This window comes from Oncorhynchus clarkii, chromosome 9 (genome assembly GCF_045791955.1).
Source record: "Oncorhynchus clarkii lewisi isolate Uvic-CL-2024 chromosome 9, UVic_Ocla_1.0, whole genome shotgun sequence".
NCBI classification, from domain to species: Eukaryota; Metazoa; Chordata; class Actinopteri; order Salmoniformes; family Salmonidae; genus Oncorhynchus; species Oncorhynchus clarkii.
Genome location: NC_092155.1, coordinates 16,976,368 through 17,037,315, shown reverse-complemented (window position 1 = coordinate 17,037,315; position 60,948 = coordinate 16,976,368). Strand labels below are relative to the sequence as shown.

Here is a 60,948-nt window from a genome sequence, read left to right as displayed (position 1 = left end):
TTGGCATAGTGTATATTATGATACTGATTACTATTTCAATTTTGATCAATAATATTATTGATGTAAACACGTGATGAAGTTTGAATAGTTGAACAGTTCAACCAGTGTGATGATGCCATGAATGACGTTAGGCCTATATGGGATGAGGGACTGCGGGTGTGGGAAAGTGTAGGCCTATTGAAACGGCAAAACATTTGAAGTGTGTGTGTGTGTGTGTGTGTGTGTGTGGGTGGGTGTCGTCACCCTCACACACACAGAGCTGTTGTGGCAATCAGTCCTCTCGTATCTTACTGCTGAGTGTGGGATTTGATTGACAGGTACATTCAACGCATTCACAGATTACAACATCTGAAACGAATAATCAGCTATTTAATAATTATTACCTTCCTAATTATGTAATCCCATTCATTCCCAATGTGGATGTTTTGTGCCTTGTAAATGGGTATAGGCCTACAACAGACAACCACCTGCGGTTGGTCCCAGTTACATTTCGCATCAGCCACAATTAGGCTATACTGCGCAGTCACAACAACGGTAGGCATGTAATGAACTCAAAATAAGTGAAGGCTTTAGTTGAGAACATACAACAATAGAACCCATCGCTATTAAATGTGAATTTGGGCAAAGCAGCCCAAGTGTTGTTCGTGTTTTCGTTAATATTAGGCCTAATAATGGACCGATGGAACAAGGCTAAATCATTTAGCACAGTTCATGCGTTTCTGAAGAACTGAATATATACATTTGAGGAAAAAACTAGGCATATAAACTTTGACTGAATTTCAAATTTTCCAAGTAAGACTATGTTACAAATATATAAAACTAGGCATGCTCGAGGAAAAACGATTTCATCTCTAGTTGAAAAAATCTTATTTACCATCAAAGGTCTTGTGCATGAGTTGTACAAAATGCATTGTACTATCAACTATAATAACCGTAGTTTTTGTTGTTGCAGAAATTAGGCTGCGTAGGCTATAGATCTTGGCCTATTGACAAGATCTATAGTGAACTCCAAATGTAACCTAGGCTAATGAGTGGTTGCAGTGCACTTCGGGTTTATCATTGAAGTTTTAGCTATAGGCAATTTTTGGTGGGCAATTTATTAGATTTTTTTGTACATTTCTGCTACTCGCTGTTGATAATCTATGCATAGTCACTTTACCCTTACCTACATATACAAAGTACCTCGACTAAACTGTATCCCCGCACACTGACTCGGTACAGACCCCTGTATTTTTTTACTTTAGTTTATTTACCAAATATTTTCTTAACTCTATTTCTTGAACTGCATTGTTGATTAAGGGCTTGTAAATAAGCGTTTCACGGTAAGGTCTACCTACACCTGTTGTATTCGGTGCATGTGACAAATACAATTTGATTTGATTTAGACTGTGCATTTTACTTTCTCTAAACTTCTCTCAACTCTAAACATCCTGTCTTTTCTTTAATGTTTTCGTGAGATGCTATTACGGCTTTCTTTGTACAAGAGAATTTCATGATTTCCCTCTAAAAAGATAATGGCAAAATAGCCTACTGTGGTGACTGAGCTTATTGTATCCATTGACTATTCCAGGCTTCGAGTAGCCAGTTTCTTTTCGATAGCGTTGAAATAATTTATAATATCCTATAGGTATGCATAGTATATGCACGCGTCTATAATTCGGTTTAAACTAATCGGGGGAAAGAAATCTATAGTGTCTTAAACTTAGAAATGAGAATAAAAAACAAGGGTTCCTTGGACTATATACTACATATACCGCTCTGAGTCTGTTCACCAATCAAAGACTAGCCTGAGCAAACCGGATATTACGTTCCTAGTGACAGCCACTTCAGTGCACCCTGTCATTACAATATTGTCGATATACGACTGTCAAACCGGCAAGACAAAAAAACTACAGCCACCAAGATCTAAAAAAATCATACAATAGTTATACACAAGAATGGCATGGCCATGCCTTATATGGTTCGTTTTACCTTATGTGACCCTTTCCCCCATTTGAACACCCCCGCCTCAACGTTTTCTACACAGACATTATTGCGATCTCCAAATGCAGAAGACCCCGAGCAGACCACCAACAATCCAATAGCCGTGACCATGCCACCACAGCGCCGCCGAAACCAGCAAGTCAAACGGGGGTAAAGTAACTGATTTCAAGCCCATGCTCTGGGGTGCATGGTTGGAGAAAAAGTTTCCTTTCTTGGATGCAGAGTGAACTGACTGGCTTTGCAGAGACTAAGATAGATCATGCTGGTGGTTACACGATTGTCTTTCAGTTCATTTTTACGTGGGTGAACAAGTATAGCACCTCCCAGTTTCTTTGGTCATAGATCTGGTCTCCTCTTGTAGGCTACACTCATTGTATACGTACAACATGCATTTTGGGTTTAGCGCGTACCTATAGCTGAGGAGGCTCGCTATCTGGCTTGTCCACAGGGCCCCCTCCTTCTCACCACATCCACCATCTCTCTTCTCTACTTCGGGCCGCAGGATAGTGCTGAAACATGCCGAGACACTTGCTTGGCAGCTCGTGTCCGTCGCAGGTCCGCGAGGCTGGTTCTGGTTTGTAGCCTAGCTGGATCTACTTTGTGGTGTGGTCTCCCCCACCATATCTGAATATAACTATTGCAAAGGAGGGAAACAAGTTAAAGAATAGAAATAACTGCCCAAGAACGAGGTGAAGAATACAGGAGATCTATACACCAATATTGGAATCGATGTTCGATCAAGCTACGACTATGGGCGATGGGATCGCCGAGGACCGCAACCACCACCACCACCACCACCACCGTGGATCCAACTCTCTGTACGGTGACCGGATGGACAAATGCCATACCGAACTTGGGAGCAGGTCGCCGGTGCAGAGTACAACCGATACCGCGGGTACATCGGCGTCAACCCCCACCTCCTCCAGTGAAGACGGACATGATAAACTGGACCCAGTGGACCCAGACTACTGCCAGAGGATTTTAGTTCGAGGTTAGTAACATATTCTCTTTTTTGTTGTTGTTGAGAAAATGCACATCTAGAGAGATGAGTTGCAGAAAGAGAGCACAGATTGGCCGCAAAGGTTTCTGCACAAACCCAGAGGTTCACAATGATTAAGATTTGAGAATTTTCATTAAATTAACTTATTACTAGGCTATTATTTTTTAGAAGGATACATTTACATTTACTTCGATACCAACTACTACTACACTGCTACTACTATACTATTTTTACGCTTACAAATAAACCAATAGTTGAACTGATTTATTGTAAATAAAATCTGAAGGTATTCTCATATTCAGATGAAGATATAATACTATATATGTGTAATATAATTCAACATTAAAATATAGCCATATATTCTGACAACAGGTTAGATTTTTTTAAACTACTCAACTATTCAAACTTCATCACATGTATTTACATCAATACTATTATCAATCCCAATTTATATAATAATAATCAGTACCATAATATACATTATAGGATCACATAATAATAGCAGTACTTGCTTTGTACTATATGAGCCAACAAATGATTCAGTAATCATTGGCAAACTAAATATTTTTTAAACACAAACCATCATGCGTATGTCTTAGTGTGTGTTTACTCGTGGTCATGTTGTTGCCTTTGTTTGAGTTAAGGTATTGTTATCAAAAACGGGATAAGACATAATCTAAATTGTCCACGCCCTCTTTGTTTAAAAGAAAGGGAACCACCTTTCTTGGTCTACGCCACCTCTGCATGGAATTCTCCAAAATATGTAGACTCACTAAATAGACCCCAGGAAAAAAAATTACCCTAGGAAGAGGTTCTGCTGCTTCAGCAATAGCTGATGGGGATCCTAATAAAATACTAAAAACTAAATAGTTATTTTTAAGAATGAATCAAATGTATTTCTGTGGATCTTAAGGCCTACAACCTATTTTAAAACGTGTTGACAGGGAAACAAAATAGTTTACATTTTAGTCATTAAATAGACTCTCTTATCCTAAGCAACTTACAGGAGCAATTGGGGTTAAGTGCCTTGCTCAATGGCACATCGACAGATCTTATAATTGTATGCAGCCATGATGGCAATAGTGCTTCAGTAGTTTGTAGTAAATTATGACAATAATCATCCTTCTCAGCAAACTTCCCGTCTCAAAGCACAACAAACACAGAGCCATGCGTCTTTCAGAATTAAAAACAAATATTAACTGCAAATCTATAAGGAAAGTATTGGTTTTTCATATTTGGTGTATACTAGTTACCTTTCAAATGTTTATATTTAAAACGTTATAAAATAGTTTCAGGAGTGTGAATTGTTAAAACATGTCACATTGTTAAAAGTGTGACCAAAATTATATACACTGCTATACTTACATGTCTTGTAATCGATAGTAATTAGGCTATGTGACTGACTAACTTAGAATTAAATGAATTGAATATGCATCTCTATAGTTTTGTTTAGTGCTTATAGACAGACATATGTCTTTGCGCTGCTTTGCAGGGCTGTAAAATGCATTATAATGTCAACAAACCCCAAACAATACAGGTAGCAAACATGTTTGGGAAGACTATTCTTATCAACAGTTTTAAAATGGTTTTATTTTTATTTTTAATAATAGTCATAGTGAACAGAAAACACATTTTATTTAAGCTTATGCTATTCACAATTTCAAATTGACCACTAATTTCAAAAATATAATATCCATATCCCTTACCCGGATAGTTTTCACACCAATGTGGGATGCATATCAGGCTAACATGACATGTAGGCACTGACAATATCAACATCACTCTTTACAAAATAAAGTTAAACTTTCCCCCTTTTGTGTGCACAATTAGATTTTCACCAAATGTGCAACTGGCCCATTCATTTGAACAATGATGATCATACATTGCCTACTGGAAAGTTCTACATCATTTAGTTAAATGCTCATGCCCAGGCCTTGAAACGGTGTCTTGGTGGGTGTGAATCTGAATAGAAAGCCGGTAATTGTAGCACCTCCGCGGCAGACCGAGCTAGATTAGAAGTGGCGAGCTGAGCGCTGTATCCAAACTGAATCTGCAGTCCCCGGTGTCACTCTATGTTTTTAAAGCTGACGATTGAATGCGCTGGATACCTCGTGAGAACCCGGGGTCAGCGAAAGGTCAGCATGTCTGACCTGCGACGTCTCGATGCGCGTGCAAACTGTTTTAGAGGCCCTGCTGTAACGTTTAACATTGAGATGATTTTAATCTATTGTGTTATGAATGAATGGATGATGTATTAGTTGGAAATCATAAATATTCGAAATGTTAGAATGAATCTCTGCATGTCGCTCTGGCTAACACCATGCTTGCATGCCATGGCAGATGGGCTATGGTGCCCGAGACTATGCTGCATATAGGCCTAGATGCTATTTCCAGTGTAGGCAACACATATGGAGTCACTGATGGTAGTCTACGTCATACATAAATATAAATATCTATAAATTGTGCAATCTATAGGTTGTAGTCAATGGTGCAACCATATAAGTAGCCTCAAGATATATATACCACACACGTGACTGCAATGACAAAGGAAACAGATCGTAGACCCAATGGTGGTTATGCACGAAGCAGTAGGCCCAGAGCCATGTATTTAGGTTATAGGCGTATGTTCCATTCTGTCAAGGAATTCTGAAGCTTCTAGAATTTGATGGACGTTTTGCTGGGGAATTGATATGGATTTAGGCGCAACATTATACGACAGAAATGCTATAGGGCTATACCTCATTTGACAGTTGTATTTTATTGTGGGAAACCAGCTGGGTTAGGCTATATGTATGTTTCAGATGTATATATCACTTATAGGCGGGCCTATCTATTGTAAAGAATATATTATTTCAAAATACTGGAAATTGTTTAACATCCGATTTCGGTGAGGGATTTAGAAAACATTTGGTTGATATATTTTATTCTCATATATTTAGTTTGATTAGTCACATTTTTTGGACAGTGGACCTAGATTATTTAATTGTTTTCAGTCAAAACACGTCCCTCTTTCTAGCCTACTTGAGGAGCGTTTCGTTGTTTTAACCATGTCTAGTATTGGCTGACTGATAAGTATTAAAGACATCTCTTGTTTAGGGCGGATTGTAGGATATGCATGGGACCATTGTGACTACGTAAAACGTGTTTACATTTTTATTTCAAAATATCGATTTTTCTATTCCTTCTACATTGACAGTCAGTTTGGACTTATAGCAACTTTAAACTTGTCAAGATAAAGTTGCACAATTAGGTTTGCACTCAACAGCTATTTGGTATTGGTTTAATAGCATATTCCCCATAGCAAGACTTGGCATATGACCTAATTTGATATAAAAACACGCATTTCCTGATGTTGTATGTATTGAACCAAACAATTTAATATTGTCCCATAAATTATATTAATATATTAAACGTGTATTGATGCATCAACTAGCCTAGGCTACATTCTCCAGGGTTCTAGGACGCATGGCAAATGCAAAAGTACAATTGAAATAGAACTCTGAAAAAATTTTCTCCAAACATTCGCTCTCGCTGAGGCAGACAGTGCACGTAATATTTAGTAAAATTAGGTATAGTTTAGTAATGTGATAGGGATGTTTCTTTCAGCTCCAATTTTCCGGCCTTCTGGCTATTACTTTTTTGGGAATATTCCCCAAACATATTGCAATGCAACAATGGTATTCCGATTTTTTAAATTCTTATTATTTGACCTTACTTCCAGTTCCATGAGATAGCCTAATGTAGCCTACGCTCAGTTGGAAGTATGGGAAAACTATTCTAAGGCATCAGAACCTTAACATAACGGGTTATCTGGTGCATTGAGTTGTATTTACGGATATTGTCATTCTTACAATATATACTATTTTACGCCCTTTCTGTATTTCTTTCCCTAGTAACTTGACTAGCCTACACTATAATTCCCAAGCATGCAAACTACACGTCAATTTAGTTATTCTAAAATAGCGTGGGCCCTACTTATATGAAAGCACACATTTGTGCCATAAAGGAGCACAATGTTTAACTATATTTTCTTGGTCTGTCCAAAGAATTATGACATTGGTACAACAGTATGTGCAATTGTAATGTTAAGCAAAGTAGCCTAAGACTATTATTTGTAATTGTGACATTTCACATTGTCCGGCTGCAATATCCACAGATGCTAAGGGTACCATCCGGGAGATCGTGTTGCCAAAGGGTCTCGACCTCGACAGGCCAAAACGCACGCGGACCTCCTTCACTGCAGAGCAGCTCTACCGGCTCGAGCTCGAGTTCCAGCGCTGCCAGTATGTAGTCGGCCGAGAGCGCACTGAGCTGGCGAGGCAGCTGAACCTGTCTGAGACACAGGTAAGAAACAGACATCATTTGACAGAGTGTTTCCTCAGTCGTGGGGATAATAGATTGATGTCCTGTTTTAACAATGGAGACAAATAGGAAGTACATTCTGGAGTCCCAATTTGTATAGGCCTAAATATTCAAATATTAGATTACATTTATTTTACCCAAAGACAGTTTGAGTTTCATGTTTAAATAGTTTCTTTACCAGTTCAAATAACATGTTTTTTGTTATCCCTGCGGTGGTGTGCTTATTGGTTTGATAAAGGTAACTTATTAGGCTGAGGTTATATCATACATTATAACTAATCGCTGTGCAGTGCAGTCACATCCAACTGGACACAAACATGTTGGATCAACGTTGTTTTAATGTAATTTGTTAACATATTGTGAAGTGGAATCTTCGTGGAAAATGCATTGGAGTTGAAAAAAGTAATCAACATAAACAGTTTTTTTAAGGGTAAAATTTCAACCACAGGATTTTGTCATCATGGAAACCAAATTGTAACATACAACCTTGTATAACATATGTTTGAATTTGTACTTTTAAACCAATGTCATATCTTGGTATGTCCGAAGGAAGAAAAACAATAGTCTGGGCAGCACCTCCTACTGAATTTATCTATCTACAGCTACCTTCTGGTGTCCCATCCAGGGTTTTTAACCAAGCCCCACTATGACATGTGTCACTGACTATTACCAATGTGCTGGCATGAGAATGATTGTCAAAAGATCTCCACTTAGCAACCGTGAATCTATTTCGTTTTTATCGAAGTTATTCCAAAGAGTAGGTTTAACAGAGCAAATTAAATGTGACCATACTTTATCATGCTTTAAATCAACCCATAATTCAACAAGAATAGACAATACAATAGGCCTTGGGTTTCAAGCTCTGGTTGATTTAAAATGTAATGATATTTAGTGATATTGGTGCGGCAGGTAGCCTAGTGGTTAGAGCGTTGGGCCAGTAACCAAAATATCAACATTTGAAGGAGATATTTAAAGTTTGAAGGAGATATTTAAAGTTTGATTTGATTTAGTTCTACTTTGTTTTTTGGTAGCTATGTGATTCCAACATATCAATTATTAATTTGTGGATTGGAATTCAACTGGAATTAAAGCCAAACTAAATCAGTGGCAAATGTTGATATTTGGTTGCGTCGTCAACCAAAAACTATTCAATATTACTTTTGCAATAGAGTGAGTAGCCCAAAATTAAGGTTATTTAACAAACTAATATAACATTCAACCTTAAAATGAGGAACACATCCATGGCCACATTTTGAGGTTACTGTAACTATAAATGTCTTATTATGTAATCATATAACGCGTGCAGGTTCAAGATAGCATGCATAGGTCATCGCAGGTTTGTGGAGAGATCTTCAAAATTGCTGTAATAATCTGAGGCAAATCTCGAACGGTATTGATCACTTGCACCATGTACTTTTAATGTAATCTCAACTGCAATCCAGGTCATTTGGCGCTGTTATTAGATGAAGCAGAGTGAAAACACATGCATCTGTTGTATAAATAAAATATCTGACATGGTATTCCCATTTGAACTTTGCTGTGCCTTTTTAAATGGTTGAAAGCTCATTGATGGACATTTGGGTGTCAACTAAACCAAAAATTCAGACATAGTTTTTTCCACTGGAATTTGGTTGTGGTTTTAGAATTTAGATGGTAGAATTTGCTTTTAGTGATAGCACATAGTAGAATTTCCTAACGTTTGGCTGTTACTTTGAGTGGGTGAATATAGGTGGTAATCTCATTGATCAACTTCTCAAACAAATATTGCGCTATTATCCAAGTAGGAATGACGTGGTGTGCTCAGTGGGATTCTATTGTATAATGTCTCTGAATTATTTTATACCTAACTTTTGTCATATAGACTAAATGTATCTACTGAGGAGAAGCACGAGATGTAGACCTATTACATCTAAGACACGACCAATGTCTTATTCGGAAACTCCATGCAGTCATCATCATCATATAGCCTTGCATTTGCGCCATGGCTCCATTCTTGGGGCCTATCTACGAGTCATAACCTATTGTCAGTGCTGACGTTTCTTTGCGGGAATTCATAGTAGCCCCATCAGCCAAACACCATCACGCCCTCGGCGCTTTACACTAAGTATTCTATAATAATAACGACAATGTTAATATATTTATATTATTTAAACTTTTGTTTGCAACGATACAGTGTGTTGTATAAAACAAACTTCTCTAGACAACAGTAACAAGGGAAAGATGGATGGTTGTAAGGCTATACTATAGCCTGTGTCCTCCAAATGAAGGATAAAGCAATGATAGCGAATGACAGAAAACATGGTGTGAAAGAATCGGAAAAAGTGGCAACTAAAATATGATGGAAAACATCCATGGCCTCAATTGTCAACTGATGCCTTACTATGTCTCTGAAGCGAGTTGTGCCTATAGGAGCTGAACTATTTACACGGTAAGTTATCATTTCCGCAATATATTTAGTAGACCTAACGTAATGTGCAGCCTATACGTTTATTCCTGATAATGAGAGAGTGACAGGGTTCATTACCGTCAAATGGTTGGTGTGAATGAAAACACTTGCTAGAGATGCTATAGGCCCCACTTGTCTGTCCAAGACTCCATCTCCATCCATTTAGAACCACACCATGGTGTGACAGAAAACAACGATTGGCAACTAAAATATGATAGATAACATGGAGGATCCAGAACCTCATATGTTTTCTGTCAACTAATTCATTACTATGCCGCTGGTGTAATTATACGAGTTATGCCTATATAACTAAACTAGTTACATGCCTAGTTATAATTTTCGCAACACATTTAGTAGGCTAGACCTATGTGTAGCCTGTACGTTAATTCCTGAAAACGAGAGAGTGACAGGGTTGATTATCGTCAAATGGTTGGTGTGAATGAAAACACTTGTTAGAGACGCTATAGGCCCCAGCCTATTTGTCGAAAGGGCCATTCAAGACCAAGTATTTCTAGTTCAACGGCATCTCCGTCGATTTAGGACCAATGAGAATCAGAATCAACTTTATTCACCATGTACATTTACCTGTATGCTACCAGGAACTTGACCTGGTGAAATAGTGCTGACCACAATAAGCAGAACATACAGACAGAATATATAAACAAATACTGTATACATGATCCACATACAGTATGTAGGCCTACACTATATAGATACAGCAACAACAGAACAATTAGCCTACACTTAGGTGTACTATTACACATATCTACATACAATTCTCCAGCGCATTTGTACTGCCCTTATACAGATAGATCAATGACAATGAGGGAAAGGAGACGAGACGAGGAAAGCAAGCCAATACTTTTGAGATGCAGCCACAGCTATTAGCTGTATCATTCAAAGACGTGGCCTCTATTGGTTGACCTCTGCTCTTAAAGTGCTTTTGAGATTCTATGAACAGCGAAAGAGTATCTTTCTGAGGTTATTTGATTTCCAGGTCCACTTACGCAACGTAAATGTGTGGTTTGAAACCATTATGTGTGGTTTGAAACCATTCCCATTGCTTCTTCGTTGTGAGAGAGCTTTCGTGAAATGCAGGATTTAGCGTGGAAATAATAGCTTTTATGAATACAATACGAACTCATCTTAACTCAAGGCTAGATTTAACTTTGATGGTCAGAAACACGATTTAATTAGCATTTTCAATTTCAAGGAGGCGGTGATAACCGAAATGCACGTTGGGAAAAAAATGTACTCTGATTTCTGAGTACGTTTAGCCAAACTCATTCGTATTCATCCAGTGACGCCCTCGTTCAAATATTTCCATTCAAAGTCAAGTTTATTTCACAATATGAAATATCTAGAGGCCTACATTATATCTACAACATTTTGTTTTATAGTCTATCTCCATGCAGCCTCATATATTGAAGGGAAGAAGGTTCACCTACCACCATTGTCGACCATGTCCAATTTGCTATAGCCACACAAACAATCATGCGACGAAAAGACACATCAAGTTAATTAAAAAGACAACGATAGCAATCTTATATCTAATTTTATCACAATATACCAGTAAACTTCAAACCAAGGGCATCACAAATCATCTTTTTGCTGTTAGGCCAAAACAAAAGAAGGAGGGGGGACTATGTCATGGATGTTTTGGCCACTGTGAAGAATGTTTACATCAACATGTTCATCACTTACTGATATTTTGAAATGCCCATTCCATGCTATGACATCTCTTGTCGATTTCTTTCGATTCAAAAATAAGTGATTGAATTCATCAAATGCTATACTTAATTTGATCATTTAAAGAGATCAAGCCTAATACGAATTCAATTCAATACATGGAATGGGCTCGTAGCTTAAACCTTAGCGCATCCAATAACGTCATAATAACACCTAATAACGCGTCATTTAGCCCCAAATCCTTCCATGCTGTAAGATATTGCTACATTTTGACATTGTAAGTCCATTTATATTCACTAGCCTATTATAGTTGACTAACACGAAATATCGAAGTCGCGACAATATTGGGCCTAAAAATATGTATATTTTACAATAAGTTTAGTATTTATTAAAAAGGGGGGGGGGGCGTATGCACACAAACAGATATAGCCTAACTTGTGATATTGCGCTCTTATAATATGACGTCAGTCATGTAAACAGTTTATTGTTCCGAAGTTCGTTAAGACATTTGCGCGGAATCCTAAGCACCATGTGTTTGAGGATATGGTCGTTGACCCAGGTGTAACTCGAATTAGTTTGGTCACGTATCAAAATTGCCCAGGCAAATGAGGCATAGGCTACATTTGCTCAACAAAATACATACGGGAAATACTTTTTAACAGTTTCATTTAATCAAAAAAGACAGAAAATATATAAAATAGTGTGCGTGTTTTGCTGTTCAACTTGTACTAAGACAAATTATTCAATGAGGTGTCTGAATATGCTTCGGGCTACCTAAACCGTTTCCCAGTTAAAACAAAGTTTCCAGGCCAGTTGTGCGTAAAAGCCTTGAGTTCACCAAGAGCTACATGAAAGCAAACTATTTGCAGGTTGACGTTTATTGGGAGAAGTCTTGTCCTTGAGGCAGAAGTGAGCAATTTCTGCTAGATGGACCAGCTGCAAAGTCAAAATTCTTAAAAACAAAAATGTTTTTTATTTTTTTTATTTTTTTACATTTAAGGTTAGGGTTAGGCATTAGGCTTATCAGTGTGGTTAGGGTTATGTTTAAAATCAGATATTATTAAAATCAGTTATAACTTTGTGGCTGTGCCAGCTAGTGACCACTGCAGAGCTGCCTCCAGAACACGATCCATGACGAAAACGCGAACCTATAAACTATTTGAGTCGGGTGAATAACCTGTAAAGTCAAACCCCTCCCTCATTCAGGCAACATCTCGCCTCTCCCCAGAGCCCAGCAGGTGGCTCCCCCTTCCCATGTAACGCGGCGGGGAGCCTCGCACCCTTGGCACGCTATGGAGTTTTCTTGGGGATGTCTGTTCTAGCAGGCTTAACTGCTCCAAGGAGGGATAATGTTCATATTTTATCAGGAAATACATCCCTAAAGGCAGCGTAATTGTGTTACTATTGTCTCTGTCACTAACTTCTCTTTCTGTTCACTGCTAAAATGATTTACTCAGCTATAGAGGAAACACTCAAATTGCATTTCGGGATGGTTCTTTGACTGTGCACCCCAATTGTTCTTGCTTGTGTTTTCTCCAATTGGTTTCTCGGACTCCTTGTTTTACATAAAAGCTTAAAAGTACATTTTGGATTGACCCTCGGTTAATACCTCCATACAATTTGGAGCACTTTCATCCCATGCACTCGTAATCTCTTACAATATTAATACATTTTCAATTCCGTTATTCTGTCTATCAGTCCACAGAGTAAGCTACATTTTCAGTTTGCTTGAGAAACGCCGTAGTCTGGGAATGCGCAGAAATGGCAACCTACGCTGAGTGTACAAAACATTAGGAACACCTTCTTAATATTGAGTTGCACACCCGTTTGCCCTCAGAACAGCCTAATGTCGTTGCTGCATCTACTCTACAAGGTGTCGAAAAACGTTCCACAGGGATACTGGCCCATGTTGACTCCAATGCTTCCCACAGTTTTGTCAATTTGGCTGGATGTCCTTTGGGTGGTGGGTCATTGTTGATACACAAAGGAAACTGTTGAGCATGAAAAACCCAGCAGCTTTGCAGTTCTTGACACACTCAAACCTGTGCGCCTGGCACCTACTACCATACCCGGTTCAAAGGCACTCTTGCTCAATCACCCTCTGAATGGCACACATGTCTCAATTGTCTCAAGGCCTAAAAATCCTTCTTCAACCTGTCTCCTCACCTTCATCTACACTGATTGGAGTGGATTTAACTGGTCACATCAATAAGGAATCATAGCTTTCACCTGGATTCACCTGGTCAGTCTATGTCATGGAAAGAGCAGGTGTTCCTTAATGTTTCTCCCTATATAGCAGGACCCTACTCATGCACAGGGCTCTGGTTTAAATTATTGCACTATATTAGAAATAGGGTGCCATTTCAGATGCACCGCAAACGGGGTCTAATGACTGTCTTTCACATCGAGACTGTCTTCGTTAGCACCTTTCATTGTGTTACCTTTTCATTTGAATTTGGTTGTAGATAAGCTACATTCCACAATGCGAGAAAGGAATGTCTTCTAGGTGAGGGCTACCCTGGAGTACAACGCTTCAATGACCAGAACTGAAATGACCTTTACTGAAACCACGTTTAGTGAAAATACTTTTACTGAAATTACTTTTAACGGAATGGACTTTTACGGAAATTACTTGTGCAGAAATTATTTTTACTGAAATGGTTGACTGAAATGACCTTTGACTCCGACTGAAATGATCATTTAGACCAAAAATATTTTTTTTTTCCACCAAATACATAAGTTAGTAAGGGTTTATCTTTTCACTTATGTAAATAATGACAGGTATCTTAATCTGTCACTTGACTCTGAGGCCTTGGCATAAAGATGTTGAGTCAACGTAGTTTCCATGTTATTGCAACGTTGGTATTATTACTTTATAGCAACGATGAAAACGAGTCGAATTTTGGCCAATGATACACGTTTGCATATAGAATCACACTGTTCCCATCCCACCTGGTACCAATCCACCTGGTACCAACCCACCTGGTACCAACCCACCTGGTACCAACCATGGGTCCACCATGACCAGGACTTATTTTATTGACGTATTGCATTGTATCACTCTATTGTTCTCTAATGCCCATCCAGGGAAAAACATGATTTAATGGTGGAAGGGGCTGTTTAAAACTGGTTTATTCCGGCCCTGGGACAAATAGTAGAGGGCTAAGTTACAGAATGAATGGAATCCCACTAGTTCATGTGGAGCTTTGTACACAAGCTGGTCAGAGCTAGCAGCTGTGAGTGACCAAATATTTTGATATATTATGATCTTTCAAGGCAGAAAAGCTTGCTAAACATGCACAGTTAGATAGGCTGATGAGCTGCTGGAAAACACCCACAAACATGTTTGTTTTAGAGACTTGTGTGTGAAGTACAGTAAGTGAAGTACAGTAAGTGTGGTACAGTAAGTGTGGTACAGTAAGTGTGGTACAGTAAGGGTGGGACAGTAAATGTGGGACAGTAAGTGAAGTACAGTAAGTAGAGGACAGTAAGTGTGGTACAGTAAGTGTGGGACAGTAAGTGTGGTACAGTAAGTGTGGGACAGTAAGTGTGGGACAGTAAGTGTGGGACAGTAAGTGTGGTACAGTAAGTGAAGTACAGTAAGTGAAGTACAGTAAGTAGAGGACAGTAAGTGTGGTACAGTAAGTGTGGTACAGTAAGTGTGGTACAGTAAGTGAAGTACAGTAAGTGAGGTACAGTAAGTGAGGTACAGTAAGTGAGGTACAGTAAGTGAGGTACAGTAAGTGTGGTACAGTAAGTAAAATACAATAAGTGAAGGACAGTAAATGTGTGCATGTGTGTTGTGTTGATAATGGCTGTAGTGACATGCAGGTCTGCCATGCCTGTGTCTAACCTTCCAACACAGTGGTTTTGCAGAATTTAATGCAAGATAAATACCAGGTTAAATACTAACAGAAACAAGAGGTAATCTATTCTAATCTGTGCTGTACTGACCATGGATTTGCACGAGAGAGAGAGAAAGAGAGAAAGAGACAGACAGACCGATAGAAAGACAGACTGACCGGCAGACAGACAGATGATAGAGAGAGAAAGAGACAGACCGACCGGCAGACAGACAGATGACAGAGAGCAAGCAGAGACTTAGAGAGCAGATCTGATCCTTATCTTAGTAAAACCCTGGGAGGAGGGAGGAGCAATGTGGACGTATTAAAGAGATACATAACTCCTGTTTTCAAACATCAACTTGTCAGAATCCTTTACACACACAGCTAAGCTACTAATACCTTCTGTGTGTGACATCCCTCTATCCCTCTGTGTGTGTGACATCCCTCTATCCCTCTGTGTGTGTGTGACATCCCTCTATCCCTCTCTCTGTGTGTGTGTGACATCCCTCTATCCCTCTCTCTGTGTGTGTGACATCCCTCTATCCCTCTCTGTGTGTGTGTGACATCCCTCTATCACTCTCTCTGTGTGTGTGACATCCCTCTATCCCTGTGTGTGTGACATCCCTCTATCCCTCTCTGTGTGTGACATCCCTCTATCCCTCTCTCTGTGTGTGTGACATCCCTCTATCCCTGTGTGTGTGACATCCCTCTATCCCTCTCTGTGTGTGACATCCCTATATCTCTATCCCTGTGTGTGTGGTATCCCTCTCTGTGTGTGTGACATCCCTCTCTGTGTGTGTGACATCCCTCTATCCCTGTGTGTGACATCCCTCTATCCCTGTGTGTGTGACATCCCTCTATCCCTGTGTGTGTGACATCCCTCTGTGTGTGTGACATCCGTCTATCCCTGTGTGTGTGTGACATCCGTCTATCCCTGTGTGTGTGTGACATCCCTCTATCCCTGTGTGTGTGACATCCCTCTATCCCTGTGTGTGTGACATCCCTCTATCCCTGTGTGTGTGACATCCCTCTATCCCTGTGTGTGTGGCATCCTTCTATCCCTGTGTGTGTGACATCCCTCTGTGTGTGTGACATCCCTCTATCCCTGTGTGTGTGTGACATCCCTCTATCCCTGTGTGTGTGGCATCCCTCTGTGTGTATGTGACATCCCTCTGTGTGTATGTGACATCCCTCTGTGTGTATGTGACATCCCTCTGTGTGTATGTGACATCCCTCTCTGTGTATGTGACATCCTTCTGTCCCTGTGTGTATGTGACATCCCTCTATCCCTGTGTGTGTGACATCCCTCTATCCCTCTGTGTGTGTAACATCCCTATATCCCTCTCTCTGTGTGTGTGACATCCCTCTATCCTTCTCTCTGTGTGTGTGACGTCCCTCTATCCCTCTCTCTGTGTGTGTGACGTCCCTCTCTCTGTGTGTGGGACGTCCCTCTATCCCTGTGTGTGTGACATCCCTCTCTGTGTGTGTGACATCACCCTATCCCTGTGTGTGTGACATCCCTCTATCCCTGTGTGTGTGGCATCCTTCTATCCCTGTGTGTGTGACATCCCTCTGTGTGTGTGACATCTGTCTATCCCTGTGTGTTTGTGACATCCCTCTATCCCTGTGTGTGTGACATCTCTCTATCCCTGTGTGTGTGACATCCCTCTATCCCTGTGTGTGTGACATCCCTCTATCTCTGTGTGTGTGGCATCCTTCTATCCCTGTGTGTGTGACATCCCTCTGTGTGTGTGACATCCCTCTATCCCTGTGTGTGTGTGTGACATCCCTCTATCCCTGTGTGTGTGACATCCCTATGTGTGTATGTGACATCCCTCTGTGTGTATGTGACATCCCTCTCTGTGTATGACATCCCTCTGTCCCTGTGTGTATGTGACATCTCTATGTCCCTGTGTGTATGTGACATCTCTCTGTCCCTGTGTGTATGTGACATCCCTCTGTCCCTGTGTGTATGTGACATCTCTCTGTCCCTGTGTGTGTATGACATCCCTCTGTCCCTGTGTGTATGTGACATCTCTCTGTCCCTGTGTGTATGTGACATCTCTCTGTCCCTGTGTGTGTGTGACATCCCTCTGTCCCTGTGTGTATGTGACATCTATCTGTCCCTGTGTGTATGTGACATCCCTCTATCCCTGTGTGTGTGTGACATCCCTCTATCCCTGTGTGTGTGACATCCCTCTATCCCTGTGTGTGTGACATCCCTCTGTGTGTATGTGACATCCCTCTGTGTGTATGTGACATCCCTCTATCCCTGTGTATGTGACATCCCTCTATCTCTGTGTGTGTGGCATCCTTCTATCCCTGTGTGTGTGACATTCCTCTGTGTGTGTGACATCCCTCTGTGTGTGTGACATCCCTCTATCCCTGTGTGTGTGTGACATCCCTCTATCCCTGTGTGTGTGACATCCCTCTGTGTGTATGTGACATCCCTCTCTGTGTATGACATCCCTCTGTCCCTGTGTGTATGTGACATCCCTCTGTCCCTGTGTGTATGTGACATCCCTCTATCCCTGTGTGTGTGACATCCCTCTGTGTGTGTGTGACATCCCTCTATTCCTGTGTGTGTGACATCCCTCTATCCCTGTGTGTGTGTGACATCCCTCTGTGTGTATGTGGCATCCCTCTATCCCTGTGTGTGTGACATCCCTCTGTGTGTATGTGACATCCCTCTATCCCTGTGTGTGTGTGACATCCCTCTGTGTGTATGTGACATCCCTCTATCCCTGTGTGTGTGTGACATCCCTCTGTGTGTATGTGACATCCCTCTATCCCCGTGTGTATGTGACATCCCTCTGTGTGTGTGTGACATCCCTCTATCCCTGTGTGTGTGTGACATCCCTCTGTGTGTATGTGACATCCCTCTATCCATGTCTGTGTGTGACATCCCTCTATCCCTGTGTGTGTGTGACATCCCTCTGTGTGTGTGTGACATCCCTCTGTGTGTATGTGACATCCCTCTATCCCTGTGTGTGTGTGACATCCCTCTACCCCTGTGTGTATGTGACATCCCTCTGTGTGTGTGACATCCCTCTGTCCCTGTGTGTGTGTGTGTGACATCCCTCTGTGTGTGTGTGACATCCCTCTATCCCTGTGTGTGTGTGACATCCCTCTATCCCTGTGTGTATGTGACATCCCTCTGTGTGTGTGACATCCCTCTGTCCCTGTGTGTGTGTGACATCCCTCTATCCCTGTGTGTGTGTGACATCCCTCTGTCCCTGTGTGTGTGTGACATCCCTCTTTGTGTGTGTGAAATCCCTCTATCCCTGTGTGTGTGTGACATCCCTCTATCCCTGTGTGTATGTGACATCCCTCTGTGTGTGTGACATCCCTCTGTCCCTGTGTGTGTGTGACATCCCTCTGTGTGTGTGTGACATCTCTCTGTCCCTGTGTGTGTGTGACATCCCTCTGTGTGTGTGTGACATCCCTCTATCCCTCTGTGTGTGTGTGACATCCCTCTATCCCTGTGTGTGTGTGACATCCCTCTATCCCTGTGTGTGTGTGTGTGACATCCCTCTGTGTGTATGTGACATCCCTCTGTGTGTATGTGACATCCCTCTGTCCCTGTGTGTATGTGACATCCCTCTGTGTGTGTGTGACATCCCTCTGTGTGTGTGTGACATCCCCTGTGTGTATGTGACATCCCTCTGTGTGTATGTGACATCCCTCTATCCCTGTGTGTATGTGACATCCCTCTGTGTGTGTGTGACATCCCTCTATCCCTGTGTGTATGTGACATCCCTCTGTGTGTATGTGACATCCCTCTGTGTGTATGTGACATCCCTATGTGTGTGTGTGACATCCCCTGTGTGTATGTGACATCCCTCTGTGTGTATGTGACATCCCTCTATCCCTGTGTGTATGTGACATCCCTCTGTGTGTATGTGACATCCCTCTATCCCTGTGTGTATGTGACATCCCTCTATCCCTGTGTGTGTGACATCCCTCTGTGTGTGTGTGACATCCCTCTATTCCTGTGTGTGTGACATCCCTCTATCCATGTGTGTGTGTGACATCCCTCTGTGTGTATGTGGCATCCCTCTATCCCTGTGTGTGTGTGACATCCCTCTGTGTGTATGTGACATCCCTCTATCCCTGTGTGTGTGTGACATCCCTCTGTGTGTATGTGACATCCCTCTATCCCTGTGTGTGTGTGACATCCCTCTGTGTGTATGTGACATCCCTCTATCCCCGTGTGTATGTGACATCCCTCTGTGTGTGTGTGACATCCCTCTATCCCTGTGTGTGTGTGACATCCCTCTGTGTGTATGTGACATCCCTCTATCCATGTCTGTGTGTGACATCCCTCTATCCCTGTGTGTGTGTGACATCCCTCTGTGTGTGTGTGACATCCCTCTGTGTGTATGTGACATCCCTCTATCCCTGTGTGTGTGTGTGACATCCCTCTACCCCTGTGTGTATGTGACATCCCTCTGTGTGTGTGACATCCCTCTGTCCCTGTGTGTGTGTGTGTGACATCCCTCTGTGTGTGTGTGACATCCTCTCTATCCCTGTGTGTGTGTGACATCCCTCTATCCCTGTGTGTATGTGACATCCCTCTGTGTGTGTGACATCCCTCTGTCCCTGTGTGTGTGTGACATCCCTCTATCCCTGTGTGTGTGTGACATCCCTCTGTCCCTGTGTGTGTGTGACATCCCTCTTTGTGTGTGTGAAATCCCTCTATCCCTGTGTGTGTGTGACATCCCTCTATCCCTGTGTGTATGTGACATCCCTCTGTGTGTGTGACATCCCTCTGTCCCTGTGTGTGTGTGACATCCCTCTGTGTGTGTGTGACATCTCTCTGTCCCTGTGTGTGTGTGACATCCCTCTGTGTGTGTGTGACATCCCTCTATCCCTCTGTGTGTGTGTGACATCCCTCTATCCCTGTGTGTGTGTGACATCCCTCTATCCCTGTGTGTGTGTGTGTGACATCCCTCTGTGTGTATGTGACATCCCTCTGTGTGTATTTGACATCCCTCTGTCCCTGTGTGTATGTGACATCCCTCTGTGTGTGTGTGACATCCCCTGTGTGTATGTGACATCCCTCTGTGTGTATGTGACATCCCTCTATCCCTGTGTGTATGTGACATCCCTCTGTGTGTGTGTGACATCCCTCTATCCCTGTGTGTATGTGACATCCCTCTGTGTGTATGTGACATCCCTCTGTGTGTATGTGACATCCCTATGTGTGTGTGTGACATCCCCTGTGTGTATGTGACATCCCTCTGTGTGTATGTGACATCCCTCTATCCCTGTGTGTATGTGACATCCCTCTGTGTGTGTGTGACATCCCTCTGTGTGTATGTGACATCCCTCTGTCCCTGTGTGTATGTGACATCTCCCTGTCCCTGTGTGTATGTGACATCCCCCTGTGTGTGTGTGACATCCCTCTTTCCCTGTGTGTATGTGACATCCCCCTGTGTGTGTGTGACATCCCTCTGTGTGTATGTGACATCCCTCTGTCCCTGTGTGTATGTGACATCCCTCTGTCCCTGTGTGTATGTGACATCCCCCTGTGTGTGTGTGACATCCCTCTATCCCTGTGTGTATGTGACATCCCTCTGTGTGTGTGTGACATCCCCCGGTGTGTATGTGACATCCCCCTGTGTGTTTGTGACATCCCCCTGTGTGTATGTGACATCCCCATGTGTGTATGTGACATCCCCCTGTGTGTATGTGACATCCCCCTGTGTGTATGTGACATCCCCCTGTGTGTATGTGACATCCCCCTGTGTGTATGTGACATCCCCCTGTGTGTATGTGACATCCCCCTGTGTGTGTGTGACATCCCCCTGTGTGTATGTGACATCCCCCTGTGTGTATGTGACATCCCTATATCCCTGTGTATGTGACATCCCTCTATCTCTGTGTGTGTGGCATCCTTCTATCCCTGTGTGTGTGACATCCCTCTGTGTGTGTGTGACATCTCCCTGTCCCTGTGTGTATGTGACATCCCCCTGTGTGTGTGTGACATCCCTCTTTCCCTGTGTGTATGTGACATCCCCCTGTGTGTGTGTGACATCCCTCTATCCCTGTGTGTATGTGACATCCCTCTGTGTGTGTGTGACATCCCTCTGTGTGTATGTGACATCCCTCTGTCCCTGTGTGTATGTGACATCCCTCTGTCCCTGTGTGTATGTGACATCCCCCTGTGTGTGTGTGACATCCCTCTATCCCTGTGTGTATGTGACATCCCTCTGTGTGTGTGTGACATCCCCCGGTGTGTATGTGACATCCCCCTGTGTGTTTGTGACATCCCCCTGTGTGTATGTGACATCCCCATGTGTGTATGTGACATCCCCCTGTGTGTATGTGACATCCCCCTGTGTGTATGTGACATCCCCCTGTGTGTATGTGACATCCCCCTGTGTGTATGTGACATCCCCCTGTGTGTATGTGACATCCCCCTGTGTGTGTGTGACATCCCCCTGTGTGTATGTGACATCCCCCTGTGTGTATGTGACATCCCTATATCCCTGTGTATGTGACATCCCTCTATCTCTGTGTGTGTGGCATCCTTCTATCCCTGTGTGTGTGACATCCCTCTGTGTGTGTGACATCCCTCTGTGTGTGTGACATCCCTCTATCCCTGTGTGTGTGTGACATCCCTCTATCCCTGTGTGTGTGACATCCCTCTGTGTTTATGTGACATCCCTCTCTGTGTATGACATCCCTCTGTCCCTGTGTGTATGTGACATCCCTCTGTCCCTGTGTGCATGTGACATCCCTCTATCCCTGTGTGTGTGACATCCCTCTGTGTGTGTGTGACATCCCTCTATTCCTGTGTGTGTGACATCCCTCTATCCCTGTGTGTGTGTGACATCCCTCTGTGTGTATGTGGCATCCCTCTATCCCTGTGTGTGTGTGTGACATCCCTCTGTGTGTATGTGACATCCCTCTATCCCTGTGTGTGTGTGACATCCCTCTGTGTGTATGTGACATCCCTCTATCCCTGTGTGTGTGTGACATCCCTCTGTGTCTATGTGACATCCCTCTATCCCCGTGTGTATGTGACATCCCTCTGTGTGTGTGTGACATCCCTCTATCCCTGTGTGTGTGTGACATCCCTCTGTGTGTATGTGACATCCCTCTATCCCTGTGTGTGTGTGACATCCCTCTATCCCTGTGTGTGTGTGACATCCCTCTGTGTGTGTGTGACATCCCTCTGTGTGTATGTGACATCCCTCTATCCCTGTGTGTGTGTGACATCCCTCTACCCCTGTGTGTATGTGACATCCCTCTGTGTGTGTGACATCCCTCTGTCCTTGTGTGTTTGTGACATCCCTCTGTGTGTGTGTGACATCCCTCTATCCCTGTGTGTGTGTGACATCCCTCTATCCCTGTGTGTGTGTGACATCCCTCTATCCCTGTGTATGTGTGACATCCCTCTATCCCTGTGTGTGTGTGACATCCCTCTGTCCCTGTGTGTGTGTGACATCCCTCTGTGTGTGTGAAATCCCTCTATCCCTGTGTGTGTGTGACATCCCTCTATCCCTGTGTGTATGTGACATCCCTCTGTGTGTGTGACATCCCTCTGTCCCTGTGTGTGTGTGACATCCCTCTGTGTGTGTGTGACATCTCTCTGTCCCTGTGTGTGTGTGACATCCCTCTGTGTGTGTGTGACATCCCTCTATCCCTCTGTGTGTGTGTGACATCCCTCTATCCCTGTGTGTGTGTGACATCCCTCTATCCCTGTGTGTGTGTGTGACATCCCTCTGTGTGTATGTGACATCCCTCTGTGTGTATGTGACATCCCTCTGTCCCTGTGTGTATGTGACATCCCTCTGTGTGTGTGTGACATCTCTCTATCCCTGTGTGTATGTGACATCCCTCTGTGTGTATGTGACATCCCTCTATCCCTGTGTGTATGTGACATCCCTCTGTGTGTATGTGACATCCCTCTGTGTGTGTGTGACATCCCCTGTGTGTATGTGACATCCCTCTGTGTGTATGTGACATCCCTCTATCCCTGTGTGTATGTGACATCCCTCTGTGTGTGTGTGACATCCCTCTATCCCTGTGTGTATGTGACATCCCTCTGTGTGTATGTGACATCCCTCTGTGTGTATGTGACATCCCTCTGTGTGTGTGTGACATCCCCTGTGTGTATGTGACATCCCTCTGTGTGTATGTGACATCCCTCTATCCCTGTGTGTATGTGACATCCCTCTGTGTGTGTGTGACATCCCTCTGTCCCTGTGTGTATGTGACATCTCCCTGTCCCTGTGTGTATGTGACATCCCCCTGTGTGTGTGTGACATCCCTCTTTCCCTGTGTGCATGTGACATCCCCCTGTGTGTGTGTGACATCCCTCTATCCCTGTGTGTATGTGACATCCCTCTGTGTGTGTGTGACATCCCTCTGTGTGTATGTGACATCCCTCTGTCCCTGTGTGTATGTGACATCCCTCTGTCCCTGTGTGTATGTGACATCCCCCTGTGTGTGTGTGACATCCCTCTATCCCTGTGTGTATGTGACATCCCTCTGTGTGTGTGTGACATCCCCCGTTGTGTATGTGACATCCCCCTGTGTGTATGTGACATCCCCCTGTGCGTATGTGACATCCCCATGTGTGTATGTGACATCCCCCTCTGTGTATGTGACATCCCTCTGTGTGTATGTGACATCCCCCTGTGTGTATGTGACATCCCCCTGTGTGTATGTGACATCCCCATGTGTGTATGTGACATCCCCCTGTGTGTATGTGACATCCCCCTGTGTGTATGTGACATCCCTATATCCCTGTGTGTATGTGACATCCCTCTGTGTGTATGTGACATCCCTCTGTCCCTGTGTGTATGTGACATCCCCCTGTGTGTGTATGTGACATCCCTCTGTGTCCATGTGACATCCCTCTGTCCCTGTGTGTATGTGACATCCCCCTGTGTGTGTGTGACATCCCTCTGTCCATGTGACATCCCTCTATCCCTGTGTGTATGTGACATCCCTCTGTCCCTGTGTGTGTGTGACATCCCTCTGTGTGTATGTGACATCCCTCTATCCCTCTCCTTCTGGCGAGCTCCTCTCTCTAGACTGACATTAACGGTCTTAGTGCTCCACGGAATTTGTATGTAGGGGCCAGGAGTTTTTCCTGGCCACATTTAATGACCGGACCAGGAAATACCACGCTGTTCAGAACAGCACAAGAATAGAATAACATAAAAATAAAATAGCTTTGTGTTTCCCCGCAGGAAACTTCAGTCAGAGGTGCTATTGTACAACTTCCCAGCTGGTTTCCTAACAGATTGCTGGTGTAGACGGTTGCTAGGCCTGCCATAATTAATACTACATTTTCCTCATTCTGTATCTGAGTGTGTTTGGATGTTGTTCTCTTGTGTTCCTCCCAGGTGATTTAACACCTGAGCATCTCCCATCTACTTATCTGTTGTCACTCAGTAATTGCTTTGCTGTGTGGTCTTGCACTGACTACAGCGTGCAATTGAATTTGTTCTCTTGGTCTTTGTTAATGCCTTTCACCAAGGTTGCAGATAGCAGGGGTCTGAGTGTGTGTGTGTGTAGGTGTGTGTGTGTTTTTCTCTCTCTGTTTCTGTGTGTGTGAATGTATTTCACTGTGCATTGTTCCCAGTAACTCCTAGACATACAGTGTCTGGCCAGTCGTCTGGAACATTACATAGTCCCACAGATGTCTGAGAGAGAGAGAGACAGAGACAAAGACAGAGATCATGTAAAAGCCGAAACGTATAGGGAGGGAAGCAACTAACTTCATACAATTCTACACATTTAGTATTTAGCCTTTTTAAAGAAAATGTCCTGCAATTCTACACATTGCCATGGGTCAGAGAGAAAATGTTGCAGTTTTACAGCTAATTTCCTGTAATTCAAATTTCATGAAATGTTCATATCCCATCTGGGGAACGGAGGAGGGGGCGACCATAGAGATCCTATTAAATTCCAAGAGGGGCTGTGTCATGAACCCTCAAAGTTCCAGAATGGTTACATATTGGTCATATTGGTCAGGAAGAAATCCAAATCAGTCTAATTGGGATGAATGGCAGAAGAGGCATAATCCTGATTTTACTTATGCAGGAAAATAAAACTAAGGCATGTGATGTATCAGACATTGTGTTATAGAATTATTGTCAACCTAAAGTATTGTAATATAATCATAAATACAATTTACATGTTTGTTTTTTTAAAACCAATTTTTCTGTATAAACAGCCTCCAAAATAAACGTGAACAGACCATAAATGTCTTAATTGTTGTTTTCTTGGAAAGCTGAGTGCTATTATATGATACAACATCAGTACTGGTTGCATTTCCTACTGTGGTGGAAATTCTACCTTTAACTAATAATGAGGAGAGGCAAAGTCAATAATCAGTCAAGGGACTACTTTTATTAATACAATTATTGCAGTATGGGAGCTGGTCACACCCACACACACACAGTGAATGAAGTGAGAGTCCCCTGCACAAAGAGTCCGGAAGCGTTATATAGTCACGCTATCTTATGCAAGCATCTGCAAAACACATGATCTTATGTGTGTGTGTGTGGAGAGAGACGAAACTGGGTTACAGGCTATAATGAAAAGGTTGTCTCATTCTGTCGCAACTGAGTGAGGACAATTGGTGCCAATGTGACAGGAAGTCACTCCAGACATACTTCCTCTAACAGTAGCTCAACGGTTCCCCCAAGTTGGGCGAGCAAGCGCCTTTGACTGTCAGCCCAGAGGATGTATGGTCCTACCCCTACACACATACACACAAGCAGGAACCTTTTCACCCAGAAACAGGCTCCTAACAGAACCACAGCCTTATCCCTGGTGTTCAGGATATAACACTCTGCTCTGAGGAACCAGTTTCTGTCAGGTCTTGGCTGAGTGCCCAGACATCATGGGGTCATTCTACACACAGAACAGTTAGAACAGGCCTATCTTAATACACACACACGTTTCTGTCTTATTTGATTTCTCTAGCCCAATGCCGAGGCTTAAAGAAGGATATTTGAGTACACAAGCATTAGTAAGGTTTAACAGAAAAGGCCCTCTCACAACTTGTCTAAGTCCTGTCAGCTACTCATTTCAGCCAGTGGGTGGATTGACTTTGTTGTTTGAATGGAATGTTGACATATTGACAGTTAATTTGAAAAAATAATGGAATCATTCCTCTAAAACTGACTAGCTAGCTAACAAACACTGAGTACAGATAAATTCTTAAAATTAATTATTTTACACAATATCTTATCATGGCATTTGCAAACCACGGTTGACCAACTCTCTGACAAAAATGGCTGACCTTTGGACCATCATAAGAAGGATCATGTCCATTCTGGTATTATAATTCCTAATTCCATAGGGGTGACCTCCAGGTCCTTGCAGGGGCCAGGCGGGTGTGTAGTATGCCAGTGTAAACAGTACAAAGTTAAGACGCTGGCTCAGGAGGAGCTCATTGCCCCTCATAAGCTTAGCTAATCAATAACATTCTATTCATCTGTCTGCTCATATGAATCAATAAAATTATATTTCTTTATTGATCTGAGAGGGATGTGGTAGGGGACTTGATAAGGCAATTAAGTAAATTAGGGCACTTGTCAATACATACAGGTGCATGACAATTCATTGCTAACGACGATACACTATTGGACCCAGCGATGACACGCTGAAGGATGTGTGTGTGTGTGCATGCGTTTAAGGCCTTCCTGTTATTCGCCAGGCAATGCCGTAATGCTGTTATCTCATTGGATTAGCAAGAACAGAAACCTGCAACATCCATATGGATAGAGTATTCCTTAGAACACTGCCTGGAATCCCTGCCCCCGTGTCCAGATAACACACCCACACACGTAGGCTATACAGACACACACTTATACACACGCAAATGCGTCTGACACACCCACACACATTTGTAGCCGAGTGGTAATTATCGAGGGTTGTCTCATGAACTGCATATCCCTAGTGTTAAGCCCTGTTCAAGAGTCCATTTTATTGAGTAGTTGTCTGTAGCACATTAAGATGTGTGGTATATTCCACCATCTGTAGCCACAGCGGCTCTGTAGATTAACTATGTCAGGCTGCAGTGCTTGGACTCCACCACACAGAGTGCTGTGGCGCCGTAGGAAGGAACAAGGGAGTGGTGAAGAAGTTAGGGGTATCCTCTTAGGCTGTGTTTACACAGGCAGACCAAATCTGATATTTTTTTTCTCACTAATTGGTCCTTTGACCAATAACATCAGATATTTTTCAGAGCTGATCTGATTGGTCAAAATACTAATTAATTGTGCTGTCCCTGTAAACGCAACACACACACACACACACACACACACACACACACACACACACACACACACACACACACACACACACACACACTGTGAGCCTAATTCCCTTATCCAAACCTCGACGTCACAGAACTGTCGGAAGAAGGGCCTGGTCCACCTCGGGGCGGGGCAGGGGGTGGGACAGGGAGGGTGACGGAGCGCGAAGCAGAGGGCCTAATAATAGTCCCAAGTGCTTTTGCACTAAGAAGGATTAGGGAGCCACATCTATCAGCGATTCGCTAAGACTGGGTTGACCCTTGGCTGAACCTGCTTGGACATGTGTTTCAGTAATGCAAGGGAGGGATGGCAGGAGAGAGGGAAGGAGGGAAGGAGGGATGAGCTTGGGCACGAGGGCAAGAGGTATCAGAACAGATATAGGAGAAAGGCAGGATGTAAGAGGTCTAGGAGGCAGGGAGTGGTAGAAGCTAGGAGGTAGGAGGTAGGGATTCGGATGGGGACAGTCAGAGGGGCCTGGTGTTAATACAGCATGTGGCTATTGGAGAGAGAGAGGGGCTGTGGAGGAAAAGGACAGTGTGGAGCTCTGTACATACACTCGCCGTATAGAAAAGTAGTTATATTCATCCATGTACAATGTTACCATACAGTTTCCATACAGAAAACTAGGTTATTGTTACCATACAGTTTCCTTACCATACAGTTTCTGTACTGAAAACTAAGTCATTGTTACCATACAGTTTCCGTACAGAAAACTAAGTCATTGTTACCATACAGTTTCTGTACAGAAAACTAAGTCATTGTTACCATACAGTTTCCATACAGAAAACAAAGTCATTGTTACAATACAGTTTCACTATAGAATACTAAGTCATTGTTACCATACAGTTTCCCTATAGAAAACTAAGTCATTGTTACCATACAGTTTCCCTTTAGAAAAGTAATTCATTGTTACCATACAGTTTCCCTTTAGAAAAGTAAGTCATTGTTACCATACAGTTTCCCTTTAGAAAACTAAGTCATTGTTACCATACAGTTTCCCTTTAGAAAAGTAATTCATTGTTCTCTTAGACCGAACTGAGGCAATATGATGTTCATCACGTGTAGGATCAGTGGGGTCATGGGAGGAGTCACGGGGAAGTCGCGGAGGGGACCGCTGAGCCTTTCACAGGGTCACAGAAAGTGTTAGAAAGATTGTCAGCAGGTGCCCTGCGTAATGGAGCTAGGCATTTCTCCCACATAGCCTCTCTTAGAGAGATTAACTCGCTCTCACTAGTACAACTACAGCTTATAAAGGTCATTCACAAGGCCTTATAGGGCATTCATAAGGCTTTATAGGGCCATCAAAAGCCATCATAAGCACTATACATAGAGGCTTAATAACAAGTAATTTATTAACAAAGTCAACCAATGTAAAGGCTGATAAAAATGCTACAACATTTTGGCTCACCTAATCATTTTAATATAGCATTACATTTTGGCTCACCTAATCATTTTAATATAGCATTACATTTTGGCTCACCTAATCATTTTAATATAGCATTACATTTTGGCTCACCTAATCATTTTAATATAGCATTACATTTTGGCTCACCTAATCATTTTAATATAGCATTACATTTTCGTAGGAAAATCTAAACCTCGACATCATAGAACCATAGGAAGATGGTCCTGGTCCACTTCGGGGCGGGGCAGGGGGCGGGACAGGGAGGGCCTAATAATAGTCCCAAGTGCTTTTGCACTAAGAAGGATTAGGGAGCCACATCTATCAGCGATTTGCTAAGACTGGGTTGACCCTTGGCTGAACCTGCTTGGACATGCGTTTCAGTAATGCAAGGGAGGGATGGCAGGAGAGAGGGAAGGAGGGATGAGCTTGGGCACGAGGGCAAGAGGTATCAGAACAGATATAGGAGAAAGGCAGGATGTAAGAGGTCTAGGAGGCAGGGAGTGGTAGAAGCTAGGAGGTAGGAGGTAGGGATTCGGATGGGGACAGTCAGAGGGGCCTGGTGTTAATACAGCATGTGGCTATTGGAGAGAGAGAGAAAGGCTGTGGAGGAACAGGACAGCGTGGAGCTCTGTACATACACTCGCCATATAGAAAAGTAGTCAAATTCATAAATGTACAATGTTACCATACAGTTTCCATACAGAAAACTAGGTTATTGTTACCATACAGTTTCTGTACTGAAAACTAAGTCATTGTTACCATACAGTTTCCCTATAGAAAATGAAGACATTGTTACCATACAGTTTCCCTATGGAAAACTAAGTCATTGTTACCATACAGTTTCCCTATAGAAAACTAAGTCATTGTTACCATACAGTTTCCCTATAGAAAATTAAGTCATTGTTACCATATAGTTTCCCTATGGAAAACTAAGTCATTGTTACCATACAGTTTCCCTATAGAAATTGAAGTCATTGTTACCATACAGTTTCCCTATGGAAAACTAAGTCATTGTTACCATACAGTTTCCCTATATAAAACTAAGTAATTGTTACCATACAGTTTCCCTATAGAAAATGAAGTCATTGTTACCATACAGTTTCCCTATGGAAAACTAAGTCATTGTTACCATACAGTTTCCCTATAGAAAACTAAGTCATTGTTACCATACAGTTTCCCTATAGAAAATGAAGTCATTGTTACCATACAGTTTCCCTATGGAAAACTAAGTCATTGTTACCATACAGTTTCCCTATAAAAATTGAAGTCATTGTTACCATACAGTTTCCCTATGGAAAACTAAGTCATTGTTACCATACAGTTGCCCTATATAAAACTAAGTCATTGTTACCATACAGTTTCCCTTTAGAAAAGTAATTCATTGTTCTCTTAGACCGAAGTGAGGCAATCTGATGTTCATCACGTGTAGGATCAGTGGGGTCATGGGAGGAGTCACGGGGAAGTCGCGGAGGGGACCGCTGAGCCTTTCAAAGGGTCACAGAAAGTGTTAGAAAGATTGTCAGCAGGTGCCCTGCGTAATAGAGCTAGGCTTCTCTTAGAGAGATTAACTAGCTCTCACTTGTACAACTACAGCTTACAACAAAGTACTGAGTAAAGGGTCTGAATACTTATGTAAATGTAATATTTTGGTTATTTATTTTTAATCAATTAGCAAACATTTCTAAAAACCTGGTTTTGCTTTGTCATTATGGGGTATTGTGTGTAGATTGATGAAAAAACAAAAGTATGTAACGTACATTTTTTGGGGAAAAAGTCAAGAGGTCTGAATACTTTCCTAAGGCACTGTATACACAGCCCCAGATGAGCAATGCCCTGAGTTAGCCCAAACAGTTGTCTTAACACCTAATCCAACCCGGCCCAGACCTGTCCTGTCTTCAGCTTGTGTAGTAGTGGACACAGGCCTACTCTGTAGCAGTCCAGCTATCCTGCATGTTGCCCTCTTGGTCTATCCTCGATACTTCCGAACGCCGACAGAGATGACCGCCTCGCTTCGTGTTCCTAGGAAACTATGCAGTATTTTGTTTTTTTACGTGTTATTTCTTACATTGGTACCCCAGGTATAAGGTAGTAGTTTTGGAATTGTTAGGTTAGATTACTCGTTGGTTATTACTGCATTGTCGGAACTAGAAGCACAAGCATTTCACTACACTCGCATTAACATCTGCTAACCATGTGTATGTGACCAATACATTTAATTGACTCTGCTATCCTACATCTGTTTTGCCCTGCCCAGCCCTGCTCTGCCTAGCCCTGCCCAGCCCTGCTCTGCCTAGCCCTGCCCAGCCCTGCTCTGCCTAGCCCTGCCCAGCCCTGCTCTGCCTAGCCCTGCTCTGCCCAGCCCTGCTCTGCCTAGCCCTGCTCTGCCCAGCCCTGCTCTGCCTAGCCCTGCTCTGCCTAGCCCTGCCCAGCCCTGCTCTGCCTAGCCCTGCCCCGCCCTGCTCTGCCTAGCCCTGCCCCGCCCTGCTCTGCCTAGCCCTGCCCAGCCCTGCTCTGCCTAGCCCTGCCCAGCCCTGCTCTGCCTAGCCCTGCCCCGCCCTGCTCTGCCTAGCCCTGCCCAGCCCTGCTCTGCCTAGCCCTGCCCTGCCCAGCCCTGCTCTGCCTAGCCCTGCCCCGCCCTCTTGGCACATCTATAGCCTATTCTTTTGGGGTGTTGCTATAGGCCTTAATGTGCTAACAGTCAGTATCTAAATAATATGTGTGAAATGCTTGAAAGTGTATGTGATGTAAACAGAGAGGTCTACTTTCTTGGGGACCTGAATATTGACTGGTTTTCATCAAGCTGTTCGCTCAAGAGGAAGCTTCTTACTGTAACCAGTGCCTGTAATCTGGTTCAGGTTATTAATCAACCTACCAGGGTGTTTACAAACACTACAGGAACAAGATCATCCACATGTATCGATCACATCTTTACTAATACTGTAGAACTTTGTTCTAAAGCTGTATCCCTATCCATTGGATGTAGTGATCACAGTATAGTGGCTATATCCAGGAAAGACAAAGTTCCAACAGCTGGGCCTAAAATAGTGTATAAGAGATCATACAAAAGACTATGCTGTGACTCTTATGTGGATGATGGGAAAAATATTTGTTGGTCTGATGTGATTAGTAAGGAGCATCCAGACGCTGCACTTGATGAATTTATGAAATTGCTTCTTCCAATTATTGATAAACATGCACCTGTTAAGAAACAGACTGTTAGACCTGTTACGGCGCCATGGATTGATGAGGAATTGAAAAACTCTATGGTTGAAAGAGATGGGGCAAAAGGAGTGGCTAATAAGTCTGGCTGCACATCTGACTGGCTGACTTACTGTACATCTGACTGGCTGACTTACTGTACATCTGACTGGCTGACTTACTGTACATCTGACTGGCTGACTTACTGTACATCTGACTGGCTGACTTATTGCACATCTGACTGGCTGACTTACTGTACATCTGACTGGCTGACTTACTGTACATCTGACTGGCTGACTTACTGTACATCTGACTGGCTGACTTACTGTACATCTGACTGGCTGACTTACTGCACATCTGACTGGCTGACTTACTGTACATCTGACTGGCTGACTTACTGCACATCTGACTGGCTGACTTGCTGCACATCTGACTGGCTGACTTACTGCACATCTGACTGGCTGACTTACTGCACATCTGACTGGCTGACTTACTGCACATCTGACTGGCTGACTTACTGTACATCTGACTGGCTGACTTACTGCACATCTGACTGGCTGACTTACTGTACATCTGACTGGCTGACTTACTGCACATCTGACTGGCTGACTTACTGTACATCTGACTGGCTGACTTACTGCACATCTGACTGGCTGACTTACTGCACATCTGACTGGCTGACTTACTGTACATCTGACTGGCTGACTTACTGTACATCTGACTGGCTGACTTACTGCACATCTGACTGGCTGACTTACTGTACATCTGACTGGCTGACTTACTGCACATCTGACTGGCTGACTTACTGTACATCTGACTGGCTGACTTACTGTACATCTGACTGGCTGACTTACTGTACATCTGACTGGCTGACTTACTGTACATCTGACTGGCTGACTTATTGCACATCTGACTGGCTGACTTACTGTACATCTGACTGGCTGACTTACTGTACATCTGACTGGCTGACTTACTGTACATCTGACTGGCTGACTTACTGTACATCTGACTGGCTGACTTACTGCACATCTGACTGGCTGACTTACTGTACATCTGACTGGCTGACTTACTGCACATCTGACTGGCTGACTTGCTGCACATCTGACTGGCTGACTTACTGCACATCTGACTGGCTGACTTACTGCACATCTGACTGGCTGACTTACTGCACATCTGACTGGCTGACTTACTGTACATCTGACTGGCTGACTTACTGCACATCTGACTGGCTGACTTACTGTACATCTGACTGGCTGACTTACTGCACATCTGACTGGCTGACTTACTGTACATCTGACTGGCTGACTTACTGCACATCTGACTGGCTGACTTACTGCACATCTGACTGGCTGACTTACTGTACATCTGACTGGCTGACTTACTGTACATCTGACTGGCTGACTTACTGCACATCTGACTGGCTGACTTACTGTACATCTGACTGGCTGACTTACTGCACATCTGACTGGCTGACTTACTGTACATCTGACTGGCTGACTTACTGCACATCTGACTGGCTGACTTACTGCACATCTGACTGGCTGACTTACTGTACATCTGACTGGCTGACTTACTGCACATCTGACTGGCTGACTTACTGCACATCTGACTGGCTGACTTACTGCACATCTGACTGGCTGACTTACTGTACATCTGACTGGCTGACTTACTGCACATCTGACTGGCTGACTTACTGTACATCTGACTGGCTGACTTACTGTACATCTGACTGGCTGACTTACTGTACATCTGACTGGCTGACTTACTGTACATCTGACTGGCTGACTTACTGCACATCTGACTGGCTGACTTACTGTACATCTGACTGGCTGACTTACTGTACATCTGACTGGCTGACTTACTGCACATCTGACTGGCTGACTTACTGTACATCTGACTGGCTGACTTACTGTACATCTGACTGGCTGACTTACTGTACATCTGACTGGCTGACTTACTGTACATCTGACTGGCTGACTTACTGCAAATTGAGAAATGATGTGACTAAACTCAACAAAAAGAAGAAGAAACTTTAATATGAAGCCAAAATCAATGACAAGGAATGATGGAAAACAAGTTTGGAGTACTTTAAATTCAATTATGGGCAGAATGACCAATTTAACTCCATCTTATTCATCACAAAACCATTTGATGTTGCCAATTATTTTAATGATTATTTCATTGGCAAAATTGGCAAAGAAATGCCCACGACAAACATTGAGCAATTATATTAATGTATAAAAAAATGAATAATGAAAGAAAAGCAGGGCAATTTTGAATTTTGTAAACTTAGTGTGGGAGAGGTGGAAAATGATTGTTAACTATCAATAATGACAAACCTCCTGGCATTGACAACTTAGATGGAAAGCTAATGAGGATGATAGCTGACTCTATAGCCACTCCTATCTGTCATATTTTTTAACCTGAGCCTAGAGGAAAGTCTTTGTCCTCAGGCCTGGAGGGAATTCCCCTACCCAAGAGTGATAAAGCGGCCTTTACTGGTTCTAACAAGATACCTATAAATAAGCTTGCTGCCAACTCTTAGCAAACTGTTGGAAAAAATTGTGTTTGACCAATTACAATGCTATTTCTTTGCTTATAGAGAAGGGCACTCAACATGTACACGTGATGATTGGTTGAAATAAATTGATAATAAGAAGATTGTGGGAGCTGTACTGTTAACTTTCAGTGCAGCCTTTGATATTAGTGACCATAACCTGTTGTTGAAAAAACTTAAGTGCTATGGCTTTTCAACCTCTGCCATATCGTGGATTCAGAGCTATCTATCTAATAGAACTCAAAGGGTTTCCTTTAATGGAAGTGTCTCTAATGTCAAACATGTAAAGTGTGGTGTACCGCAGGGCAGCTCTCTAGGCCCTCTACTCTTTTCTATTTTTACCAATGACCTGTCACTGGCATTAAACAAAGTATGTGTGTCCATGTATGCTGATGATTCAACCATATACGCATCAGCAACCACAGCTAATGAAGTCAGTGAAACCCTTAACAAAGAGAGTTGCAGTCTCTTTTGGAATGGGTGGCCAGTAATAAACTGGTCCTGAACATCTCTAAAACTAAGAGCATTGTATTTGGTGCAAATCATTCCTTAAGTGCTAGACCTCAGCTGAATCTGGCAATGAATGGTGTGGCTGTTGAACAAGTTGAGGAGACTAAATTACTTGGCGTTACACATTCGATTGTAAACTGTCATGGTCAAAACATATAGATTCAATGGTTGCAAAGATGGGGAGAGGTCTAGCAGTAATAGTGATGCTCTGCTTTTTTGACACCACACTCCAAAAAGCAAGTTCTGTTTTGTTTAATCTTGATTATTGTTCAGTTGTGTGGTCCAGTGCTGCAAGGAAAGACCTAGTTAACCTGTAGCTGGCCCGGAACAGAGCGGGACATTTTGCTCTTAATTGTAATCAGAGGGCTAATATATATACTACACATGCCAGTCTCTCTTGGCTATGAGTTGAGGAGAGACTGACTGCATCACTTCTTCTTTTTATAAGAAACATTCATGTGTTGAAAATCCCAAATTGTTACACACAGCTCTGACACACACTTATCCCACCAGACATGCCACTAGGGGTCTTTTCATAGTCCCCAAATCCAGAACAAATTCAAGAAAACATACAGTATTATATAGAGCCCTTATTGCATGGAACTTCCATCTCATATTGCTCAAATAAACAGCAACCCTGGTTTATAAAAACAGATAAACCAACACCTCGAGGCACAATGCCTCTCCCCTATTTAACCTAGATCGTTTGTGTGTATGCATTGATATGTAGGCTGCTTTTGCAACAGCTAATGGGGACCCTAATAAAATAACAACATACCAATACTCTGCTGTGTCCAGTCTTGCCCAGCCCTGCCCATCCCTTCCCTACCCAGCTCTGACACGGCCATGCCCTGCCCAGCCCTGCTCTGACCCGGCCATGCCCTAGCAGAAGCGGTGGGGAGGGTGATGGCTTGAGGGCAAATCCTGGTCATGCCTGCCCAGCTCTCTCTCATAATCTCTGCCCCATCTCTGAACCCTGGATCCCATTAGGACGGATTTATTTCCAATAGTGTAGATGTATGGAGAGGGTAGAGATTTGCTCTCTTTCTCTTTTTATAATTTCCCCCATAGTAAAGTCCCCTGTAAACCTTAGGGTTTTTCCTCAAGCGGACGACTGTGAAATGAACGGCCCACCTCCTCCAGCTCCCTCTCACCTCAGCCCCTGGCTAAGCCGTGCCCCATCGAGGAAGCGCAGAGAGGTGATTACCTGAAGGTGTGTGGGTTTTCACCCAATTGGGAGGAATTAGAAACACACAGGAATCAGTCAGAGGCTTTGCTTGAAAAACCCTGATTTGGGAAGTGGTATTTTTAACTGAGGCTCGTATAGTATATACTGTATACATAAAGAGGATTAAGACAAGACTGAGACTGTGGATAGGGGCCCAGGTCTTTACTACTCTAAGTCTAAGATGTGGCGTCAGTATCCTTCTCAGCTGGGGAGGATCCCTCCCCAATCTTATTATACACATACTAATGGTCTGCTGAGACCATGGTGCCCTGAAAGGGACTCAACTAACCAACAGTTCTATCCAGGGTTGGGGACAATTCCCTGTCAATTTCAGTCCATTTAGAATGTAAACCAAATTCCACTTCCAATTCCAAATGTTCTACATTGAAAAGCATTGGTTTCTGTTCTGTGGTTGAGCGGCGGTCGCGTGCTTTACAGACATATGAGCTCTCTATGACTGCTGTGTGTGATGTGAATGCAGCAGCTCACGGCAGCATTGTGTGTGCCCTGTCCTTGCCACACTGCTGCTAGTCATATAGGTTAGGTAGGCCCTACTCATCATGGATGTGTTTCAAATGGCACAATATTCACTCTATAGTGCATGGGCCTGGGTCAAGAGTACCCTGCCTGCCCAGCCCTGCCCTGCCCAGCCCAGCCATGCTCTTCCCATCCCTGCCCAGCCCTACCCTGGGCTCCCATGTGGTGCAGTGGTCTAAGGCACTGCATCTCAGTGCTAGAGGTGTCACTACAGACACCCTGGTTCAAATCCAGGCTGTATCACAACCATAGGGTGGTGGACAGTTGGCCCAGCGTCGTCTGGGTTTGGCCGGTGGACAGTTGGCCCAGCGTCGTTTGGCCGGTGTAGGCCATCAATGTAACTGGAACTCACTATGCTTCACTCTACCAATCCACCAATCCCCTCTTTAGCTTAATTAGATGGCTGTGTTCTCCAGATAAAGAGTGGATGAGTTGACGCTGGTAGCGTGTACTGTATGGTCTGTGACGGTCCTATACATGTATGTGTACATTATGAGCATGTGAGTGTGGACGTGTAGGCTGCGTGTTAGTGTGAACACTACACTACATGATCTGTGCCAAGAGATGTGTTTGTCTCATGGTGAATGTATAGAGTGGTGGAGAGAGAAGAATACGAAGGAGAATCTGACAGAGGGTTTATTCTCGATATGAAAATGCAGCGATCGCATTCTTCCAATCAGCTCACATCAATGGGTCATGTGTGGTGATCGCCTTGCCCGGATCGAATGCCATGACACACACACAAACGTACGAATGCACACACTCACACCCGAGAGGTGAGGAAAAGAGCAGTAAGTCAGTGAAGATTGTATACATTTTTCATGAGTATGATTTCTCTGTGTGTGCAAACGCATCTGATCTCCCCTGACCCCCATTACCCTGTGTGTGTGTGAGCAAACACATCTGATCTCCCCTGACACCCATTACCCTGTGTGTGTGTGAGCAAACGCATCTGATCTTCCCTGACCCCCATCACCCTGTGTGTGTGTGAGCAAACGCATCTGATCTCCCCTGACCCCCATTAGCCTGTGTGTGTGTGAGCAAACGGATCTGATCTCCCCTGACCCCCATTACCCTGTGTGTGTGTGAGCAAAGACATCTGATCCTTCCTGACCCCCATTACCCTGGGTGTGTGTGAGCAAAGACATCTGATCCCCCCTGACCCCCAGTACCCTGTGTGTGTGTGAGCAAAGACATCTGATCTCCCCTGACCCCCATTACCCTGTGTGTGCGTGTAGTCCTCCTCAAACCACACGCTATACATTAAAGCACCTGTGCATCAATTAAACATCCAGAAACAAGCACAGTCAGAATTCAGTGAGCTTTTCACATTGTGTGCTGTTGTGTGCTGCTGTGTGCTGTGTAGAGAAGCTCACTGTGCAGGCCTACAGTTCAGTACAGTGCAGTACACTACAGTACAATACAGTGCAGCACAGTGCAGTGCAGTACGGTGCAGTATAGTGCAGTACACTACAGTACAGTACAGTGCAGAATAATGCAGTACAGTGCAGAACAGTGCAGTACAGTATACTACAGTACAGTACAGTGCAGTGCAGAACAGTGCAGTATAGTACAATGCAGTACAGTGCAGAACAGTGCAGTATAGTACAATGCAGAACAGTACAGTACAGTACACTATAGTACAGTGCAGTACACTACAGTACAGTGCAGAACAGTGCAGTTCAGTACAGTGCATAACACTACACTACAGTGCAGTACAGTACACTACAGTGCTGTACAGTACAGTGCAGTGCAGTACAGTGTAGTACACTACAGTACAGTGCAGAACAGTGCAGTACACTACAGTACCATGCAGTATACTACAGTACAGTGCAGTGCAGTACAGAGCAGAACAGTGCAGTAAAGTGCAGAACAGTACAGTGCAGGCTAGTACACTACAGTACACTGCAGTACAGAGCAGTGAAGTGCAGTACACTGTGGTACACTGCAGTACAGTAGAATACCATGCAGTGCAGTACAGTACAGTGCAGTAAAGTCCAGTGCAGTACAGTAAAGTACAGTGACAGCAGAACAGTGCAGTGCCGTACAGTGCAGTGCAGTGCAGTACACTGCAGAACAGTACAGTACTGTGCAATACAGTGCATAATAGTGCAGTGAGAGATGAGAACTTTGCTTTGCCCTTTCTTTGTCTCTCAGTTGAAACCGGTTTAGGCAACACCAGCATCCTAGATACCATTGAAACCTATCCCTGTGGTTAAAGCTTTTACTTACTTGGGCCAGCGTATTAGATACTTTAGTCTCTGTTGTCATTGGTGGCACCAGAATCGATTCCACTCTCACACCCACTGACTGACGAGGTCCCCATTCCACTCCCATCTCATTCTAATCCCTCCCCCTTGTCTGCGTCAACCTATAGGGGCAATCAAATATAATTTCATCTCTGAAAAGTTAATTTATTATTCACTTTACATGTGCATACTGTATTCTCCACATAGCCCATCCTATATAACTACTGCCGTACATACTGTATTCTCCACATAGCCCATCCTATATAACTACTGCCGTACATACTGTATTCTCCACATAGCCCATCCTATATAACTACTGCCGTACATTCTGTATTCTCCACATAGCCCATCCTATATAACTACTGCCGTACATACTGTATTCTCCACATAGCCCATCCTATATAACTACTGCCGTACATTCTGTATTCTCCACATAGCCCATCCTATATAACTACTGCCGTACATACTGTATTCTCCACATAGCCCATCCTATATAACTACTGCTGTACATACTGTATTCTCCACATAGCCCATCCTATATAACTACTGCCGTACATACTGTAATCTCCACATAGCCCATCCTATATAACTACTGCCGTACATTCTGTATTCTCCACATAGCCCATCCTATATAACTACTGCCGTACATACTGTATTCTCCACATAGCCCATCCTATATAACTACTGCCGTACATACTGTATTCTCCACATACAGTGGGGAGAACAAGTATTTGATACACTGACGATTTTGCAGGTTTCCTATTTACAAAGCATGTAGAAGTCTGTAATTGTTATCATAGGTACACTTCAACTGTGAGAGACGGAATCTAAAACAAAAATCTAGAAAATCACATTGTATGATTTTTAAGTAATTAATTAGCATTTTATTGCATGACATAAGTATTTGATACATCAGAAAAGCAGAACTTAATATTTGGTACAGAAACCTTTGTTTGCAATTACAGAGATCATACGTTTCCTGTAGTTCTTGACCAGGTTTGCACACACTGCAGCAGGGATTTTGGCCCACTCCTCCATACAGACCTTCTCCAGATCCTTCAGGTTTCGGGGCTGTCGCTGGGCAATACGGACTTTCAGCTCCCTCCAAAGATTTTCTATTGGGTTCAGGTCTGGAGACTGGCTAGGCCACTCCAGGACCTTGAGATGCTTCTTACGGAGCCCTGGCTGCCCTGGCTGTGGGTTTCAGGTCGTTGTCATGCTGGAAGACCCAGCCACGACCCATCTTCAATGCTCTTACTGAGGGAAGGAGGTTGTTGGCCAAGATCTCGCGATACGTGGCCCCATCCATCCTCCCCTCAATACAGTGCAGTCGTCCTGTCCCCTTTGCAGAAAAGCATCCCCAAAGAATGATGTTTCCACCCCCATGCTTCACGGTTGGGATGGTGTTCTTGGGGTTGTACTCATCCTTCTTCTTCCTCCAAACACAGCGAGTGGAGTTTAGACCAAAAAGCTCTATTTTTGTCTCATCAGATCACATGACCTCCCATTCCCCCTCTGGATCATCCACATGGTCATTGGCAAACTTCAGACAGGCCTGGACATGCGATGGCTTGAGCAGGGGGACCTTGCGTGCGCTGCAGGATTTTAATCCATGACGGCGTAGTGTGTTACTAATGGTTTTCTTTGAGACTGTGGTCCCAGCTCTCTTCAGGTCATTGACCAGGTCCTGCCGTGTAGTTCTGGGCTAATCCCTCACCTTCCTCATGATCATTGATGCCCCACGAGGTGGGGATCTTGCATGGAGCCCCAGATCGAGGGTGATTGACCGTCATCTTGAACTTCTTCCAATTTCTAATAATTGCACCAACAGTTGCTGCCTTCTCACAAAGCTGCTTGCCTATTGTCCTGTAGCCCATCCCAGCCCTGTGCAGGTCTACAATTTTATCCCTGATGTCCTTACACAGCTCTCTGGTCTTGGCCATTGTGGAGAGGTTGGAGTCTGTTTGATTGAGTGTGTGGACAGGTGTCTTTTATACAGGTAACGAGTTCAAACAGGTGCAGTTAATACAGGTAATGAGTGGAGAACAGGAGGGATTCTTAAAGAAAAACTAACATGTCTGTGAGAGCCGGAATTCTTACTGGTTGGTAGGTGATCAAATACTTATGTCATGCAATAAAATGCATATTAATTACTTAAAAATCATACAATGTGATTATCTGGATTTTTGTTTTAGATTCCATCTCTCACAGTTGAAGTGTACCTATGATAAAAAATTACAGACCTCTACATGCTTTGTAAGTAGGAAAACCTGCAAAACCGGCAGTGTATCCAAATACTTGTTCTCCCCACTGTAGCTTATGCTTTATAACTACTGCCGTACATACTGTATTCTCCACATAGCTCATCCTATATAACTACTGCTGTACATACTGTATTCTCCACATAGCTCATCCTATATAACGACTGCTGTACATACTGTATTCTCCACATAGCTCATCCTATATAACGACTGCTGCACATACTGTATTCTCCACATAGCTCATCCTATATAACGACTGCTGTACATACTGTATTCTCCACATAGCTCATCCTATATAACTACTGCTGCACATACTGTATTCTCCACATAGCTCATCCTATATAACGACTGCTGCACATACTGTATTCTCCACATAGCTCATCCTATATAACGACTGCTGCACATACTGTATTCTCCACATAGCTCATCCTATATAACGACTGCTGCACATACTGTATTCTCCACATAGCTCATCCTATATAACGACTGCTGTACATACTGTATTCTCCACATAGCTCATCCTATATAACGACTGCTGTACATACTGTATTCTCCACATAGCTCATCCTATATAACTACTGCTGCACATACTGTATTCTCCACATAGCTCATCCTATATAACGACTGCTGTACATGCTTTTTTCCTACTTATATATTGTCCATACTGTCTGTGCGCACCACATATTTATATTCTATACTCTGACATTACTCATTCTGATATTTTTTTATTTCTTTTTTTTTTCGAAGTATTTTTTCTCCAGGAATTATTTGTGTATTAGTATTGTACTGTTAGACATTTACTGGACTGCTGGAGCTGGAAACACAAGCATTTTGCTTTAACATCTGCTAAACGTTGATTTGATTTGAGTGTAGAGAGATGAGGGTAAAAAACAACCAATCATGGTTGAACCCAGTGGGAAATACAACAGTGTTGATCCAATGAGGTGTACTGGGGGCTGTCTCTGTATGTATACTGCTTGTGTCTGTGCGTGCATGGATGGCCAGGCACTTAGCTTGGTATCACGTGTCACCAACTTGTGGAAATATCATATAATATCATATACTTTACTGTAGCCTCCACTGAAAGAATATAGTTATGTATTGTAACTCTCAACTTGGAGATGCCTTCTTGACAATGACTTGCTGAATTAAATAAAGGTTTCATTTCCATAAAAGTTTCATGCAACAGAATTAACCGGAATCCAATGATGGCTAAGATGATTGTTGAGACAGAATCTGTGTTTGTGTGGTTTGAACTAGACATAAGTAAGAGTTATTATTTCACCTATTGTCTGCTGATTTAGTGAACCGTTCAATGAATAAAGCCATGTTTTAACTCTTTAGTCTGTCTCACTTCTTCTGTCTTTATAGGTTAAAGTGTGGTTCCAGAACCGCCGCACCAAGCAGAAGAAGGACACGACCAAGGACTCTGACAAGCACTCCTCCTCCACCTCGGAGTCACTGGCCACCTGTAACATTTTGCGTCTCCTCGAACAGGGCCGCCTCCTCTCCGCCCCGCCCCCCAATCCCCCATTGGGCCACCACCCAGGAAATGGCTCCCTATTGGTCAGCTCCGGAGGGGGCTCCTCCTCGCCAGGCGTGAGTAGGAGCACGCCACCAGGAAATGGCATTCTTGGCATGGGTGGAACTTTCGGGCTGTCACTGCCCTCCCTGGGAGGAACTTCGCCACGTCTGGGCATGCCGCCACCGCACTCACTGTGCTTCTCAATGCCGCTGCTAGGGGGCGCTCATCATGAACTGGCGTCTGGGTACGGGTGCGGGTCCTCGGCGTTTGAGCCATACATGCGGCTGGACAGGATCTCCAAGGATGGAGATCTAAGTGGGAAGAAGAGAGTTTCCTAAAAAGCGGCCATTAAGGGGTTGGGATGACCCCCCCCCCCCTGCCTCTGGTCTCCCACCTATCCACCCACCAACATTGCTGTCCATCATTAGTTGGCTCATCAACATCATTGCTCAGCTACTGCCTGCCACGGTGGGGGGGGGGGGGGGGGGTTTACGGAACAGGACCTCGTGGTGTGACAGACAGGGGTGATGATGAAGCCCGTCACACACAAAAACGTTGCTTGTGAATTATTTGGGAGAAATGAAATGTGTGTGCGATTCATACGGAGAACAGACCTTTTTTTCTTAACGCTTCTCCTCCTTTGTTCACTTTGTCCAGTCAGTGTGTTTGTGTGATCGTTCTTTCTTTCTTTCTTTCTTTCTTTCTTTCTTTCTTTCTTTCTTTCTTTCTTTCTTTTTCTTTCTTTCTTTCCCATAGTATGTTTTTTTAAAAGCCTGACATTGTAGAAAAGGCCCTGACTGAGTCAGTGTAAGTGAATAAGCGTGATGTCGCCTGTAGATTACATTACAATACAAAGGAGTGCAACCAGTTACCCCTTTAACATATTACATACCTTCCAGCAAAATTACCAGGTTTCCCATCATGTGGCAGTTTTCTGCCAGAGCGTTCCAAGTAAAATAATCATACTCGTTAGCAGTTTCTAATGTTAATTTGCACTGTATAGTGTCCAACACTGATTCCTGTAAATTCTGTATTTTGTTGGTTGTGTGTGTATTTCAAAAAAATGTGGACAAGTAATATGTGAACTAAAGCTAGTCCTAGGTCAAATCCATGCTATGAAGAAGAAAAAGCAGTTGAGAAAAGGTACTGGGGGTTACAGTATGGCCTTGCCAAAGTAACGGGTTAGCAATAGCGCCGTTATCCTGGCCCCTGCTCTGCGCTACGTCCTCACGTCGTTGTGTCGTCCAATCAACTGGAGTAAATCCAGGTCAACCTGAGGAGCTTGACCTCTGACCTCTAACCCCCTGACCTTTTATCCACTCCCATGAGATTAACTCTTGATGTGTAATTCACCGTTGACAGTATCACTCCGTATGCTTTACCATTGGCTACAGAGACTACTCTCTGGTTTAAAGCCACCCACCCGCAGGTTGCCACAACAACCCCCGGTTTAGATAATCTCTGAATGTTTGCAAACAAAAAGGGCTCATCATCGTTGGGGGGCGGGGTGGGGGGTGAATTTGTTTTAGTGTACATAAAAAGCGACCCATCTGTCCCGTACATATCCCACCACCGCCCCCTGTGCTTGGTCTGGCCAAACACTCCTTATCCCAAATCTTGTGTTTGAATGTTGTTCACGTAGGTTTGGTGCACACACATACACACACACACACGCACACGCACACACACACACACATACACAAACACACACACACACAGACAGAATTTCTAACCGGTTCATATCCATCCTTCTCCTTATCTCATGGAAGTCTGTGTGTGATGTTCTGATGGGTCGACAGATACTGTAGGATGCAGTAGGCATCGTCTCTTTTAAACTGGTTTCTTCTCTCAAGTCATAATAAGCTTTTTTTTATGTATGTGTTTTCTCAGATTGGTACGTTCAATGGCTTCTTTTTCCCCTTTCCCTTTTTATTATCTAACAATTATATTTGGCTATTCCTTCCTTAGACCCTCTCCCGCGCTCAAGACTCGCTAATTTACTTTGATCTAAAGCACTTTATTTTCCTTGAAGATTTTTACATGATCTCCCATCTCCCTCTTTTTTAATATAGTTTGTTGTCATGTGCTAGACCGTGAAAGTTATTTGAGATCTTGAGGTATCAGATATTCACAGGTTGTATCACCTATAGGTGCAGTTCCAAACGCAGTGTACGCAGACTATCTATTAAGAAGACAGGTTAAGGGTTAGTCAGAGATTCTGGATTCAGTTCAGACACGTTTCGATTATTTTCTCAAAGAGACTCGAAACTCCAAGCCCTGGTCACTGTAGTTCGACCTCAGTTTGTCAATGTTAACTAGAGTTATCTCCACTGGGTTTTTTCACAACTTTCTATTTCTCACCTCTAGCTTGGTGGTTTTACTATTCATCGGGGCATGGACTCCACAAGGTGTCAAAAGCATTCCACAGGAATTCTGGCCCATGTTGACTCCAATGCTTCCCACAGTTGTGTCAAGTTGGCTGGATGTCCTTTGGGTGGTAGACCATTCTTGATACACATGGGAAACTGTTGAACATGAAAAACCCAGCAGCGTTGCAGTTCTTGACACAAACCGGTGCACCTGGCGCCTACTACCATACCCCGTTCAAAGGGCAGTCATATATTTTGTCTTGCCCATTCACCCTCTGAAAGGAACACATACACAATCCATGCCTCAATTGTCTCATGGCTTAAAAATCCTTCTTTAACTTGTCTCCTCCCCTTCATCTACACTGATTGAAGTGGATTTAACTAGTGACATCAATAAGGGATCATAGCTTTCACCTGGATTCACCTGGTCAGTTTATGTCATGGAAAGAGCAGGTGTTCTTAATGTTTTGTACACTCAGTGTATATGGATCACATTTTGGGCCCCCTATTTCTTGCTCTCGTGAAGGTCCTGGTTTGCTATGTGATGACATCAATAAAAAAGGGCCGACCTTATCGCCGACCTTCACAAATAATTGCCAAGGTAATCTACCTAAATTGTTCCAAAGCCTGAAAAAATCCCCTTCTGTGAGAAAAGTGTGTGGAAAAAAAGATTCTGATAGTAAAACAACAGATTTGCTCTATTACGGTGTCTCTCTGACCTTCTGACCTTTGTCTGCCAGTCTCACCTTCACGTTGTCATAGTGAAGCACCGCTGTGGGTCTTGTAGTCATGGAATCCTCTCTGTTTGTGTGTTGTTGCTGTGGTTCTACCGGGGCTGTTGTTGAACATCATGTTATTTTCAATAAGCAGCATCCATAATTCACGCCGTCCTCCATCAAATATTGAAGGGAGAGGCAGACCTGAGAGGCAGAGAGGTAGGGAGATAGACAGGGAGGGAGGCAGAGAGGCAGGGAGGGAGGGAGATAGACAGGGAGGGAGGCAGAGAGGCAGGGAAGGAGGGAGATAGACAGGGAGGGAGGCAGAGAGGCAGGGAGGGAGGGAGATAGACAGGGAGGGAGGCAGAGAGGCAGGGAGGGAGGGAGATAGACAGGGAGGGAGGCAGAGAGGCAGGGAGGGAGGGAGATAGACAGGGAGGGAGGCAGAGAGGCAGGGAGGGAGGGAGATAGACAGGGAGGGAGGCAGAGAGGCAGGGAGGGAGGGAGATAGACAGGGAGGGAGGCAGAGAGGCAGGGAGGGAGGGAGAGAGACAGGGAGGGAGGCAGAGAGGCAGGGAGGGAGGCAGAGAGGCAGGGAGGGAGGCAGAGAGGCAGGGAGGGAGGGAGATAGACAGGGAGGGAGGCAGAGAGGCAGGGAGGGAGGGAGGGAGGGAGGGAGATAGACAGGGAGGGAGGCAGAGAGGCAGGGAGGGAGGGAGATAGACAGGGAGGGAGGCAGAGAGGCAGGGAGGGAGGCAGAGAGGCAGGGAGGGAGGGAGATAGACAGGGAGGGAGGCAGAGAGGCAGGGAGGGAGGCAGAGAGGCAGGGAGGGAGGCAGAGAGGCAGGGAGGGAGGGAGATAGACAGGGAGGGAGGGAGATAGACAGGGAGGGAGGCAGAGAGGCAGGGAGGGAGGCAGAGAGGCAGGGAGGGAGGGAGATAGACAGGGAGGGAGGCAGAGAGGCAGGGAGTGAGGCAGAGAGGCAGGGAGGGAGGGAGATAGACGGGGAGGGAGGCAGAGAGGCAGGGAGGGAGGCAGAGAGGCAGGGAGGGAGGGAGATAGACAGGGAGGGAGGGAGATAGACAGGGAGGGAGGGAGATAGACAGGGAGGGAGGGAGATAGACAGGGAGGGAGGGAGATAGACAGGGAGGGAGGCAGAGAGGCAGGGAGGGAGGCAGAGAGGCAGGGAGGGAGGCAGAGAGGCAGGGAGGGAGGGAGATAGACAGGGAGGGAGGGAGGGAGATAGACAGGGAGGGAGGGAGATAGACAGGGAGGGAGGGAGGGAGATAGACAGGGAGGGAGGGAGATAGACAGGGAGGGAGGCAGAAAAGCAGGTAGGCAGGAAGCAACTTACCTAGCTTCCCACTTCTACTTCACGTCCTTTTTTGTCTTCTTTCATCTTTCTTTTATTTTGGTCCAGAACTCTTTGCTTTTCCCCTGCCCCTTTGTCAAAGGCATTCTCTTCTCACACTGTATTTATTTTGACATTTTTAACAGTATTCCTAGAAAACAATTCTTTCCTCCTGTAAAGTCAGTGGTATTTTTTGGGAAGTTCTCAGTATCTGTGTCAAACTCAGATATTCACCCAGCTTCAATCCCTTCAAGACTTCGACCAGTAAACAACTAGACGAGTAGAGAAGTAACGGTCATGTGATCCCTCTCTCTCTCTCGTCTGACCATCTCTTTCAATAACAACTCCTTTTCTTGCAGCTGTACAGTCCTGTGTTTGTGTTGTACGTCCAGCCGACTCTGTTCTTGTGCACGGTGTTGGAACCACATGGAAAAGCAGCGCTAAAAAGCTAGTACGTGTGTTTCATTTAAGGAGAGGCCGTTCTCATTTTCAAAAAATAACATTCAAAGGCACCACAGAAGGAAATCTAACCTTTGCCCTTCCTGGGTTGAAGATGATAGTGCTTTCATAGCAAATAGCTCAGCATCAAACAGTTTCTCTCTTTATCTCTCTCTCTCTTTCTCTCTCTTTTTCTCTCTCTCTCTGCTCTCGCTGACTTTTGTTACGCGTTTTCTCCTGACACCGTGCAACACTGAAAATTCACCTTCATATACAAATAAACCCATGTCAGAGAGATGTGACTGGGGGGTAGAACATACCAGGGTTGGGGTCAATACCATTTAAGTTCCAGGCAATTCAGGCAGTACACTGACATTTCAATTCTGATTCTATTCAATGCTTTTTAATAAGGAACATTTGGGATTGGATTTGGAATTTGGTTTACTTTATGAATTGAATGGAATTGAAATTGAATTGACCCCAAACCTGGAGAACACTGTTTCCTCTCCTCCTTCAGGCTCTCCAGGGCCCATATTCCCAAAGTATCTGAAACACGTTGTAAATGTGGGCCCAGTTCCTCTCTCTCTCTCTCTATACGTGGTGCTACTGTATCATGAGTTTGATGGTTTTATGCGATTGTGTGGCAATGTTTGTTTATTTAAAAAATAAATAATAATAATAAAGTACAGAGGCAGTGTTTTGTTCTTATGCACAGTAAGGTTATGTGAGGGTACAGTATATAAGGCCATACAGTACATTGTTTCCTTTTGGCAGTAAAGTTGAAGCCTGATTCCCAATCTGTATGTGCTTAAGCCAACTATAATTTGTCATGCTGTTGGATAAAAGTACAAACTGATCTGTGATCAGGCTAAGTAAAAGTTGACCATGTCAAGTTAATCGGCACCGTTCTACTACTCACAGTGAAGAACAACTACAATGTAAATATATGGATATTAGCACAAGTATCTCCATCTCAGTACCATGTGATGTTTACAACAACAAAAAACAACAACATCAAGAAACAGCAACAACAAAAAAACAACAAAAAAAGACAGAAAACATTAAAAACGTGATATATGCTTTACAATTCTTTGTCTCATTAACAAATTGCACTTATTTAAAGAGACTTTCTTTGTGTTCTGGTTTGAAAAAGTGGTTTTCAAGCTCTCTGGCTCGAAAGGACAAAATATTGTATAATATGTATTTTTATGCATATAAATATATGTCTATGTAACTTGGTCTGTCTGTCTCTTCTATTCACCACAACACTTCACGTAACTGACTTTACTTCATTCTTATAGACAACATCCTGTTCAAAACCAAGACTATGATCCAATAATGGCTGCACGTGAACTGTAGCATTTGCTCTAGGGGAAATATATTTAATCTTATGCTGATTCACAAGTTAGCCACTAACTATACCCTCTCTGGATGACAAACAATTATATACCTCCTCCTCTCCTCTCCTCTCCTCTCCTCATCTCTCCTCTCCTCTCCTCTCCTCTCCTCCTTTTCCAACAACACAAGGACAATTGACTCCAGGGTGCCAATTAAAATGATTGGCACCTTTATTTGAGAGCGTAAGAGGGCCCGGAGACAGGAGACAAGATGGGTGGCCCGTTTCACAGTGACGGAAGGAAGGAGGGATGGAAGGAAGGCCGGAAGATAGAAAGAGAGGCAGGGAAGGTGGGGAGGTAGGAAGGAAGGGAGCCCCCCTTTATTATGGAAGGAGGAAAGGTAGAAAGGGAGTCAGGGAAGGTGGGGAGGGGTGGAGGTGGGGAGCCGGGTAGCACTCCCTGTAGCAGTGGACAGAAGTAGAGAAGGTAAACCCTGATGAGTTGTAGGGCCAGTGGACAGAAGTAGAGAAGGTAAACTCTGATGAGTTGTAGGGCCAGTGGACAGAAGTAGAGAAAGTAAACCCTGATGAGTTGTGGGGTCAGTGGACAGAAGTAGAGAAGGTAAACCCTGATGAGTTGTAGGGCCAGTGGACAGAAGTAGAGAAAGTAAACCCTGATGAGTTGTGGGGTCAGTGGACAGAAGTAGAGAAGGTAAACCCTGATGAGTTGTAGGGCCAGTGGACAGAAGTAGAGAAGGTAAACCCTGATGAGTTGTAGGGCCAGTGGACAGAAGTAGAGAAGGTAAACCCTGATGAGTTGTAGGGCCAGTGGACAGAAGTAGAGAAGGTAAACCCTGATGAGTTGTAGGGCCAGTGGACAGAAGTAGAGAGGGTGAACCCTGATGAGTTGTAGGGCCAGTGGACAGAAGTAGAGAAGGTAAACCCTGATGAGTTATAGGGCCAGTGGACAGAAGTAGAGAAGGTAAACCCTGATGAGTTGTAGGGCCAGTGGACAGAAGTAGAGAAGGTAAACCCTGATGAGTTATAGGGCCAGTTGACAGAAGTAGAGAAGGTAAACTCTCATGAGTTGTAGGGCCAGTGTAACAGGAGTAGAGAAGGTAAACCCTGATGAGTTGTAGGGCCAGTGGACAGAAGTAGAGAAGGTAAACCCTGATGAGTTGTAGTGCTAGTGGACAGAAGTAGAGAAGGTAAACCCTGATGAGCCAGGTCTCTGACTTCCTCCCTATAGGCTGTCTCATCATTGTCTGTGATCAGGCCTTCCACTGTTGTGTCTTCAGCAAACTTAATGAAGGTGTTGGAGTCATGTTTGGCCACGCAGTTGTGGGTGAACGGGGAGTACAGGAGGGGACGAAGCACTCACCCCTGAGGAGCCCCAATGTTGAGGATCAGCGTGGCAGATGTGTTGTTGCCCGGCCAGTCTGAAAGTCCAGGATCCAGTTGCAGAGGGTGGTGTTTAGTCCCAGGGCTTAGTTTAGTGATGAGCTTTGTGGGTACTATGGTGTTGAAGGCTGAGCTGTAGTCAATGAACAGCATTCTCAAATAGGTGTTCCTTTTGTCCAGGTGGGGAAGGGCAGTGTGGAGTGCGATTGAGATTACGTCTTCTGTGGATCTGTTGGGGCGGTATGCAAATTGAAGTGAGTCTAGGGTTTCCCAGGATGACTGTGTTGATGTTAGCCATGACCAACCTTTCAAAGCACTTCAAAGCTACCGACGTGAGTGCTACGGGGCGGTAGTCATTTAGGCAGGTTACCTTCACTTTCTTGGGCACAGGGACTATGGTGATCTGTTTGAAACATGTAGGTATTACAGACTCGGTCAGGGAAAGGTTGAAAATGTCAGTGAAGACACTTGCCAGTTGGTCCACACATGCTTTGAGTACACGTCCTGGTAACCGTCTGGCCCTGCGTCCTTGTGAATGTTGACCTGTTTAAAGATCTTGCTCACATCGGCTGTGGAGAGCGTGATCACACAGTCTTCCGGAACAGCTGATGCTCTCATGCATGTTTCAGTGTTACTTGCCTCGGAGCGAGCATAGCAGTTATGTAACTTGTCTGGTAGGCTCGTGTCACTGGGCAGCTCTTGGCTGTGCTTCACTTTGTAGTCTGTAATGGTTTGCAAGCCCTGCAACATCTGACGAGCGTCGAATCCGGTGTAGTACGATAACCCACCAAATACCCAAAGGAGATGGCTGCCTAAATATGGTTCCCAATCAGAGACAACGATAAACAGCTGCCTCTAATTGAGAACCAATCTAGGCAACCATAGACATACATAAACACCTAGATGGTAAACAACCCCATAAACCTACAAAAAACCATAGACAGTACAAAAACACATACTGTACATCACCCATGTCACACCCTGACCTAACCAAAATATATAAAGAAAACAAAGAATACTCAGGTCAGGGCGTGACACTTAGTCCTGTTTTGATGCTTTGCCTGTTTGATGGTTCGTCAGAGGGCATAGCGGGATTTCTTATAAGCTTCTGGGTTAGTGGCAGTTCTACCCTTTAGCTCAGTGCAAATGTTGCCTATAATCCTTGGCTTCTGGTTGGGGTATGTACGTACAGTCACTGTGGCAATGATGTCCTCGATGCACTTATTGATAAAGCTAGTGACTGATGTGGTATACTCCTCAATGCCATCGGAAGAATCCCGGAACATGTTCCAGTCTGTGCTAGCAAAACAGTCCTGTAGTTTAGCATCTGCTTCATCTGACCACTTTTTTATAGACCGAGTCACTGGTGCTTCCTGCTTTAATTTTTGCTTGTAAGCAGGAATCAGGAGGATAGAATTATGGTCAGATTTGACAAATGGAGGGCGAGGGAGACCTTTGTATGCATCTCTGTGTGTGGAGTAAAGGTGGTCTTGAATTTCTTTCCCTCTGGTTGCACATTTAACATGGTGATAGAAATTAGGTTAAACAGATTTAAGTTTCCCTGCATTAAAGTCTCCGGCCACTAGGAGCAATGCCTCTGGATGAGCGTTTTCCTGTTTGATTATGGCGGAATACAGCTCATTGAGTGCGGTTTTAGTGCCAGAATCGGTCTGTGGTGGTATGTAGACAGCTACAAAATATACAGATGAAAACTCTCTAGGTAGATAGTGTGGTCTACAACTTATCATGAGATACTCTACCTCAGGCGAGCAAAACCTTGAGACTTCCTTAGATATCGTGCACCAGCTGTTGTTTACATATATGCATAGGCCCCCGCCCAGTGTCTTACCAGAGGCTGCTGGTCTATCCTGCCGATAGAGTGTATAACCCGCCAGCTGTATGTTCTTAATGTCGTCGTTCAGCCACGACTCAGTGAAACATAAGATATTACAGTTTTTAATGTCCCGTTGGTACGATATACATGCTTTCAGTTTGTCCCATTTACTTTCCTGCAATTGAACTTTAACTTGCTGGACGGAAGGCAAAGGCAGATTAGCCACTCGTTGCCGGATCCTCACAAGGCACCCTGATCTTTTTCTGGAAAGTTTTGGTTTCCTTCTCCAGCGAATGACGGGGATCTGGGCCCGTCATGGGTGTCTGTAGTATATCCTTTCCACCCGACTCATTGAAGAAAAACTCTGTTCTGATGTCCAGAAGCTCTTTTCGGTCATAAGATACGATAGCAGCAACATTATGTACAAAAAAAGTTACGAACAATGTGATTTTTTTTTATATAAGAGTATGGTTGGTTAAGAGCCGATAAGATGGTAGCCATCCCCTCCGGAGCCATCACCTAGTCCTGTGCCACATCTTAGTGCTACGTGTGTGTGTGAAATTAGTGTGTGTAGAATTAGTGTGTGTGGAATTTAGTGTGTGTGGAATTGAGTGTGTGTAGAATTAGTGTGTGTAGAATTAGTGTGTGCGTAGAACCCTGGCCTCCCAGGCCTTTAGCCACGCATCACCGTCCTGCCTGCTCCCCTTCTCTCACCCCTCCCTTAACTCATCAGGGGGCCCCTGCACTAATTAGGGTCACTAATTGGGGCCCATCCAGTGCCAGGGACTTCTCCACACCTGCACAGTCATGTGAAATTCAAAGAGGTGCGCAAGGTCAGAGGTCAGATGAGGGGGAGAGAGGCGATCAGCTGTGGAGGTCCTCTGGATTAGAGAGAGAGACTTGGGGAAATGAGTGTGTGTGTGTGTGTGTGTGTGTGTGTGTGTGTGTGTGTGTGTGTGTGTGTGTGTGTGTGTGTGTGTGTGTGTGTGTGTGTGTGTGTGTGTGTGTGTGTGTGTGTGTGTGTGTGTGTGTGTGTGTGTGTAAGGACAGCGAGAGAGAGAGAGACATTGGGTGGGGTGGGGCACCTCTTGGGGTTAATTGCTGGGTGACCTTAGTGGACTGGAAGGCCCTCACCTCTCCTCACCCCTCCTCACCTCTTCCTTAGCCTGCCTGCTTTTCTCAGCCTAGGGTGGAATGATGGCTGCTTGTTTTGACATGCTTCACACAAGAGGCTGACTGACTTAGCCCTAGGAAAGAAAGAGCCCGGCTGCATTCCTGAGACCAGTCGACCGACCAGGGTCCTCAACAGGCAGACAGGACGGGGCGGGAGGGGATGGGGGGACCATTAGTGATTCTCTCTCTCTCTATCTATCTCTCTCTCTCTCTCTCTCTCTCTCTCGCATACACACACATACACACACCTCCCACCCTGTGTTCTATTCTTCCTGTTCAAACAAGCTAACACTGCTACAAAAGGGTTGGAAGGAAAAGTGTGAAAGGCGTGTAGGTTTAGTTTTTAGTCCCCATTGGTGTGCAGTGCACAGTCTTTGCCCCTTGTCTTTCTTCGGCGCCTTTTGATGATGCGTAAACAAGGAAGTGCATAGGGAAGCAATAGAGGGACATGGTCAAAGGGCGAGAAAAGACGACAGCATCGTGCTTGATAATGGTTTGATGGGGCGAAGTGGTCAATGGGCTTTAGTATGTCATTCAGAACAGTTGCATTCAATTTCAGTTGTTATGGAAACATTTAGAAGAAAGAATAACTAAATATGTTTTGAGATACAACACTGACCGTCTTCCATGGTTGCATAGCATTTATTTATGTCAATGTGTTTCATATTATAAATCAGATTGTTGAAAGCGTACTTATTGGGAAAAAACACATGATTTCAAGTAAAATTGTCACATTTTGCACATTATATTTCCCATGTGAAATCATGTGAAACAATGTGGTTTTGGAATACTTCATGTGAAATATCGTCACGTGGATTTTCACATGATCAGAACCTTACTCATATAAAATCCTGTCAAAGCATGTGGTTTTGGAACACTTCATATGAGATTATATTTCACATGAAGTTACACATTAATGTCCTGCAAACAAAAATTAGTTGTTAGGATGTCCCCAGAACATTACAGAACATTACGAAGTACCCGCAATGTTTTCAACTTATATATTTGACACAGGATTTACACAGTCATTATTCAACACATCCTCTCCTGGGATTTGAACTCACAACCTCTTAGTTCACAGCATACCAAACTTCCTGCAATGCCACCATGTCTGTGTCAATAACGGATTTCATCTGTATTCCTACACTTTTGACTTCAAAGTAAACTTTGTATACGCTCAAGAAAAAATATTATATTCAGGAGTAACATTAAAACCTATTATATTTATCATAGTTATTCAGGAGTAACATCAAAACAGAATAATATGCCCCAACAACATTAGACAACTATACAGAAAACACTAAAATAGCTGAATCCAGTAAATTAAATCAATGATGACAGAATAGTGAGATTAACTGATAACTAAAATAGCATTGTAGATGGCATTATTTTGCTACATGCAGAGATGTTTTATAGGTATTGAATGTATATCAGTCAGGGTATCTCAAATCCTGAGGCTGTGAGTTCTATTCCCAGATATATTGAAAAGTCAGTGACAATGTCAAATGTATATGTTCAACTTTGACACTATTTTAGCTGAACATTGTACCACTTACCTTAAAACCCCATTTCATTTCATTACTTCCATTACAACAAAAATAATCATGTGAAATAACTGTTTTCACATGTTGAGCTGAATTGTTCACATGTGAAAACAAAAGAGACGTGATGTCAGTTTTTCCACATGTATTCAATATAGAGTTGACATGTTAACACACACATGTTTACACATGTGAGAAGAATACAATCTCATTCGAACTCTCACAGGTGGAATTGCATTTTCACGTTTGAAAAACTTTTGCATGTGACAATCAAATGTTCCTTTCCACATGTTAAAAATGTTCAAATGTTGTCACACGTAGTTTCATTGTATCAGATGTTGAAATGTTGCATCCCCATGTCACATTTATTTAACACGAGATCATGTTTTCACATGTAGTTTTATCAGTTATCACATGTTGCTTTGGTCTGCTCATTGGCTAACCCAGTCCACTGAGCTGACTCCTCACATGTTGTACAGGTCTGCTCATTGGCTAACCCAGTCCACTGAGCTGACTCACATGTTGTACAGGTCTACTCATTGGCTAACCCAGTCCACTGAGCTGACTCACATGTTGTGCAGGTCTGCTCATTGGCTAACCCAGTCCACTGAGCTGACTCACATGTTGTACAGGTCTGCTCATTGGCTAACCCAGTCCACTGAGCTGACTCACATGTTGTACAGGTCTGCTCATTGGCTAACCCAGTCCACTGAGCTGACTCACATGTTGTACAGGTCTGCTCATTGACTAACCCAGTCCACTGAGCTGACTCACATGTTGTACAGGTCTGCTCATTGGCTAACCCAGTCCACTGAGCTGACTCACATGTTGTACAGGTCTGCTCATTGGCTAACCAAGTCCACTGAGCTGACTCACATGTTGTGCAGGTCTGCTCATTGGCTAACCCAGTCCACTGAGCTGACTCACATGTTGCTTTGGTCTGCTCATTGGCTAACCCAGTCCACTGAGCTGACTCACATGTTGTGCAGGTCTGCTCATTGGCTAACCCAGTCCACTGAGCTGACTCACATGTTGCTTTGGTCTGCTCATTGGCTAACCCAGTCCACTGAGCTGACTCACATGTTGTGCAGGTCTGCTCATTGGCTAACCCAGTCCACTGAGCTGACTCACATGTTGCTTTGGTCTGCTCATTGGCTAACCCAGTCCACTGAGCTGACTCACATGTTGTGCAGGTCTGCTCATTGGCTAACCCTGTCCACTGAGCTGACTCACATGTTGTGCAGGTCTGCTCGTTGGCTAACCCAGTCCACTGAGCTGACTCACATGTTGTGCAGGTCTGCTCATTGGCTAACCCAGTCCACTGAGCTGACTCACATGTTGTGCAGGTCTGCTCATTGACTGACCCAGTCCACTGAGCTGACTCACATGTCGTACAGGTCTTCTCATTGGTTGACCGAGTCCACTGAGCTGACTCACATGTCGTGCAGGTCTGCTCATTGGTTAACCCAGTCCACTGAGCTGACTCACATGTTGTGCAGGTCTGCTCATTGGCTAACCCAGTCCACTGAGCTGACTCACATGTTGTACAGGTCTGCTCATTGGCTAACCCAGTCCACTGAGCTGACTCACATGTTGTACAGGTCTGCTCATTGGCTAACCCAGTCCACTGAGCTGACTCACATGTTGTGCAGGTCTGCTCATTGGTTAACCCAGTCCACTGAGCTGACTCACATGTTGTGCAGGTCTGCTCATTGATTAACACAGTCCACTGAGCTGACTCACATGTTGCTTTGGTCTGCTCGTTGGCTAACCCAGTCCACTGAGCTGACTCACATGTTGTACAGGTCTGCTCATTGGCTAACCCAGTCCACTGAGCTGACTCACATGTTGTACAGGTCTGCTCATTGGCTAACCCAGTCCACTGAGCTGACTCACATGTTGTACAGGTCTGCTCATTGGCTAACCCAGTCCACTGAGCTGACTCACATGTTGTACAGGTCTGCTCATTGGCTAACCCAGTCCACTGAGCTGACTCACATGTTGTACAGGTCTGCTCATTGACTAACCCAGTCCACTGAGCTGACTCACATGTTGTACAGGTCTGCTCATTGGCTAACCCAGTCCACTGAGCTGACTCACATGTTGTACAGGTCTGCTCATTGGCTAACCCAGTCCACTGAGCTGACTCACATGTTGTACAGGTCTGCTCATTGGCTAACCCAGTCCACTGAGCTGACTCACATGTTGTACAGGTCTGCTCATTGGCTAACCCAGTCCACTGAGCTGACTCACATGTTGTACAGGTCTGCTCATTGGCTAACCCAGTCCACTGAGCTGACTCACATGTTGTACAGGTCTGCTCATTGGCTAACCCAGTCCACTGAGCTGACTCACATGTTGTACAGGTCTGCTCATTGGCTAACCCAGTCCACTGAGCTGACTCACATGTTGTGCAGGTCTGCTCATTGGCTAACCCAGTCCACTGAGCTGACTCACATGTTGCTTTGGTCTGCTCGTTGGCTAACCCAGTCCACTGTGCTGACTCACATGTTGTACAGGTCTGCTCATTGGCTAACCCAGTCCACTGAGCTGACTCACATGTTGTACAGGTCTGCTCATTGGCTAACCCAGTCCACTGAGCTGACTCACATGTTGTACAGGTCTGCTCATTGGCTAACCCAGTCCACTGAGCTGACTCACATGTTGTACAGGTCTGCTCATTGACTAACCCAGTCCACTGAGCTGACTCACATGTTGTACAGGTCTGCTCATTGGCTAACCCAGTCCACTGAGCTGACTCACATGTTGTACAGGTCTGCTCATTGGCTAACCCAGTCCACTGAGCTGACTCACATGTTGTACAGGTCTGCTCATTGGCTAACCCAGTCCACTGAGCTGACTCACATGTTGTACAGGTCTGCTCATTGGCTAACCCAGTCCACTGAGCTGACTCACATGTTGTACAGGTCTGCTCATTGGCTAACCCAGTCCACTGAGCTGACTCACATGTTGTGCAGGTCTGCTCATTGGCTAACCCAGTCCACTGAGCTGACTCACATGTTGTACAGGTCTGCTCATTGGCTAACCCAGTCCACTGAGCTGACTCACATGTTGTACAGGTCTGCTCATTGACTAACCCAGTCCACTGAGCTGACTCACATGTTGTACAGGTCTGCTCATTGGCTAACCCAGTCCACTGAGCTGACTCACATGTTGCTTTGGTCTGCTCATTGGCTAACCCAGTCCACTGAGCTGACTCACATGTTGTACAGGTCTGCTCATTGGCTAACCCAGTCCACTGAGCTGACTCACATGTTGTACAGGTCTGCTCATTGGCTAACCCAGTCCACTGAGCTGACTCACATGTTGTACAGGTCTGCTCATTGGCTAACCCAGTCCACTGAGCTGACTCACATGTTGTGCAGGTCTGCTCATTGGCTAACCCAGTCCACTGAGCTGACTCACATGTTGCTTTGGTCTGCTCATTTGCTAACCCAGTCCACTGAGCTGACTCACATGTTGTACAGGTCTGCTCATTGGCTAACCCAGTCCACTAAGCTGACTCACATGTTGTACAGGTCTGCTCATTGGCTAACCCAGTCCACTGAGCTGACTCACATGTTGTACAGGTCTGCTCATTGGCTAACCCAGTCCACTGAGCTGACTCACATGTTGTACAGGTCTGCTCATTGGCTAACCCAGTCCACTGAGCTGACTCACATGTTGTGCAGGTCTGCTCATTGGCTAACCCAGTCCACTGAGCTGACTCACATGTTGTACAGGTCTGCTCATTGGCTAACCCAGTCCACTGAGCTGACTCACATGTTGTACAGGTCTGCTCATTGACTAACCCAGTCCACTGAGCTGACTCACATGTTGTACAGGTCTGCTCATTGGCTAACCCAGTCCACTGAGCTGACTCACATGTTGTACAGGTCTGCTCATTGGCTAACCCAGTCCACTGAGCTGACTCACATGTTGTACAGGTCTGCTCATTGGCTAACCCAGTCCACTGAGCTGACTCACATGTTGTACAGGTCTGCTCATTGGCTAACCCAGTCCACTGAGCTGACTCACATGTTGTGCAGGTCTGCTCATTGGCTAACCCAGTCCACTGAGCTGACTCACATGTTGCTTTGGTCTGCTCATTTGCTAACCCAGTCCACTGAGCTGACTCACATGTTGTACAGGTCTGCTCATTGGCTAACCCAGTCCACTAAGCTGACTCACATGTTGTACAGGTCTGCTCATTGGCTAACCCAGTCCACTGAGCTGACTCACATGTTGTACAGGTCTGCTCATTGGCTAACCCAGTCCACTGAGCTGACTCACATGTTGTACAGGTCTGCTCATTGGCTAACCCAGTCCACTGAGCTGACTCACATGTTGTGCAGGTCTGCTCATTGGCTAACCCAGTCCACTGAGCTGACTCACATGTTGTACAGGTCTGCTCATTGGCTAACCCAGTCCACTGAGCTGACTCACATGTTGTACAGGTCTGCTCATTGACTAACCCAGTCCACTGAGCTGACTCACATGTTGTACAGGTCTGCTCATTGACTAACCCAGTCCACTGAGCTGACTCACATGTTGTACAGGTCTGCTCATTGGCTAACCCAGTCCACTGAGCTGACTCACATGTTGTACAGGTCTGCTCATTGACTAACCCAGTCCACTGAGCTGACTCACATGTTGTACAGGTCTGCTCATTGACTAACCCAGTCCACTGAGCTGACTCACATGTTGTACAGGTCTGCTCATTGGCTAACCCAGTCCACTGAGCTGACTCACATGTTGTACAGGTCTGCTCATTGGTTAACCCAGTCCACTGAGCTGACTCACATGTTGTACAGGTCTGCTCATTGGCTAACCCAGTCCACTGAGCTGACTCACATGTTGTACAGGCTCGTGCCTCTTTGCTCGGTGATGTTTATTTGATGTGTTTCATCTGACCCTAATCCAACGCACAATCTGTTGGACATCTTATTTAGAACTGTGTTGGGGCAACCCATCCAGAGGTATCATGGTATATATAACATATGATACATAATGATATGTAGACTCACAATGTATATATGGAAGCTAATTGTGTCATTCATGTGTTACGTTTCTGTATAAACATTGTCTTTTGTTTATTTCCACCTTTTGATTTATTCACTTTTTTGCACAATGCACTTTTTGGGCATCATGATGCCCCAATAAATCCAGTCTATTTTTGAATTCAAGCCTCAGTGGTGGATTTGTCCGCTTTATCGAGTTTTCGGGTCTCCGTCTCTCCTAGAGTCCTTATACAGTATATACATTACAAAATGTTCATGGTGTTGGGCCACACTTTACATTGTGGTGTTGTTGTTTCTCTGTAATTATTCCGATAACTACAGCGTAGATGTTGTGTCACTCCAACACTTTCGTGACTTCTTCTTTGCTTATTAATCAAAAGCGTACAGAGAAATCATGGAAGCGTACAGGTCACCTACTGTACCAGTGTCCACAGTAACTCCCCTCTTCCTCTCCCACTATTTTCAATCTCAAAATCCTTTCAAAATGAGTGTCAGTTAGTATTTTAACTTAACCTTTATTTAACTAGGCAAGTCAGTTAAGAACAATTTCTTATATACAATGAAAGCCTACCAGGGAACACTGCCTTGTTCACCTTGTTCAGGGGAAGAACAACAGAGTTCTACCTTGTCAGCTCAGGGATTTGATCCATCAACCTTTTGGTTACTCGTCCAGCGCTCTAAC

At 44.3% G+C, this 60,948-nt stretch overlaps 1 protein-coding gene across 1 annotated transcript; it reads left to right on the top strand.

Annotated features, from left to right (window-relative positions):
* The first annotated feature begins 1,977 nt into the window (after positions 1-1,977).
* On the top strand, positions 1,978-43,545 carry LOC139417124 (ventral anterior homeobox 2-like). The gene is made up of 3 exons (XM_071166369.1): positions 1,978-2,974; positions 7,140-7,327; positions 42,932-43,545. Exons 1-3 carry the CDS (start codon positions 2,713-2,715, stop codon positions 43,421-43,423), a joined length of 942 nt encoding a protein of 313 aa, XP_071022470.1. The 5' UTR covers positions 1,978-2,712; the 3' UTR covers positions 43,424-43,545.
* The last annotated feature ends 17,403 nt before the right edge of the window (positions 43,546-60,948 follow it).

What these genes read in the sequence shown, in the direction of transcription:
- LOC139417124 (XM_071166369.1), top strand. Translation starts at nt 2,713, where the DNA reads ATGTTCGATCAAGCTACGACTATGGGCGATGGGATCGCCGAGGACCGC. An exon ending in CCAGAGGATTTTAGTTCGAG is followed by an intron (nt 2,975 to 7,139) that starts GTTAGTAACATA and finishes CAATATCCACAG; the next exon opens with ATGCTAAGGGTACCATCCGG. An exon ending in TGAACCTGTCTGAGACACAG is followed by an intron (nt 7,328 to 42,931) that starts GTAAGAAACAGA and finishes CTGTCTTTATAG; the next exon opens with GTTAAAGTGTGGTTCCAGAA.